The sequence below is a fragment of the Lucilia sericata genome, unplaced genomic scaffold (assembly GCF_015586225.1).
Source record: "Lucilia sericata isolate MDLA Ls3-8-SP2 unplaced genomic scaffold, ASM1558622v1 Contig000002F_arrow, whole genome shotgun sequence".
NCBI classification, from domain to species: domain Eukaryota; kingdom Metazoa; phylum Arthropoda; class Insecta; order Diptera; family Calliphoridae; genus Lucilia; species Lucilia sericata.
In genome coordinates this window covers 964,671-1,025,618 of record NW_023994043.1, presented here as the reverse complement: position 1 = coordinate 1,025,618, position 60,948 = coordinate 964,671, and the positions used below count along the sequence as shown (strand labels likewise).

The following is a 60,948-nucleotide window of genomic DNA, read 5'->3' as shown; positions in this document are numbered from 1 at the left end:
CTTTTTTCGCAAAAATTATTACTTTCAAAATTAATTTTTTTTTTTTTTTCAAAACTCAAAACTTTTTTTTTATAGATAACACAGTGAGAAAAAATAAACGAAAATTTAAATACCTGGGAAGTGACACTATTTTTCTGAAATGTGGATCCGAGTAGAACAAAAAACTGTTTTTTACCAGTATCTTAAGAGGGCTTTGGCAAATTTCAAAAACAGATTCTTGTTCAGAAAGATAGTGTCACTAGCAAGGTATTTATTTTTGTCGCATTGTGTAATTTAAAAATGTCTACCAATTTCTTTCATTGTTCGTTTATGTTATCTAAAAAATTTTGAAAGTGGGACCTCCAATTCATCTGTTTGGTTTCATATGCCCAAAATTGGTTAATAAAACCAAAAAACTTTAACAAATGCATGGAAAAAGTGTTTTTATAATATTGCGTTATGCACCAAGTATATTATAATAACTTATTTTTATTACTTTTTGCATATAAAAATAGGATCTTACCACAAAAAACAGAAATGAAAAAATTTTAGTTAAAGAAACTTGTAATGGAAGTAGGTTTAATACTTATATACCCTTACATAACTTTAACATGAAGTATTAATGATAAAATTCCATCTTTCCATTTCGGAACAAATGCGTTAAAAAATGTTTTTAGTTCTTTGTTTCTTAATATTTCAGTTATCGTTTCACCGTTAGATATTCTCACATTTTAAATAATTTAAAATAAAATAATAATAAATAAGTTTACAAGTTCTGGAATAATTGCATAAACATTTAATAAAAATATAATTGACTTTTTAATAAAATACATTTTTCTCTAACTTTGAAATCATTAGACTTGACCAATTTACCGATATATTTGTAAGATTCTTCAAAAACATAAAAATAGTTGTTATACAAATTTAAGTATGTGTATGCATACACATATTGCTCATTTATTTCAATAGTGACCTAACTCAAAATTCGAGTTTTATTTTTAACTATGTGCAACTAAACATCCAGGATCTGTGGCAAATTATTCATTCAAAGTTGTCTTTCTCGAAATTATGTTTTATTTTATTTTTGAAGTTAGGACACTATTGAGTAAATTTGCGTAAGGTATTTAGTGCATTTAGTGTATAAATACATGCATGTCTGCGTTGTATTGGAACCATTGGCTGCCTTTTCGAGGCAATACAATAGGTGAGTAAGGCAAGTATTTAAGTTTAGTTGAGTTGGCGAGTGGCTTTATACAGGTTGAGTGTTTAACTTTGAACAAGTTTATTGGGTTGGTTCTACACAGTTCGAGTACGAGATTCAAATATGAAGGACACGTGCCGGCTGTTAGAGGGAGAGTAAACGTACGAAGCAATGGATGGATGACTGGATAAGTCGAAGATTCGCTGATGCGAATATAGACATTCATAAATATAATGTACGTACATTAGACCGACTCACAAAAAATGGTGCTTCAGTTAGCCTTCTTAAAATACACATTGTTACGTTATATGATGTTACTCAAAAATTTCACTTATTGAATGTAATGTTTTGAAAATATGTATGTATGTATACTAGGGTGTCCCGTGGACCACTTTTTAGGAGGAATACCTCTAAAATACCTTTTTCAAAAAAAATGTTTTTAAAAAGGTCCTCAGTTCAAAAATTCCATAATTTTGCGATTATCGCGGGACAAATAATTAAAGTTTTAGTTAGAGTATTTTTGGTCCGCAAAACGACTTTTATTGTATTATAAGAGCCATATAAATTTCAAAAAATTCTAAAGCGGACTAAATCAAATGCCAAATTATTTTTTGAAAATTTTTTTGTCTGAGCAAAAAATTACGTCAATTTCGACACCCATTTCGATAAAAAGCGAAAATCATGTGCCTCTACAATAGAGTGTCCCGAGGAACAGCCTTTTTAAGAATTTCATGTAGGAATACCTATCAATCGATGCGCATTAATGTACTGAACACTTGAAAAATAAAAAAATATTTTTTTCGAATGGTCCTCAGTTCCCTACCAGCGATTCAAAATCCTGAACTCAGTATAATTTGTGAAAAATAAAGTATTTTCGATTATTTTGAAATTGGTCTCAAAAATTCCGTAATTTTGAGCTGATTAAGAAAAATAGTTTTAAAGTTAAATGATTTTTAGTTGTTTGGAGAGGCATATTATTTTCGCTTTTTATCGAAATAGGTTATACAGAAAAATATTAAAAAGTAGTTTGGCATTTTGTTTGTTCATTTTAGAATTTTTTAGATTATTTTGAAATTTATATACCCCTTATATTTTCAATAGTTGGTAGGGAACTGAGGACCTTTCGAAGAAAATTATTTTTTATTTTTCTCGTGTTCATTACATACGCATCGATTGAGAGATATTCATACCTTTAATTCTTAAAAAGGCTGTTCCTCAGGACACTCTATTTTTATACCCACCATTAAAAAATATATATTGATTTTGTCATTCCGTTTTTAACACATCTAAATATTGGTCATAGACCCACAAGAGTATATGTATATATTCTGGGTCCTTATGAAACTCTAAGACGATCTAGCCTTGTCTGTCCGTCTGTTGAAAGCACGATAGAGTCCGAACGGAACGAGAAAATGAAAATGGGCAATATCGGTCCACGTTAACACACATAAGTTTCATATGATCCAAAATCTCCCTACCTAATTTTATGTTCATCGGTCCATAATACCCCCCATATAAGGTCCCCTTCAGAATATGACTTTAACGCTCATTACTGGCTTAAAAATACGAGTATAGTGATGAAATTCTACACACATAAGTTTCAATGAAGCCAAAATCTCTCTATCAAACTTTATGTGGATCGGTCCGTAATTGACCCTACTCTCCATATAAGGTGCCCTTCTAAAAATTACATAAACGATCATTATTGGCTTAAAAATACCAGAAAAGCGATGAAATTCGACACACATATGTTTTATACGTATTAAAACCTCTCTACCAAATGTATTGAGGATCGGTCCATAAGAAAATTACTGTAACGATCCTTGCTGACTTACAAATACGTGAACAGTTATGAAATTTTATATAAGAAACAGTTATAGGAACGTAAATCTTCCTACCGAATTTGATGCGGAAAGTGTCGGGAAGTGACATTCGATTTAAACATTGTTCTAAAAAAATTTTATGAAAAACGGTTAATTATTAACCCTATCTCTTATATAAGATCCCCTTCAGCTAATTTAATGAGTTATGTTACCTCGATGTTTATAGGGGAACATTCCTTTTAAGGCATACGGGTGGGTATATGAGATTCGGCACAGCCGAATATAACACTCTCACTTGTTTATTGTTGGTCCAGTTCACGAACGGTCGTCGTTAGAGGCGTCGATATGACGTAGAACATGCCTTTCAAAGGCGTTTTAATAAAAACTTCAATTTTGGGGCCACCCTAATGCACATGAACTTATACTTATGTACACATGCATGAAAGCATACATATATAAATGTATGTATGTACAATTGTAAGTAAAAATATTTGATTTATGAACTTTTAGACATTCGACTTTAAATTATATTTTAAAGTGTGCACACATGTCTGAACTCATACTATGTAGATATAATAGGGTATCTGTGAAAAATCATTCGGACATACATACATATTTGAACATACATATTATATAATTTGCTATTTTGGTTTAGAACTCATATGTCAAAAATTTGAGTTGATGTTGTATAAGAAAAATTAAAAATCGAAAATTTTGTGTAAATTTAGATTTTTGGCCATAGCATATGCATTTTTGAAGAAATTGTTAACCCTTTGGAATATAGTAATTATGTGTATATTGGAAATGCATATAAACAAAATTTCCTCGTGTGTTGTATAAGTAAAAAATATCTATTTTCTACAACCCTAATATACCTTTAAGTAAATTTTAAAACTAAATGATTTTCTACATATTTTACTTACAACAAATGAGAAAGTTTGTAAGAAACTATTTTCATTGATTTCATTTACATTTGATTACAATTCTAGACTGAATTACATAAATCAAGTTTACTTATATATTTATCAATACATATGTATGTACATATATATACATACATATATGCATCATTGTACACATATAGGAATCCTTGTTCAAATACACAATAGTTTAAATATTGTTGTAGTCCTTTTTCTATCCAAATCCTTCGTCTCAAGTATGTTTATTTCTAAATGTCTGGTCTTAAGTGAAAATTAGATTTATTAAGTATGTGCAAGACGAAGGGTACCTCAGAGTTTTTGAGAGTACTTGGGAACGAGAAAAATCTTTGCTTAGATATCAATCATCTTTCTATAAGATTCATATAACGTACAACAAATTTATATACTTATGTACATATATACATGGTTAAAATCATAACACCGAGGGATATTTGAATACTTTTTCCTTTCCGAGTTAATCACCGAATTCTATTTGGTGTTGAAAATGGTCATATCGGAACAACCGAAATATATTTAGAAAAAGGTCTGTTGTCAAAGAATTGGGGAGCTACAGTAGTTGGGAGGACATTTTTAGCACTTAAATATAATATCGGTTTAGGCGAATATTTTATTATATTATTACTATATATTTTATATTTATTTATACCCTACACCACTATAGTGGGAAGGGTATTATGCGTTTGTGCTGATGTTTGTAACGCATTAAAATATTAGTACTATACCCACCTTAAAGTATACCGATCGACTCAGAATCACTTTCTGAGTCGATTTAACGATGTCCGTCCGTCCGACCGTCCGCGTGTCCATGTAAACGTTGTTATCGAAGTACAGGTCGCAATTTTCAAGATAATTTGATGAAATTTGGAATACCCGTTTGCTTTGACCAAAGGACGAAGCCTATTGAAAATGGTTAAAATCGGTCCATTATTTCACCTAGCCCCCATACAACTGAACCCCCCGAAAAGCTCATAATTATGTATAATATAAATGTATCTCGATGAAAGTTCGCACAACCAAGTTTTATATAAGCCTTGATGACCTTGCCGAACAAAGCCCCCTTCAGAAAGTAACTTGAATATTCGCAATTCATTTATTAGCACTGTTATTGCAATGAAATTTAGCACAGACAAATATTATATAAATACAAATCTATCCAGCCTATTTTATCGGGATAGGTCCACATTTGCCTCTTTTAGAAAATAAGTTTTTCGTCAATAAATTGCTTAAATAAATCGGAATCAAGGTAATATTCAAGATAAATGCTTTATTATGAAAAATAAATCACATTTTATATTCATAACTGGTGTAGGGTATCATATGGTCGGCCAACCCCGACTATACTTTCTTACTTGTTTTAAATATGACATACTGTACTGTTCAGTTCTGCTTAAAAAATGGAATTCGCTGCTTAGTTTTAGAAATATATTTATATCTATAACTTGTTCTTCTCATACTTAGTAATAACCTGATCAAGTATTTGTATGCAAATGCATGTTTGTAGTCAGTTACTCAAAATAATTTTTCGAATCAAAGAATTTGCAACATTTTTGCATATTTTGTTATAAATGCATATATTGCATATTTTGCTTTAAATTGCATATATTTTGCATATTTATATCATTTTTATAGCATATTTTTCACATTTTTTAATTTTTCGAACACAAATTGTTTTTTTTGTATTACAATTACAATTTACAATTAAAAAAATTATTAAAAAAATTTTTTGAGTTGGGTCACTTGACACGAAATTGCCCATATAATTTAAAGGTGTTGCTTAGGCTTTATAATTATTGTCATTTTCGAGATCGCGATTCTGTTAAATTGGTATTAGGGTAAATAAGGCGATATTTTTGTCATCAAGAACCTATATATGTATTAGTTGTCAAAAACTTAAGTTCTAAATATTTATAATAAAAATTTACTTAAATACGATAAAAGTAAATTTAGTGATAACAAATAAATTTCGTATAAAAATATTTTTTGGTGCATATTTTCCACATTTTTAGTACATATTTTCCCATTTTATAGTGCATATTTTTCATTTTTAAGTGCATGAAAATCCTTGCCTTGGTAATAACATAAACATGAAATGTCATCATTAATGTTTCATCCATAAGATTAAATTAGGCTAAATTAAAGTTCAAAAGTTTATTGTAGTAAACTCATTAATGAAAAACAATTTTAACAAATTATATCAACAACAGCAATAAACAGTTTTGATTTTTACCAAGAATAATGCAAAAAATCTTCACTTAAAGCATAACCCTTACCTTTTTTCCTTTTATGGGAGTTTTTTTACATAAAACTCAAAACCGCATATTGTTTAATTGTTAAATACTCAAGTGTAAGAAAATCTTACCATATTTTTAACTATTTCCGTATCACACACAGTTATTAAAAAGTGTCAAATAATAAAAAAACTTATATTACCAAAAGAGTTTAAAAATTATATTAATATTTTCTTTACAAGTATCAAGTCTTTTTCAAGGGTCGTTTCAGTCAAAAATAAAATTGTTTTTCTTTAAATTGACCTTTCAATCACAGATGTTTTGCCTTTCTTTCAAAACTGAGAAACTTTCTTTCAAATAAAATCGATATTACTTGTAGGAAACACTAATACAAAAGTATTTTCATACTAAAAAATAAGTCGTAATCATTTTAAGATATACATATCTATGTTCAACAAAATAAATATGAATCTTCTGCAGATTTTTTGGACCACAAATTTGTTTCTCATTTTTTAATATATGTATAATAAAAGTTTAATTAAAAGTTTCGTGCCTGAGTGACTAAGAACTATAAATGAAAGAAGAGAAAAACTTCAACATCATTAAGAAAAATTAAAATTTTTTGCAGAAATATTTAAAATTTTGCTATAATACAAAATACAGTTATTTTTAAAATTCCAATTAAGCTTAAAACAACATTTTCAATGTGTAACAAGTTAATTTAATACTGAATGAAAACTTTTATATTTTACTGTACTCAAAATATAATTTATTATTTTATCTTAAAGGAGTAAATGTATACAATATGGTCATTCTTCTACAAGTATTCATGTGTTAAAGTATTTATTTCTAAATTAAAATGTCATAAATTAATGTTTTTTTCGTAAGAAGTAGATAAACTGAATAAGAGTAGAATGGAAGAAAAACTTAACAAAGTCTACTCTACCGTAACAATAATTTTAAATCCTTTTTATGCTTGATTGAATAGATTTGTAGGCTTTTTGAAATATCTGTGTGTGTATTCCAATGAAAGTTGTAGGGGTTTTGTACGATTAATAAATATTAGACCGACTTACTTTGTATGGAAAACACAAAATTGGACTGGTTACCCTCTCAAAAATCTTTATTTTATATTTCGATTTAAAAATTTTTATATGAGTCCGTCTAATAAAATAAATAATTAAGTTGTTTTTTTAAATAGTTTAGTATTTAAAGTGTTTTTATATATTTCGGGTTAATTATAATTAGATCGTCTTATTAAAAAGTTTGATATATGTATGTATATACAATATACATGCATATGTGGTTGTGATGCAGGATTTCTAATTCGAAATCGATAGCATAATACATTCCCAATATAGTACAGCCGTGTATACAAATCCTGATTTTAAATACATGTGCTTTAATCGTTTTGCTAACTGAAGCATCCATTTCATACTAAATATTTAATTAATAGATTTTTGTTAATTTTAATCTTTCTCCTAAATAAACATGCATGTACATTAGACCGACTCACTTTGTATGGAAAGCAAAAGAGTATTTTTGTTATCATTCTTAAAATTTTGATTGCTTTGTTTTATGATGATTCCTGAAATTTTATCAAGATAGCTTTATTTGACAATAAAATATGTGAGTTTAAATGATTTTCGGAAGAGGGCCTTATTTGGGAGCTATGACCAATAATGGACCGATCCGGGGAAAAATTTTTATTATGATTTATATGTACACAAAAAATATTCATGATGAACTTTATACCGATAGCTTTATTTATCAATGAAAAATATGCGTTTAAGTGATTTTCGGAAGTGGACCTTATATGGGAGCTATGACCAATTATGGTCCTATCAAATAAAAATTTCGTAAGTCATATATAGACGAAACATATTTGTGTCGAATTTTATCAAGATACCTTTATTTGACAATTAAATATGTGCGTTTAAGTGATTTTCGGAAGTGGGCCTTATATGGGTAGAATGATTTGTATGTACACAAAACATATTCAGCTCGAATTTTATCACAAAAGCTTTATTTATCAATAAAATATGTGCGTTTAGGTGATTTTTGTATGGGAGCTATGACCAATTGTGGACCGACTGAGATCTACGTTGATAGTATGATTTCTATTCATATTATATTTGTATGTACAAAATTTTGTGTTGATACCGATATATTTGAGAAAGTTATTAACGATAAACTAATTTCCAGGAATATACACCTTTGTATGGAGGCTATGGGAAATATTGGATCAATTGTTATGAGTTTGAACAAACTTGATCCCTGGCACAAAAAAATAATGTGTGACAAAATTCATCGAAATATCTTTGGTAGTTTCTGAGAAAACTACTTAAGAATTGGAAAAAAACGTTATTTTTTCGAGGTAGTCTGAAATTTTTACTCATAACTTTTTACGTCGTGAACCGATTTTACTGATTTTCAATAATAAACTGTACCGGATAATAAAGAATGTTCTGGGTGAATTTCTATTGCTTCGTTTTAACGTGAGCGTGTTTTACACAGACAGACAGACGGACGGAGATAGCTGGATCGACTCAGAATTTCATAAGGATCAAGAATGTTGGCTCTCAGATGAATATTTCTTGGTGTTACACATGGAATGACAAAGTTATTTATCTCCTCTATCACCACTGATGGGTATAAAAATATGTAATTGGAGAAGGGTAACTCAAGCTCATTTTTTTTGTGAGTCGGTCTAATGTTTTGTCTAATAAAACCATTAAAATTATAAAACTATTTCATATTTTATGCATAAAATAACATTCAACTTAAGATGCATTAAGATATTATTTAATCTGTTAACTAGAACATTACAATCTTAATAATAATTATAAGTTAAATAATACTCTCCCCACTATATGGTGTAGGGTATAAATATATAAGTTCCACAGTTTGGTAATTTTTCGACTAATTTGGGCTATTAATGAATTTAAAATTATTATTAAAATGTCTAACAATATATCGTCACATAGAACGCAAACGGCCGTATCTAACATTTTAAAAATTTTACAGGAGAAGCAAAAAACTATTTAAATTGAAAAGTTTATTTCTATTAACGCGATTTATTGTTATTCAATAAACAAATTGTTCAATAGTAAAACCTATCATTTGTTATGGTAGTTGACAATGGCGTATAGAAAAATAGATTAATTGGACTTTTTATAAAATCGCAAATTTTAGTTCGAGGTGTCCAAGTTTGTCTGTAAACATTTGTTTTGATTTAATATATTAGAATCAACAATAAAATCGATTTTGAATTTTTAGTTAGTTAGGGCCTTTTACGTTTCAGGTGACGATATGTAAGTTAAAATATGGGGAATTTCATGTCAAGTGACCCAACTCAAAAAAATCGATTTTGACGAAATTTGCACTAAGGTTAGTACTATTTGATAGTAGGTAAGACATAAATTTTCAGCTCTATCGTACTTAGAGGGGGTCAAAGTTGGACATTTTGGTCATACACGGTTTTTTTCAAATGAGTGTAACTTTTCACCTATTGGTCCTAGCAAAAATTGTCCAAGGAGTTCATATAGCTATTTCTTAATTCTTGACCGCTAGAGCTGAAAATTTGTGTCTGGCTTACTATCCCATAGTACTAATCTACGATTTTTAAACTTGGGTAACTTGACACGAAATTCCCCATATATAAACCATAAAGAAATGTTATTTTATAAGAGTTTTTAACCTCATATACACGCAGAGAAAAAACATGGTTCGGCATGGATAGGACAACTATTCTATGTTTTTTGTAACAATAAACAAACAATTGTTATTTTTATTGAATTTCATCAATATTTTAGATACTAAAAGTATTTACATGTTTATAACAATTATAAACATGAGAATTATTCTCTGAAAAATAATTATTTTTACAACAAATAAATAATGATAATTATGTAATATATATAAATATGTATTATTTAGAACCATTTAAACTATCAAATAACCATTAAATGGTAGGTTTTTACATGTTTACACATATAATGTTTAAGATCTAAGTAAAATACGTTTACTATTAAAAATTTTTTAGTATCGCCATTTTATATCAGTTGTATGGCTTATCTGTACTAGATCGGATTAAATAAAGTGTGGAACAAACGAAGTGTTAAAATAATTGTGAAAAATAAATAATATCAAAAAATATAATCGTAAACAATATAAAATTCAAAAGAAATATAAAATATATTTTATGTATGGTACATAAAAAATTTATAATTAAAAAAAAATTTAAATTATGTTTATATTGGCATGAAAGTGTGGATATATAATTTTTTTTATGGGAATACCAGTGCTTCGAAGTTTTGTGTTTGTTTAAAAGAAAACTAAAAAATAATTACAATTTACGTCGAGCACATTAGATTAACCATATTATGTTTAATATGTAACCATAGTATGGTTACTTGAAGCCATGTGATTACTTGAAACCATAATATGGTTACTTAATGCAATAATATGATTACTTGAAATACTTGAATACATTTACCAACGAACCTGATTAACAGGGAATACTTAATTGTGGAAATTGTAGGTCTAGTTCATAGTTCCTCCTTTTTAGGAATATTTAGGAATTTTATAAATATTTACTACAAGACCGGCATAATCCAAAAAAGTAATTTCGAGAAAAATTGCTTTAAATATTTTACTATTTTTTAAAAAATTGATACGGAACAAAGAATTTGGAAACTAAACCAGATTCCGATAGTAGAGTTTATCTGAATTGAAATTGTTTGAAACATTTGCAACAAAAAGTCAATCTCACATCGAAAATAAAAGACATATTTGAAATTTGATAAATCTCTATGTAAGACTTTAGTAGGACGTTTTGTTTTGGCCCTCAGCTCAAAAAACCCGAATTTTGGATTATGCCAGTCTTGTAGTAAATGAACGATATGCATATTTCCGTTATACATTTTAATATGTTATATATGATAAGTCAAAATCAATTAAACTCCTTTTCTTAAAACACATATCTTAAGTTTTTTTATTTTTCTGGAAGTAAATACATACACTGGAATGCGAGAACAAATTACATACATTAAGGTATGATTCTAAAGGATTATTTTATAATCGGATTAAATTTTGTTTTTCTAGATATAACATACAAGTAGAAATGTATATCAATTAGTCCTGTTCTTAAAACAATAAATTCCTTTAAGGTAATTATGATGAAATTTCTAATCTGGTATTGAAAATTTCAAAATCTGTTTAAAATATTTTTAGTTCATATGGCTATTTTAAAACTTATATTTTATTTAAGATTATTTTTGAAATCTGGTCTATTATTAGAGAATTAATATATTTCAAAATAAAATGGCTTATATCCTTAAGTAGGTAAGTGCTGACATAAAATAATATTATTAATTAAAATGCAGAATTACTTAATTATAAAAGGCATTAATTACCAAGTCATATATAAATAATAGGTTTTGCATAAAATTATGGAGAACACAATTGAAAATTAATTTTATTCTAATACGTTCATTTGTCTGTCTGTTGAAAGCCCCTATGGGTCCAAACAGAAGGAGTTAGAAGACAGAATTTTTTCAATTATATGCTCTACAAAGAAAGTTAGTTTGGGTAAATCAGTAACATCGGTCAACAAATTAACCTAGCACCGGAATCAAGTTTAAAAGAAAATAACAGTCTTAAAAATATCAATATGGTGATAAAATTTTATAAGTATCGGTGCATTATTGATAAAATTCAATATTAAAGGAAGCCTATTAGCAATAAATCGTCTTAAATAACTTCACTTAGACACTTTAGTCTAAAATTGCTAGAGTTCCATAAAAAATAAAACAAATTAAGCTAATTTGTCTAAATCTAATAAATAACTAAATCATGGCAATTACAAAACGGTCGAAATTCCGAAGATCTGCGAATTTTATTGATAAAAAGTTTTTTCAGAAGATGTGTTATATGACAGTTTTTGAGTTCCATTTAAGATTAAAGCTTTTAAATAAAATTTTATATACATATGTATATGTATGTTTTTTTTTTTAATTAATTGCAATAATCGCTTATGTAAGTATTAAAGTATGTGAGGCGTAAGTATTTCCTTAAATTTATTGTATAATCCAATTGCAATGACAGCATATAAAGTAATTACGTATCCAGTCTCTCACACTCTCTCTGCCTCTTGTAAATACTTAACAATTCAATTACAAAATACTCAAAGAATTGCTAAATAAAATTCAGTACACATACTTAAAAGTCAAAATAAAGGGACATATTCAAATACGTACGTATTCCTGCAGTTCGGAATGACTATACCGAACCAGTACTAATTTTTCATTTTTATAATGTTAATGTTCTTAATATAAGTCAGTATGTAAGTGTGTGTAATAACCAATATGCATTTTACAATTGCACATATAGAGTAACAACAACTATTGCTGCTTATGCGTATCAGCGATATATTTGTTAGTCCAAATTACGCATACGCACCCGATGCAAATATTACACATTTATATGGACAATTAACTTTAGTTCGGGAACACAGCTAAGCAAAAACATTTTATATTGACTTAATTCTAGATTACTTACGGACACTAATGTGACGATTACCATTACAAAAATAATAATTCGACTCAACTAAGTATATATTACATATTTGAGAATATACTACCCAAAAGAGATGCATTGATTCTACATAAAACTACTGGGATATATGACACTACTTAAATGTAATGTGTGATGACGCACTTACTGCAATTTACAAAATAATAAGTGCAACATGCACGCACAATATGTTTATGTCTGTGGGTAGATTGCTGTGCGTTTAACGAGTGAGTATTGTAAAATAAATTAAATAAAATATTATTATTGGTTGGCTACACTCTGAAGTGGATCGCTTGTGCTGCTCTAAGTAGCGTGTGCTTTTCTTTTCTTTTTACAAATTTCAATATGCCCGTATGCCAGCCAATTGTAATCTTATGTATGGTTGTGGATGTGTGTGTGAGTGTGTTTGCAGCAAGTAAAACCTTTAACACAAAACCATAATCATGGACTACATACTTAAAATCCTTCGGAAAGCAAAAACAACAAGAACGGCAACAAAAAAGTGTCTTTAATTAATTGTAATTCTTCAGAAGGCAAAAAATTGTTTAACATTTTTCAATTTACTCATGTGAAAAGTGTTATTTAAACCAAGATTGTGGGTGAGCACATGCAGACGTTTTTACATTCATAGATACCGACTCTGACATTTACATCCTCAGCAGTATTTTGCAGTGTACTGAACTACTCGAATTATTGTGCGAATACAGTGGCTTATTTTGCTGGGTGGCATAAAAAGGAAAAAACTATTGTTTCTTATCATGGTTTTAATTTTTAAATTAAATAAGGATGTAATTCTGAAGATATATAACTTTGAAAGTATTTATCCGATTTCAATTGCTTTAGTTGTGAACTTTGATTGCAATATTATTTTTGTTAAGAAATTTTTGAAATTATGCATTTTTTATGCAAATGTATAAAATATGTTTTCTCTCTTTAAACATTTTTAAAACTACATAAGTCGATAAGTTAAACTTTTATGTAACAAAACATGAACCGATATTTAATACAATTTATGCATCAAAAATGCAACTAGTAAAACGGACTACTGTGCTTGAATATGTACATCTCTATAATAGGTTTGTATAAATGTGAAATATTTCCACCGGGTGCGTATGTGTAATTCGGTTAAGACTAACACATTTATCGCTGATACGCATAAGCAGCAGTAGTTGTCGTTACTCTGTATGTACAATTGTAAAATGTATGTTTGTTATTACACACACATATTACAATGTGGATGCCATTTGAAAATGACTCTGAATGACGTTGTGTGTTTGTTGACCCATGTCATACTTTTGGTTGCATTAAATGTTCTCTTTACAGTTTGTGCAACGTGTGGATGCGTGATATTTTATAGTGCGTTCTTAAGTTGCGTTATTATGCGGTTATCACCATCGTTGTTTGTAACATGTTCATACTCTCGTATATAGCGTAATAATTAAATCTTACAATTACTTATATTTATATTTGTGTTATTTTAAAAGTGCACAAACAGATTTATAAACACTCATTCATACATACTAGTTATTACTATACCCACAATATAATTACTTAAATAAATGTAGATACATATTAAAACTAAGCATCCCTTTCTGCATTTGAAAATATACGGTTTTTAAAAACTCATTCATTGAATTGGCAGAAAATGCATATTAAATACTTAGTTTAGATTTAACAAAATGTATATTAATATTTATACACACATTTTATTAAGTATTTGCCTTAATTATTAAAATTTAGCGTACGTTAAATCCTTGTTGGAAATTTTGAGGAAAATTGAGAAAAATTCTCAGCGAAACTGTGACAAATGGCGAACTGAGAAAGGAGAAATGCATACATTCTACTAGGACACTTGACAATGGCACTTCCGGTGTCCTAGGTCCAAGTATACATAAGGCCAGATCTGCATTCTACAACCTACGAAACATTTCGAAATAAAACGATTTCTCTCCTAAGACTAAAATCCATATGCACCACGCCTACGTAGACTCCATTCTTCTATACGAATCAGAAACTCGGTTGGTCACCGAAAGCAAAAAGAATAAAATTCAACCATTTACTAACAGAGTCACCAACGACCAACTCCGTCAAATCGCTGACCAAGATAACATTAACACATAAGTAAAGAGAAGAAAGGCGTGCTCAAGGACAAGAAGAAGACCGAAGATAATTTGAAGACAATCTTAAACGAAACTGGAAAGTTAATTGCTTAAAGTTTTCGATGTTTACACCAAATAAAATTTTTTAATACAAAATCGGAAATTTTTAATATAAAAAGTGTTATTATCTGACCCACGACATTTAAGGCAAGAATAGAACCCAAACATATTATAAATACTATTAAAAATTCATGTCAATTTACTGAGTACCTCGTAGTCATAGGGCCTAATTTTGGTTATAATCCAAAATACAAATACTTTTTTCTATAAACCGTTAGCTTAGTGGTAAAGGATAAATTCTTTTTTGCTTTTCGAGCTGTAATTCGTGCAGTATAGTTAACATGGTTTTCTGAAAAAATGGTGTCATTTCATAATTAAAGCATCAAATAATCGATGCTTTAAATGTTCATTTGACAATAAAGATATTTTATTTGAATACATAAGTTGCACTTAAACGCTCAAAAATATGTTACATAATTATGAAGCAAACATGATTTTATTTATCACCTAAATACTAATTTTTGATAACAAAAAAGATGCCCAATAGAGTGCCAATTCTTTATAAATTTAGAAATATTTTACACGTAATTTTAAATTTTTTGATCAACAGGGAATATTATGAGAAAATACCATTCCCTGCTTCCAATAGACATACCTAGATATATATGTATATCAATATATGACATACTAACTCGTTTTAGTGTAAATCTACGCTCTAGTGTGTAAGTATGTTTTTTTAATTCTGTATAATTATCTGTGTACAATTATTACGTGCAATTTATTATAATTTCACATGTTCAGCAATTATTGGTTTTTACTTAAAATTACGTATAAAAAGCCTTTTAAATTGTTTTATGGTTAACCGATTTCCGTTACGTCGAGTTTTATTTTTTACAAATTCATATGTAAGTAAGTATGTATATATATATTTGTAGTTGTATTTAGTCATGTGTGTATGTAAGAAAATATTTTACATAACATGGATAAGAACTGAAATTTTAAAATTGTACCACCAACCAGGATTAAATTAAATTATAATATTTTCTAATTTATTTATACAAAGTTATAAAAAAAATTACACAACAAATAATAATTTTCAAATTTTATCGTTATTTTTTAGCTATTTATTGTCAATAAAAATAATATGGGGTAGGGACAATTTTAGACCGATCCTAAAAATATAGCTATAAATTTGTATCTAAATTCCAGGCATGAGGGGTAATAATAACATTTTCAATTATAATTACTTTTGTTGTAATTGTAATTGAAGCTTTACCAATTACAATTACTTTTAATTGTAATTATAGTTTTGCCAATTACAATTACCAGTAAATGTAATTGGTAAACTTCAATTACAATTACAAGTAATTGTAATTGGCAAAACTTTAATTACAATTATTTGTAATTGGAAAAACTTCAATTAATTACAAGTAATTGTAATTGGTTATTGCTCAATTACACATTACATGTAATTGTAATTGACCATGTAATGAATTACTTTGTGTAATCGTTACCCCCATGCCTGCTAAATTCACCTTAATTCTAATCCAAATTTCAAATTTTAGACAAAACTGAAGATTTTCACAATTTTGATAGAAAAAAATTACATTTTTATTTTATGACCAATTTTAGAAAATTGATCTTGTGCGTGAGGTTTTAGATTAAAACCGAGCGGGAAAAGTGTTTTCATAAATAATACCATATCGTGTGTTAGTTCAAAAAGAGGTATAATTTCATATTGTGTAAACTACTAAATATTAAAAATTTTGCATATATGAATTTTACAATTTTGAACTCTAATAGGCTAAATCTGGGGGATTTCTGGAGCTTAAATGCATTTTTATACCCTACACCACTTTAGTAGTATATTGGGTATATTGGGTTTGTGCTGATGTTTGTAACGCATAATAATATTTGTCCTGTTCCTTAAGTTATACCAATCGACTTATGATCATTTTCTGAGTCGATTTAGCTATGTCCGTCCGTTCATGTAAACTTTGTAATGAAACTATAGGAAATTTAGAAGATAATTCAATGAAATTTGGTACATAATCTTATATTGTCCCAGGGACGAGGCCTATTGAAAATCGGTTAAGATCGGTCCATTATTTCAGCTAGCCCCTTTACAACTGAACCCCTAAATAGGGCTTTTAAGTTCATAATTATGTTTAATATACTCGTATCTCGACAAAAAGCTGCAAAACCAAGTTTTATACTAGCCTTGATGATTCTCATGAATTTTATAATTATAGCATCTCATTTGACCATAGCCCCTATTCAATGCCCCCTTCAAAATTTGACTGAAATATCCACAATTTTATTCAACAATAAATGGCTTAAGTAATCTGAGGCAAGATACAATTCAACTTAAATGCTTAATTATGAAAACTAAATCACATTTTATTTTTGTAGCTGGTGTAGGGTATTATATGGTCGGTCTCGCTCGACTATAATTTCTTGTTTGTATTTTTTTTATTTTACTACATTAATAACACTTTTATATTTTGTAAATATTTTTTCTTGGAATTTAAAAAACAGAATTATTAAAATGATTACATTTTTTACCAATTTAGCATTTTGTTCATAATTATTCCTAGAAACAAATATTTAATTAAAATAAAATTTACCACACTTGGAAATTATTTAGAGATTTTGTGTATAATCAATGGTTAAAGACACAATTCATTAGTTTATAACCACATTAAATATTTACAAATAATTTTACATAATAAAATCAATTTACATACATATGTATGTACTTATGTGTTTATGAACTAAATAAGTTCAATTTATAAATTTTTGAGCAAAAAATAAAAACTCATAATCCAAAATATTTAGATGATTTATAAAATAAATTTGTATATTTGGCATCATAAATCAACAAGAATAAATATTGTTCTTATTCAACTTATTTATCATTGTACTACAAACTTACATTAAATATTATTGAATAAATAGTAAATAATTTCAAAAATTTATTCTAAATTTAACATTAATATTTTCAGTAATTGTACAAAAATACACATAGTTTATACCTACTTATTCATGTAAATAGTTTTGAATGTACATATATATACATATACATACATATGTATATATGTGCATGTATATTCATTTACTTTAATTGTGTTTCAACTCAATATTTTGGTTTTTGTGTATAGTACTGAAGAATTCAAAAATTAATAGTTTGAGAAAAGTCAACAGCATTTGTAAGTATACCGGAAAAGTGGTATTCATATAGTTTTAAGAAATTTATTTGCTAAATTTAATGATAATACATGATACTGCTATTTATATCGGTATATGTACGCAGACATTTAACCGAAAAAATAATTTCGATTTAAAAATTAGTGAAAATACGTATAACATTCAAAGTCGTAAACTATATATTTTTTTTGGAGTTAGGACACTATTAAAGTAAATCAGCCATATACGTAGGTACATATGTATATATTAACATATTAATAACTTATAAATCTATGTACATATACATTTTAGGAACAATAAGTATTTGGTATACTTTGGCATTTAATTTTCTAGCAATAAAGTATTAAGAAAAATTATTGAAAATTTTCGAATTTAAATTAAATTTTGAGTAAAGGAGTGTAGAAAATTTATGAGGTCACTCGTTCAATTTGTATAGTGCTGTGCTTAATGTTGTATTTTGCACTTCCAGCTAATTGTGTGGCTTTCATTAGGACTGTATTGCTATCGGTTAGAATATCTGAAATATCAAAACACAAATAATTACAAATAACATAAATAAATGTAAGTGTATGAATATATTGTTTAAGATAAAATCAATGGACTGTGAGTAAAAGAAACATTAAGGAGTTCAGAATAATTTAATTTCAGTAGTTATAGTATTTACAAATTGTAAAAAAGAAACAAAAAATTCGAAATTGGCCAGAAGCTGCTTGGTAATGACATTTTTCATAAATCCGATAAACATAAACAATAATCATGAAATATTATAATATATTTAAACTCCCTAAGATTTGTTCATAGACAACAATATTAATGTTAGTTTTACCACAATACATCTGTAATTATGTTCATTAGATATGCTATTCAGAAGTGAAATGTGTTTTTACCAACTAAAACTAATGCAAAGTTTTGCCCCTATCAGACAGCATATTCTTAGATCAAACTTTTATGATAAAAGAATTTGATCTTTACAGAATTTGAAAAAGTAATTAACATCTTTGAAAATTTTTTTAAAATTTTATCTTAATTCGATTATACTGGCCGACAAATTTGTAACCCAGAGACCAAAGTATAATTTTTTAAAGGATTGAGCTGCGCTGAATCCAAAACTGGCCGCATAATTTTTCCACTACATCTGCGGCAAAACGTCTTTATGTATAAAATGTTGTACGTCATCTGAAAGTCCATTTTGTCAGATTTAAAATAAAATAAATTAACATCTGATATATTTTCCTTCTTCCTATGAAAATACTTTTAGAATTGTTTAAAAATCTGCTGTAATTGTTAAGATATAACACCGTCCGACACTCAAAATTGACACGAACCAGATATTTAAGTCTGAAACTAGAGATTAAATGAAGCAAAACTGCGTTCACAGTTTCTTAAAATATAAATAATACAAAATATTTCCCAACTGGTTCACTTGACATCAAATTTGGCATTGTTTGATCAGTAGAAGTATTTTAAAATATTTTTTGAAAAATTTACTTTTTAAAATTTTGAAGTCCTTTAAAAAGGACACAACATCACGAAAGGAAAAACTAAAAACGCAGTATTTTCCATTAGATTTATAGTTTCAGACGTATATCATCCGGTTGGTGTCTAACGATTTTTTTCTCTTTTTTTCGGACGGTGTAATCCGTTGCAGTTGTCGGAACGACAGACATCGTTAAATCGAATCAGAAAGTGATTTTGAGTCGATTTTAACATGATCGGATCCGATAGTTTTTGCTCGTTATAGACAATATTTAATGTAATGGTGAAGATATATCGAAGGATAAAGAATAAACTAAGTTGTCTGGTGCTGTTTAAAACGTATAATAAAACCGTCCAACACTCAAAATTAGACACGAACCGAAAACTATAAATTTAATGGAGAAAAACTGCGTTTTTAGTTTTTCATTTCGCAGATTTTATACCCTACACCACTTTAGTGGACGAGTATATTGGGTTTGTGCTGATGTTTGTAACGCACAATAATATTGGTCCAATACCCACCTTAATGTATACCAATCGGCTTAGAATTATTTTCTGAGTCGATTTAGCTGTGCCCGTCCATGTAAACCTTGTAATCAAACTACAGGTCGCAATTTCGATTATTTCCATTATTTCATCTAGCCCCCATACAACTGAACCCCTGAATAGGGCTTGTAAACATTGTTATCAAAGTACAGGTCGCAATTTTGAAGATAATTCAATGAAATTTGGCACATGATCTTCTACCGGAGACGAAACCTATTGAAAATGGTTAACATCGGTCCATTATTTCACCTAGCCCCCATACAACTGAACCCGACGAATAGGGCTTTTAAGTTCATAATTATGTTTAAAAAGCTGCAAAAGTTCTATACTAGCCTTGATGACTCTCATGAAATTTATAATTATAGAGTCTCATTTGACCATAGCCCCTATACAAAGCCCCCTTCAAAATTTGACTTAAATGTCCACAATTTTATTCAACAATAAATGGCTTAAGTATATCTGTGGCAAGGTACAATTCAACTTAAATTCTTTATTATGAAAACTAAATCACATTTTATTTTTGTAACAGGTGTAGGGTATTATATGGTCGGCCTCGCCCGACATTAATTTCTTATTTGTTATCCATTAAATTTATAGTTTCAGACGTATATCCTCCGGTTCATGTCTATTTGTTTTTCTCTTTTTGTCGGGCGGTGTAATATAATAAAAGTATAACCTGGTCTCAGGGTTTTGAACTTTTTTCAAATTTTGTAGGCCTGTGTAATTTTAAGATTTTTTTACAACCAAAAAATACATGTAAAATTTGGTATTAAGATTTTTGGTTCTATGAAATAGGTTTATTAATGCTTTATTACTATATTGTTATATCCAAAGTTATGTGAAATCGTGAATCGATAGCCCTTTCTGTCGCTAGATCATATTTGGATTTAATAAGGACCCAAAATACTTTTGCGAGTCTTATACCAATATTTCGATGTGTTATAAATGGAATGGGAAAATTAATATACAAATTTATACATGTTATGGAACGGTTGCCTTAAAATCTTTACTCATTAAATTTTGTATGTCATCTTTGGAACCATTTTAATTCATCAAAGACGGATGTATTTTAGTCAGGTACATGGAAGTGATAAAACATTTTTGGGAACTAAGTCAGGAATGACCATGAGATGGTTAAATATCAAACTGATTCGAAAAAAAATATATTTCTGAATTTAGTAGGAAGCTAAAGAATTTAAATTTCCTTAATTAATCATTCCTGTCGTGTTCTTACAAAATGTTTGTCCTGCGAGATACTCTAATATATGTATATACGTATGTTCATATTCACAAGTGTTTACATTCATATGAGTAAGTTTATAATAAATACAGATTAATTACATGAATGTTTTAAGTAGATTATGATTGATGTTCTGTCTATTATAAACAATTGAAAATTATAATTACCAATGACCAAGTGAACCATTAAAATGCTGTAATTTGAAGTGTGATTCCAAACATTCAAATGATGTACAGACCTACAATCATTAGAATAAAATAGAAGAGGGAAGAGCAGTAAGAATTAGACAAACGAAATAATGTACAATAGAAAATATTAAAATACTTACTTGACTCCTTCTATATTTAATAAATCCATTTCGAGATCATCTATTGATAAGCCCTGAGGTACTGAATCCATTATTAAATGCATTGATTCTTTGAATAAATTAATTGTTGTCATTATAACAATTATTGAAAACAGCAAAGTGCACAATGGATCAAGGAATACTGCTTTTGGCTGAGAAGGAGAAAAAATAAATATAATGAGATTTATTTATTATTCGTTGCTGGAAGGTGGAATTGCTTATTGACTTACAAATATTTTAATTAATACTGATGCCAGAAATACACCAAAACTTTGTACTAAATCACCGATAACATGTATCATGGCTGCACGAAGATTTAAATTTTTGTCATTTCTGTAAATGAAGAAATTAATTAAATTATATTGCTTTCAGATATAAATAAATTCATAGTTTTAAATGTACATTAATGTAGCAGTTTTTTGTATAAAAATAAAATATGATAGTACAATTTAATTCGAACACTTCAGCCCTTAGGCGAACTGAAAAAAGAAACATTGTAAGGCTATACACAGACATTTGGGGACAAAATGGGCCTGGGATTCTATATTGAAGACCCAGAAAAAGAAATTTACCATCACAATACTAGCTTCCAGGCAGAAGTCTGAGCAATAACGGAATGTGTAAATTGGATTAGAATAAATATGGCACCGACAGCCAGAGAGCAATTAGGATATCAGGTGATAAGGCTAAATCTAAGACCGTACTTAAACTAAATACTCCACAAAGGTAAGCTTTGCATCATATTGGTGCTAGGCCATGCAGTAGTAATCGGCAACGAAAGAGCGAGTTTACTTGCCGAACGCAAAACCATTTGACACAACGAGGGCCGACTACACAAAGTAGGACGTGCGAATTTAGACGAATGTAGAGCATGTGTTAAGGACAGTGGCTTTCGTTAAATTCGATCTAAGGAAACTGAGTTTTTGTTTTTAGCGCACAACATGCTTGATAGTGCCATAAGTGTATTTCTTCGGATTTGATGTAGTATACATTCATCCTAACCTAAAGAAAAATGCGGAAAAATAAGGAAATCTATATATCGTCACCTAAAACGCAAACGGCCCTATCTAACATTTTTGAAATTTTACAGGAGAAGCAAAAAACTATTTAAATTGAAAAGTTTATTTCTGTTAACGCGATTTATTTGTAGTAAATAAACAAATTGTTTAATAGTGAAACCTATCATTTGTTATGATAGTTAACAATGGCGTATATAAAAATGGACAAATTGGACTTTTTACCTTTAATATTCAAATGTTTTTTGTTTTTTATCAATAAAATCGATAATTATGGTCGGATGAGTTCAATTTTTGGTGTGGACATTTGTTGTGATGGAATACATTAGAATCAACAATAAAATCGATTTTGAATTTTTGGTTAGTTGGACCGTTTGAGTTTCAGCTGACGATATATAAAAATGAATGTGTGTTTGTTTGTAAGTTTGAACGTTAAAGACTACTAAACGGCTGAACCGATTTTCTTGAAATTTTCACAGCATATTCCTGTATGTCTGGAATAGGTAATAGGCTACTTCTTATTTTCAAGTGGGCGTAAACCCACGCCATCCGTATATTTTAGATAATATAACAGTTAGTGTCCTGAAATTTTGTCGGAGCCACTTTAGTAATAAATTGGCGGAATACCCATGATGGGAGCGGCACCTTTTTACGGACAACTTTGACATCCATATAAATATTTGTTGACAAAATGGGGGGAATGGCTATATAGTGGGCGTGTCACCTTACATGTTAAGAAAATATTAAATCTGTATATCTGAGAAAATATAACAGTTAGAGTCCTTGTCGGAGCCACTTTAGAGTTAATACGATTATTTAGGATAAAAAGTAGGTGGACTAGCAGCAGAGGGCGTGGCACCTCTTATATGAATCACATAAAAAAATTCCTTTATATTTTTAAACTATTAGAGCTAGAATCTTCAAATTTTGCACGAAGAACTATAACATACATGCAAACATTTTGTGTAATAAATTGGCGGACTGCCAATGGGGGGAACTGCGCCACCCATATGAATTAAATACAAACATTTTTTATAAGGGAAATTAAGAGAACAAGATTCTTAAAATTTTTCACGAAGAACTTTAATATTCATCTAAACCTTTTGGAGAATAAAGGACGGACTTTAATCAAGGGGATCTTGGCACCCCCATATGAATTAAATAGAAAAAGATTTTATATTTGAGAAACTATTAGAGCTAGAATCTTCAAATTTTACATGAAGAACTTTGACATTCATGTGAACATTTAGAGAAAAATGGGCGGACTTTCAATGGGGGATTGGCACTTCCCATATGAATTAAATACAAAATTTTGTATATCTGGGAAACTAATAGAACTAAATTCTTAAAATTTTGCACGAAGAACTTTAATATCCATCTGAACATTTTGAAGGAAAAAGAGCGGATTTTCATCTGGCGGGCTTGGAGCCCACGTAGTATGTTAGAAAAAAAATTATTAAAAATCCGCTATTAGGTATTGCGCTAATTTTTGTCTCACTAGTGATATCTAAGACATCATGTTATTATTTAAAATTTTAATATTACTAATTAGTAAATTATTTTTTGCAAAAAATTTATTTGAATGTAAACAAAACAGTGAACCTATTTAAGTGAGCGGGAGTGTAATTTCGATAATTTACTCATTATTCAGTTGAATAAACTGCTTATTCGAATTTCAATTCCCAACGTTATCAAATAGGTCAACAAACTTTTTCTTTGTCTATAAAGTATTAGTATACCCACCAACAACCACTCTAGATTAAGGCATTAAAATATATAGACCCCTAGAGGTATACATACATATATACATATGTACGTTTGTCTGAATGTTGAAAGTACATTAAAATACCACTTTTAACCAACATTTAAATATATGGATATGTGTGATATCTCGATACTTATTATTATTTGTAATTGAAGTTTTGCCAATTACACTTGTAATTAATTTCTTTGTGTTATCATTACCCCCAAAGCCTGCTATTTAAAATGATTACATTTGTACTTTTACATTCTGCTCGAACATAAGTGAGTTATTAGAAACTGAATCCAATTTCATTTACCCATTTTTTTGTAAATTTAAATTAATTATTTTAATTAATTACACTAGTTTACAGCGATTTTGCTCAGGATATGAAACCTATATGGGCTTCTTTTTTTAGGTAGTCTAAGTCAAGAAAAAATATTTCATTTAAAGGAAATGGTCTAAGCTTTCTTTTGTATTAATATCTTGCTTAATGTAATTATAATTCCTATAGAGACCTTTTTGGATGAAGAATATTTTTGCTTATCATAAGTTGTTTTCGGGCTATAGTGCATTATTTTTTTATTACAATAATATTTTTAAATCTAATCCAAAAACAAATTTGTCATAATTGTTATGTTATTCATAAGCTGTTATTATATACTTATACACTGTTATACGTTTTATCTCAAAATCGGTCTATGTCCCATAATGCAATGTCTGTCTATCCATAATTTCAGATAGTATCACAGGTCAAATTTATTATTAGAATTAGAAAAAAATTGGTGGTCACAATTCACATATTTAGAGTAATATTCCCACTAAACCAGACTTTATCTTTAAATATTTTGTAACAATTTTAGAATTTTCAAAAATGTTAAAACCTTTTCCAAAAACTTAAAACACTACATTAATATTGGAAACAAATTAAAGTCGGTTGTCTATATTAGAGCTAGTTGAAGTCGTAGTCTGATTTCAATGAAATTTAGTGGATATATTTTCCTGACTTTGTAGATTATGTTCACTTAGTATTTTCAATTTATATTTATTTCATATAATTTCGAAAATTGAGATTTTGAACATGACCTTCTTCGGTTTCGACGAAAAGTGAAATTTAAAGTTCTTTAAAATTTCAAAATTCGGTACGGTTTAGATTTTGCGGAGGTTCAAAGTTTATATTTTTAATTTTTTTTCAACAAGCATTAAATTTGACAAGATTTATTTTCTAAACAATTCATCCGATTTTAATTAGTTGCTAATCAAAGTATATGTCTTGTATTTTAATGTTTTGAAATTTGTATGAAAATGATGTGGATTATTTAATTAAAAGTTGATTTTGTTGAGGTCTTGTCATTGTCGCATTCTGAATTATTTATACATATTTTGCTCATGATACTATAAGCTATTTCACCCAAAATTGGACTACAGGAAATGAAAAATACATTTTTTGAGATATCCTGCCCTAAATGACGTTTTTTGATATAATTATCCTTATGTTAAATCTATAATATTTTGAATAAAATATTGTCAAACTCAACACATAGATATCAGTTGTAGACTAAAATTAAATCGGGATAAATAGTTTAGAAAATATACGACATCAAATTTAATTCATGTTGAAAATAATCTTAAATAATATGAACCTTGAATCACGATCAAACCTAAAACCGTTATGCATTTTGAAATTTTGGAGAAATTTAAACTTTGTATTTATACAAAGAATGTGTGACATAGTATCTTCAAAATAGGAGAGGGTAAGGTAAAATCTAGTTGGAAAATTTTTGAAATGCGCCTATATAAAAATTTCAATATATGTATATGTTAATTTAACTATGTATATAATCGGATAAACATATTCGTGGTTATCTTTTACTTTTTGAAATTCAGGTAATGGAAATTGAAAAATCTATTTAATGTTTATATTCGTCACAATGCAATTCAAATACTGTAGAATAGTAAAACTATTTTTTTGCACTAGTACAAGTGTCCTATTGAGATTTTATATGATGACTCTATTACAAATAACCTTTATGTATCTTTATGTAATGTTTTGAAAAGATTTAATTATTTGTTAAAGTATTATACTACACATAAGTAAAAAACTCAGTTAGACCCTAAAAGAACGTATAATAGAAACGATGAGAACAAAGGCTGCAATAAATGTTCTTTTATGTCTTGTACAAATTACTACATTGAAATAAATGGCCACAGAATAATTTAATTTCAATAAATTCTTACCCATCTTGTTGATGTTTCGACAAATTTCCGTTGAGCACCATTGGTGCAGACGACAACTCCATTGATGTTGCGCCGCCAGTGTCAATTGCATCAGTAGCATCGGCATCACTGTCCGTAGGAAGTAGTGACCTCGTTGCAAACTCTGTGTATAACTGCCCGCTATCATTACTGTGTCGTCGGTGTAAGTTTGAGGAGTGTGAGTGACTGTGACCATGATGATGACCATTATTATTGTGACTATGAGAGTGACCATGAGAGGAACCAATACTACCTGCTGGTAGGTCAAGCACTGAAGTGTGTAAAATAAAAATCATACTGAAAAAAAACGTAAAGGGAACAGAAAAAGGTGAGAAAAAATAAATGAATATTTCAATATTTCTCTGAAATTAAACGGCTCACGTTTTTTATTAAATTTTTTCTTTGTATAAATTTATTTAAAAATAAATATTGTCCTTTTTGTATAACTACGAGAGAAAAAATACATGCGTATGTTAATTAAGGTTGATATTTAAAAAAAATGTACATCAAAAAGTGCGGGTAGGAATAAATTGACTCCTGCTATAAAATTTGAACACTTCAGTCGCATAATTGATCTATGCGAATATATATACATATTACTATTAATGTTTTCAATAACTATCTTCATAATTCATTATTTTTTAAACTTTTAATTTGCAACCAACGGAAAATTGCATTAAATTATTTTTTCATCAATACTACTAAATAAACAGAAACATAAACCAATCTTAAATGACAAAAATCGTAATTGAGAATTTAATGCTAAAATTAATACATATTTAAGAATAAACTTTTCATTATCTGAATGAAATGTTACACTAATCAAACAAACATAACTCAATTAAAGAATATACATATGGGCAATATCGTGGCAAGTGATCCAACTCCAAAATTTTTGGAGACAGTGAAGAAATAGCTATCTAAACTTCTTTGGGTAATTTTTGCTATTACTAATAGGTGAAAAGTTGTACTCATTTGAAGAAAACCCTGTATGACCAAAATGTCCAACTCTAGACCCCCTCTGTGTCTAGCCTACTATCACATAGTACTAACCTTGGTGCAAATTTCATCCAAAACGATCTTTTGAGTTGGGTCACTTGACACGAAAATTCACATATACAAAAAATGTTGTAACGAAATTATTCGTGTTGACATATATGGTACACTGGATCTAAGGATGAATAATCATTCCTTGCAGGTTTTTGTCATTTATTTATTATTTCTTGCAACAGAAAAACCTGTTTCGGTACTATTATCAGAAGTCAATAACGCATTACACAGTGGGGCAGAATGGAAATTTTTTGGAAATAAATCTGGCATTTCTAAACGGCTGATCCGATCGGGATAAAATTTGGCGTGAGCGTAGCCAAGGAGTATTCGAGTTTAAGTTTTGAAGATGAACCCTGCAGATGCCCCAGGGACGGCGCTGTGGCGGCTCAAAGTAGGGTACCTACGACATGTAAAATTTTTAAACTCGTGATATTTTTTTGTTTTTCACCCAAATACAAAGATTTTTATATTTTGTGAAAGCGCTCGACGAGATCTTGAAAAAACATGCTTGGACATACTACTTATCTCTTATAATATCCGAGTTATAGGCATTTAAAAATTTAGTGATACAAAATTTACCATACCTTGGTCCGCCTTTTTTTGAATACCGGGCGTAATTTTGGATCAAATGGACTCATTTTTTTCTTGTTAGTTAGACAACAAAATTTCCAATAATATACAAAAATTTCAGATCAATATTGTTTACAGATCCAAAAATATACGTTTTTTAATTTAAAAATTCAAAAAATTTTAGATTTTTGGCGTTTTTTTGCCAAAAATGTGTCTTAACTCTTTTATTAATAAAATAAAATTTTTATTAAGAACATATAACAATTTTATAGTTTTCTAAAAGGTATCTTTACGCAGAATGCTTTGGCGTAAAAAACTTGTCCTATTTTTTGAAAATGTTGCCACTGCGTCCTTCCGAATATGACCTATTTTTTATCAAAACTTCAACTTTGGGCGACATGTTCTAAAATCCCAAAGCTGGGATCAGAAAACTGAAAGCAGTTTTGGAAACCTCAATATGTTTTCTATTTACTCCAAAAGTATTTTCCCAGCCCTGAAAGAAATGTGGACCCTATGGGCAAAAAAGTAAAAAATTCCATTTTTGGGATTTTCATTCCTATTTTTGGGAATTGCGGGATGCCCTTTGACCTTTTCAATTTTTTTTTTGCATATTCTTATTTGAAATGACAAATTTAACAAGCGTTGAAAATTTCATTGAGTTTTGTTCATAAATAAAGATTTTGTCATATATTACATATTTATTTAATTTCTAAAACTATGATTTATATCAACATTTTAATAGGATCGCAGATAGCTACAACAATTTAGTCCATATTTATCCCTTAATATCATTTTTTAGTTAGATATGGAAATTCTCGACCCTTTACAAAAAATTTCAAGCCAATATCTCAATTACATTCAAAAATATGTTCATTTAAACCTGTGTCCTTTAATTTCATCTTTTTCATATTTTAGTATTATGTATGACAGAACATACATTTGGTGTTGAATAAAATATTTGGACAATTTTTAAAAATTATTTAGTTAATTATTTTATTATAATAATGTATATAAAATAAAAAAAATTATAATTTTATTATGAGCCACGCACAACAACACCTAAATCACCCCACACGAATTACCTTTCCCGCCCACCGAAATATAAAACACAATTTAATACAATATCATCAGTTAGTATAATAGCTTTTTTTATTTGAACTGTTTATCTTAAACATAATACAATTAATTCTTACAACCTACTTATATAGTTAATTCCTAACACTACTTATTTTCTATAAAATAATCTGTCATATCGGTATACATATCCAGAAGGTAATATAAGTCCTTTAAATCTTCCTTGTTTTGAGATGATAGAGTTTCATAACAAATCCATCTTTTTCGCATAGTTGAAAGAACAGGATCAGAAGATAGAAGTAAACTATTAAAAATATCTTCATTCTGTGATTGCCTGGAGCATTTTCTTGAGCTGAATAGTTGAACATGCTTAGAATCTCGATTCCTCGCTTCCTGGGCTTCTTCTGTTAACTCTCCAAGTGGAAGAATATTCGATTCAATTATTATTTGACCATGACACAATACTTTGTGTACTGTTGGTGTTAGTTCCCTCCATGGATACAGAGATACAAGTAATTTAGAAATTTCAGATGTGTATTCCCCAAATCGATTTTCATTAATTTTATGTTTACTATTCAGTGCCATTAAAATAGTTTTAACTCTTCGAAGCAACTCCTTGTCGATTCCAGTTATTTTTGAAGTAATTTCAAAATCACGAAAAAACCTTCTCGCCGTATTACCGTCATTTGTACTACCGCAACTTGAAAGTGGTTTGTCGATGTTTAATCCCATCTGAACTTTAAATTCTTCTTGGATTCTGCGTTTTTCCGCAGGTCTCAGTTCTTTCAATTCTTCATTATTTTTTGTTGATTTAGTAGGATAGTTTGTTTTTTTTTCCTGGATCGCCTTGTATGATGGTAATATATTGTGTCCTTTTTCATGCAGAGCTTTCCTTAATATTTGGTACTTATTTCGACTGGGACCCAGTTCCAACATAAGCGCTATTGCTTCCTCTTCAGTAAAATTTGATTATGATGTTGGAGTTGGTATACTTTCCACAATTCGCTTAAGTCGTTTTGGTGATGCATTAGGAAGAATAGTTGCAATATGTACGACATCCATAGGTTGGTTTTCCTTTTTCAGCATTTCGTTAAATGTATCAGCAATTTCCTCATTTGAGATTGAAAAAAGTTTTTGTGTGACCCTCTTTTTTTTACCTTGAACATAAGTCTTCGTATGACTTGCAAGGCGCTCCTGTTGATGTGTTGTAAGTTGAGATTTCCGTAGTAGTTTCCATCCAACTACAAAATTTTAATCGAAATTTCTTTTGATTTCCATCCACAGACTTACTTTTTACATCAAAAAGTTTTAAAAAGTTTTCAATTTTTGATATGCCTGTTTTGTCTACTTTTCTACTATATGTAGTTTTTATATAATTTGAAATGTCTTCAATTCTTTCTGGCCCTTTTGAAGATATACTCCATAAAACGGAACACAACTCTTCGTACTTTAATGTAATCTTCATTGTAGATTTATTAAATATGGTACTTAAAATCTGAGAAGTTTACTTATATACCAATTCTTGTCATTTCCGATACAGGTATTCCAAAGTAAAAAATTACGAATTGTCTACCTATTAACATTTAGGACTATATTACTATAACCTGTAATTCAGTCATTGATATTTCTTATTAGTGAATGAATCGAAATTATCATTACCTGTATATTTTTACCTACATGATCATAAAAGAAACAGAACGAAATGATCTGTCGAAAAAATTTAGGTAAAAAATAGTTATAAATTTTTGAAAATTTAAGCATAATAGGACCTTTCAATTATAAGGATAAGCAAACAAATAGAAAATAGGTAAATATAAGATTTAAATATGTGCTGTCATACTTAATACTAAAATATGAAAAAGATGAAATTAAAGGACACAGGTTTAAATGAACATATTTTTGAATGTAATTGAGATATTGGCTTGAAATTTTTTGTAAAGGGTCGAGAATTTCCATATCTAACTAAAAAATGATATTAAGGGATAAATATGGACTAAATTGTTGTAGCTATCTGCGATCCTATTAAAATTTTTATATAAATCATAGTTTTAGAAATTAAACAAATATGTAATATATGATAAAATCTTTATTTATGAACAAAACTCAATGAAATTTTCAACGCTTGTTAAATTTGTCATTTCAAATAAGAATATGCAAAAAAAAAATTGAAAAGGTCAAAGGGCATCCCGCAATTCCCAAAAATAGGAATGAAAATCCCAAAAATGGAATTTTTTACTTTTTTGCCCATAGGGTCCACATTTCTTTCAGGGCTGGGAAAATACTTTTGGAGTAAATAGAAAACATATTGAGGTTTCCAAAACTGCTTTCAGTTTTCTGATCCCAGCTTTGGGATTTTAGAACATGTCGCCCAAAGTTGAAGTTTTGATAAAAAATAGGTCATATTCGGAAGGACGCAGTCGCAACATTTTCAAAAAATAGGACAAGTTTTTTACGCCAAAGCATTCTGCGTAAAGATACCTTTTAGAAAACTATAAAATTGTTATATGTTCTTAATAAAAATTTTATTTTATTAATAAAAGAGTTAAGACACATTTTTGGCAAAAAAACGCCAAAAATCTAAAATTTTTTGAATTTTTAAATTAAAAAACGTATATTTTTGGATCTGTAAACGAAATTGATCTGAAATTTTTTGTATATTATTGGAAATTTTGTTGTCTAACTAACAAATGCCAGATTTATTTCCAAAAAATTTCCATTCTGCCCCACTGTGGCATTAGTTTAAACTACTTGCTATAAATAATTTTTTGAACATTTTTGTAATTAAAAGAGTACACAGTGGGGCAGAATGGAAATTTTTTGGAAATAAATCTGGCATTTCTAAACGGCTGATCCGATCGGGATAAAATTTGGCGTGAGCGTAGCCAAGGAGTATTCGAGTTTAAGTTTTGAAGATGAACCCTGCAGATGCCCCAGGGACGGCGCTGTGGCGGCTCAAAGTAGGGTACCTACAACATGTAAAATTTTTAAACTCGTGCCATTTTTTTGTTTTTCACCCAAATACAAAGATTTTTATATTTTGTGAAAGCGCTCGACGAGATCTTGAAAAAACATGCTTGGACATACTACTTATAATATCCGAGTTATAGGCATTTAAAAATTTAGTGATACAAAATTTACCATACCTTGGTCCGCCTTTTTTTGAATACCGGGCGTAATTTTGGACCAAATGGACTCAATTTTTTCTTGTTAGTTAGACAACAAAATTTCCAATAATATACAAAAAATTTCAGATCAATATCGTTTACGGATCCAAAAATATACGTTTTTTAATTTAAAAATTCAAAAAATTTTAGATTTTTGGCGTTTTTTTGCCAAAAATGTGTCTTAACTCTTTTATTAATAAACTAAAAGTTTTATTAAGAGCATATAACAATTTTATAGTTTTCTAAAAGGTATCTTTACGCAGAACGCTTTGGCGTAAAAAACTTGTCCTATTTTTTGAAAATGTTGCCACTGCGTCCTTCCGAATATGACCTATTTTTTATCAAAACTTCAACTTTGGGCGACATGTTCTAAAATCCCAAAGCTGGGATCAGAAAACTGAAAGCAGTTTTGGAAACCTCAATATGTTTTCTATTTACTCCAAAAGTATTTTCCCAGCCCTGAAAGAAATGTGGACCCTATGGGCAAAAAAGTAAAAAATCCCATTTTTGGGATTTTCATTCCTATATTTGGGAATTGCGGGATGCCCTTTGACCTTTTCAATTCTTTTTTTGCATATTCTTATTTGAAATGACAAATTTAACAAGCGTTGAAAATTTCATTGAGTTTTGTTCATAAATAAAGATTTTGTCATATATTACATATTTGTTTAATTTCTAAAACTATGATTTATATCAAAATTTGAATAGGATCGCAGATAGCTACAACAATTTAGTCCATATTTATCCCTTAATATCATTTTTTAGTTAGATATGGAAATTCTCGACCCTTTACAAAAAATTTCAAGCCAATATCTCAATTACATTCAAAAATATGTTCATTTAAACCTGTGTCCTTTAATTTCATCTTTTTCATATTTTAGTATTAAGTATGACAGCACATATTTAAATCTTATATTTACCTATTTTCTATTTGTTTGCTTATCCTTATAATTGAAAGGTCCTATTATGCTTAAATTTTCAAAAATTTATAACTATTTTTTACCTAAATTTTTTCGACAGATCATTTCGTTCTGTTTCGTTTATGATCATGTAGGTAAAAATATACAGGTAATGATAATTTCGATTCATTCACTAATAAGAAATATCAATGACTGAATTACAGGTTATAGTAATATAGTCCTAAATGTTAATAGGTAGACAATTCGTAATTTTTTACTTTGGAATACCTGTATCGGAAATGACAAGAATTGGTATATAAGTAAACTTCTCAGATTTTAAGTACCATATTTAATAAATCTACAATGAAGATTACATTAAAGTACGAAGAGTTGTGTTCCGTTTTATGGAGTATATCTTCAAAAGGGCCAGAAAGAATTGAAGACATTTCAAATTATATAAAAACTACATATAGTAGAAAAGTAGACAAAACAGGCATATCAAAAATTGAAAACTTTTTAAAACTTTTTGATGTAAAAAGTAAGTCTGTGGATGGAAATCAAAAGAAATTTCGATTAAAATTTTGTAGTTGGATGGAAACTACTACGGAAATCTCAACTTACAACACATCAACAGGAGCGCCTTGCAAGTCATACGAAGACTTATGTTCAAGGTAAAAAAAAAGAGGGTCACACAAAAACTTTTTTCAATCTCAAATGAGGAAATTGCTGATACATTTAACGAAATGCTGAAAAAGGAAAACCAACCTATGGATGTCGTACATATTGCAACTATTCTTCCTAATGCATCACCAAAACGACTTAAGCGAATTGTGGAAAGTATACCAACTCCAACATCATAATCAAATTTTACTGAAGAGGAAGCAATAGCGCTTATGTTGGAACTGGGTCCCAGTCGAAATAAGTACCAAATATTAAGGAAAGCTCTGCATGAAAAAGGACACAATATATTACCATCATACAAGGCGATCCAGGAAAAAAAAACAAACTATCCTACTAAATCAACAAAAAATAATGAAGAATTGAAAGAACTGAGACCTGCGGAAAAACGCAGAATCCAAGAAGAATTTAAAGTTCAGATGGGATTAAACATCGACAAACCACTTTCAAGTTGCGGTAGTACAAATGACGGTAATACGGCGAGAAGGTTTATTCGTGATTTTGAAATTACTTCAAAAATAACTGGAATCGACAAGGAGTTGCTTCGAAGAGTTAAAACTATTTTAATGGCACTGAATAGTAAACATAAAATTAATGAAAATCGATTTGGGGAATACACATCTGAAATTTCTAAATTACTTGTATCTCTGTATCCATGGAGGGAACTAACACCAACAGTACACAAAGTATTGTGTCATGGTCAAATAATAATTGAATCGAATATTCTTCCACTTGGAGAGTTAACAGAAGAAGCCCAGGAAGCGAGGAATCGAGATTCTAAGCATGTTCAACTATTCAGCTCAAGAAAATGCTCCAGGCAATCACAGAATGAAGATATTTTTAATAGTTTACTTCTATCTTCTGATCCTGTTCTTTCAACTATGCGAAAAAGATGGATTTGTTATGAAACTCTATCATCTCAAAACAAGGAAGATTTAAAGGACTTATATTACCTTCTGGATATGTATACCGATATGACAGATTATTTTATAGAAAATAAGTAGTGTTAGGAATTAACTATATAAGTAGGTTGTAAGAATTAATTGTATTATGTTTAAGATAAACAGTTCAAATAAAAAAAGCTATTATACTAACTGATGATATTGTATTAAATTGTGTTTTATATTTCGTGTGGGGTGATTTAGGTGTTGTTGTGCGTGGCTCATAATAAAATTATAATTTTTTTTATTTTATATACAATATTATAATAAAATAATTAACTAAATAATTTTTAAAAATTGTCCAAATATTTTATTCAACACCAAATGTATGTTCTGTCATACATAATACTAAAATATGAAAAAGATGAAATTAAAGGACACAGGTTTAAATGAACATATTTTTGAATGTAATTGAGATATTGGCTTGAAATTTTTTGTAAAGGGTCGAGAATTTCCATATCTAACTAAAAAATGATATTAAGGGATAAATATGGACTAAATTGTTGTAGCTATCTGCGATCCTATTAAAATTTTGATATAAATCATAGTTTTAGAAATTAAACAAATATGTAATATATGACAAAAAAGGTCAAAGGGCATCCCGCAATTCCCAAATATAGGAATGAAAATCCCAAAAATGGGATTTTTTACTTTTTTGCCCATAGGGTCCACATTTCTTTCAGGGCTGGGAAAATACTTTTGGAGTAAATAGAAAACATATTGAGGTTTCCAAAACTGCTTTCAGTTTTCTGATCCCAGCTTTGGGATTTTAGAACATGTCGCCCAAAGTTGAAGTTTTGATAAAAAATAGGTCATATTTGGAAGGACGCAGTGGCAACATTTTCAAAAAATAGGACAAGTTTTTTACGCCAAAGCGTTCTGCGTAAAGATACCTTTTAGAAAACTATAAAATTGTTATATGCTCTTAATAAAAATTTTAGTTTATTAATAAAAGAGTTAAGACACATTTTTGGCAAAAAACGCCAAAAATCTAAAATTTTTTGAATTTTTAAATTAAAAAACGTATATTTTTGGATCTGTAAACGATATTGATCTGAATTTTTTTGTATATTATTGGAAATTTTGTTGTCTAACTAACAAGAAAAAATTGAGTCCATTTGGTCCAAAATTACGCCCGGTATTCAAAAAAAGGCGGACCAAGGTATGGTAAATTTTGTATCACTAAATTTTTAAATGCCTATAACTCGGATATTATAAGAGATAAGTAGTATGTCCAAGCATGTTTTTTCAAGATCTCGTCGAGCGCTTTCACAAAATATAAAAATCTTTGTATTTGGGTGAAAAACAAAAGAATGGCACGAGTTAAAAAATTTTACATGTCGTAGGTACCCTACTTTGAGCCGCCACAGCGCCGTCCCTGGGGCATCTGCAGGGTTCATCTTCAAAACTTAAACTCGAATACTCCTTGGCTACGCTCACGCCAAATTTTATCCCGATCGTATCAGCCGTTTAGAAATGCCAGATTTATTTCCAAAAAATTTCCATTCTGCCCCACTGTGGAGTATTGCATATGCCTCGCTCGAAGCGTTCTTTAAAGAGCTTTCATATTATACCTAATTAGCATAATATGAATTTCGTGTCAAGTGACCCAACTTTAAAAATCGATGTCTTCCGATTTGGATGAATTTTGTACCAAGGTTAGTACTATGGGATAGTAGGCCGGACACAAATATCCATCAAAAGAAAGTTTAGGCCATTGTCTTTGAAAGATTTGTGATTACTTAGTGGAGTGAAGGAATAGCTATCTGAACTCCTTTGGACAATTTTTGCTAGGACCAATGACCAAAATGTCCAACTTTGACCCCCTCTGACTCCGGCAGTTCTTGGCCTTTAGAGCTAAAAATTTGTATCCGGCTTACTATCCTCCGCTAAGTTCTGCAGTTCTTTACTGATAGAGCTGTGTCTGACCTACTATCCAATAGTACTAACCTTAGTGCAAATTTCGTAAAAATCGATTTTTTAAGTTGGGTCACTTGACATGAAATTCCCAATATGTATTTATATTTGGATAAAATTTGTATATAAAATTACAAAATTCTCTAAAAAGAGACGTCTGTATCCGTTGATCCAGCTCATCTATAATTTACGCAAAAAAACATTTTTTTGGAAAACGTATTTTTAGATTCAATTAGACTTTTATTTTCGTTGGGAACATCTGCAGTTTTATTTCGGACCACCCTAATGTATGTAGTTAAATGCCATCAACATCCATAACCACATTATATTTACATTTACAATATAAGTATATATGTATATGAATAAACAGAGATACATATGTATGTGTACATTAGGGTGACAATGAAATTAACTTATGACGATTTTTTTTTTCCAATTTAAACTATATTCGAACAGATTGTTGGTACCTTGAAGTCTAAAACTCACATGTGGCACAATATATTGAAAAAGTCAAACTTGATTTTTCATTGCCACCCTAGTGTACATATACATAAATATACATATATACATTTGAACGCGCACACACACTTACATGATATTAATTAAAATTCCAATACCAGAAATGGTCATCATAGTATTTGCATCCAAATCATAGTCGTTCGAATAAATGCGCTGTATCGCCACTAAAACCAAAGTTGCGGTCAGTATCCAAATGCCCAAAATCGATACAATTGCGCCCATGACCTCTGTAAATGAAACAATTTCAATTAAACCGATTTACCATTTATTTATTCAAATCATTTTGATTATATAACATAACATTAAAACTGTCCTGAAAAAAAAAGTATTTACCACTCCAAATATGATTAGATCATCTGTGAATGTAAACATCTGAATAATTTTAAAACTCTTGCCTTTTGAGCAGGTTTAACTCATGTATTTATACTAATAAAATTTTTAATAAATTACACTTAATATATACTTATACGAATAAAGGTATGATGACCCAGCTGTTCGGCCGGACAGTCCCGAACTAGCTATTAAAGGTACCACATGTCACCGTGACTACTTCGTCACTCCATAGATTACGAAGAGACAGTCGGTAAGCTTGAACCTTTTTTCTTAAGTTTATTTATTGAGTGCCCAATCTCTAGACTACTTGGGAACAGTAAAGTGACGACTGTCTCCGTTCTCGCTTACAAAGGTGACACCAACATTTTCACTCGTTTACAAAGAGTACATTCATTATGAAAGGTGATATAGAACCGATCACGTGGTTATACGTTATTGAAAATGACTGTCAAAATTCTGCTGTTTGAAACTATGTATTGTTTTTTAATTTATTTATTAACTTATCGCTATATTGCTAAGGCCCATTATTATAACTTGCCAATAACTAAAGTTAGGAAGTTATCGTACAGATAATGTGTTTTTCGTTATTACAAGTCAACGTTAGATAAAAGTGTCCGATAGGCTAACGGGAAGATCACGTTACTTTTAACTTTTAACGGAAGCTTTAATCATTTTTTTTAAAATATTAATAAAAAATAAATTTAATGTCATTTTTCATATGAAAAATATTATTAACGGCCAAAAGTATGCTACGGTTTTTGTATATTAAAAATTATGTTGTAATAATGAAAATATTTAAAGTTCACTTTATTCCTCACTTTAATTAAAGTTACCTTTTATTATTACGAACATTAAAGGCAAGTTGTAATAATGGCCCTAATTCCAACAAAAATCTTATACTAATTAAGTTTGTTTTTATGTAATTGAGGTTTGTTCGATTTATGTGTCAATAAATGCAATATTTGTGGTTATACCAATGCATTTTGTGAAATAATGTTTGGTAAAAGAGGTCAGTTGGGTGTTTCTTTTTAACTCATCCCTCAAGAAATTTGCTATTTGTCATTGAATGCGTAATTGCATAATTTTAAATATGACGTTAATAACTTTTACATTTATGTTTATATCAAATAAATTCTATATGATTCCTTTTAAATTATTTCTCTATTTATAACTCAATTAACATTTCGATATCGATATACAAAATCTACGCATTTAAATTTAAAATAATTTTATCTAAGAACTAGCGGTAAAATTATTTCATTTTCACAAATAAAGAACATTTGATAAGAAAATATTAATTCCACTTTCTAAAATGTGCGATAACAACGATTTATAAGGCATTATATAAAGATTTAAAAATCTTAACTTTTTCTTTCTTTTTCATTTTACTCATTAATCTCATTTCTGTTCTAAAGGGCCAATATAATACTTGGTTTTATTTTAAGTTTTGCTAATGAATTAAAATTTGTTTATTAGATTACAGAGTGAGACAAAATAAGCGAAAATTGAAATACCTGGAGAGTGATATTATTTTTCTGAAAGGTGGATCCGAGTAGAACAAGAGTATGTTTTTGAAATTTGCCAAACAAATCCAAAATCTTGAGTTACGGATAAAAAACTTTTTTTTTTTTCGTACCTTTAAGCACTTATAAGTCAGTAACTTAGATGCATCTCAACCGATTTTAAGGTTCTCCACGGATTTAGAAAGCAGAAGCCTTTATAATGACATATATGATGTTTAAGTAACCTGGTGTGATATGTGTGAATTTCATCAGCAAAAGTATTTTTGATTTTAGTTTTGTACCGTTGTTCAAGATTGGAGATGTTTTTTGGAAGTATTTTATACAGGAACCGCACTACTTATTTATTGATAAGAAACCCATGTCATGAGTAAAACGCAACTTTGGTTTTAAAAATCACGACGTTATTGATAATTTTCTTAATACAAAATTGTTCAAAAACTGATATTCTGAAGGATGCTTCATATGGGGAATAGAGTTAAATATGGGCCGATCGTCAAACAATTTGGTGGAAGGATTTAGATTTACATGAAAGTTATTTATGCTGAATTTCATCTTGATATTAATTTAATTAAGAGAATTATGGAATTAAAGTCATTTTCTGAATGCGGATTTGTATGGGAACTATGGAGTATAAATGAGTTTGCTGTAATCTGATTCCTTAGACAATACGGACTTATTTGACTTAGTCTCCACACAAACCCCCCTTCAGGAATTACTTGAATTCCACAATTCTCCTTTTAATATTAATACACAGAGAAAACAGATTCGTTGTTACGACCAAATTTGTTGCCAATCGAATTTGGTCGGTTATAAGAACTGTTATGAAATTCGATTGGCATAACCGATATTATCGGTTGACACAACTTCAATTATGAGTGAAGACAATTTGTTTTTTGGTTCAAATAAAATTCAAATTAATTTTTTTGTTTAAAATTTATTTTATTGAACGCCAAAAAGTATACTAGAAAAAGGGTACATGAAAAATACAAACGTAATTTTAGGAAATATATTTCCTAAATTCAGAATAAAAATAAAAATACATACATATGTATCTCCTAATGTAGACATATGTAAGTATATGCCGTATGATGTACTGGAGGACAAATCATCGAAGATTTGAAATTGGTAATCATTTTGATGCGTACAGGTTCAAAGAAACTTGATATATAAAAACTGAAGTAGTATAAATGTATCTTCATATGTAAGTTATGCATTTGCAAATCCTCGTAATGGCATTGAATTGCGGTCCTTTTTCTAAAGAAACAATTGTCAAAAGTTAAGTTAAGATGTTGTTTCGGAATGGAACATAGCATTTTTCTTACCTTCGCGGCTTTTAAAATGTTTATTTGCAGAAGCGTGTGAACGTTAGACCTTTTCAAAATATTTGGCAATTAGGGATGCAAAAATAAGTGCGGGCGGCCTCTTATTTTCCGCATTATATTATAATTCGTGCAATATCTTGTTTTATTTTGATTGTTTTAATATTTTGCTTTGAAACTATTTAAATATTATTAAAAATGTCAAATAAAATCAACAAAAATTTCGGTTGTGAGTTCCGAATATAATTTTATAATATCTCTACCAAAATGTTCCATTGTATTTACCAAATTTAGGATTGTAAACATCAAATCATAGTTTTAAAATTCGGTTGTCTCTGCCAATATTTTCAAATAAAATTTTTCAACAACACATTGATTATGTTAACTAAATAAACTTTGGTTCGAATAGTAATTCAATCACATTTATAATTTAATTGTTATAAATACAGAAAAACTATTGTATTCAGCAAATTTTTTTAATTGCAACAAAATAACACTTAGGATTACAAATAAATAATTGCTGTAACTGATTTCCAACCAAACTGTTTTCTGTGTGTATCACGATGAAATTCAGCATAAATAACTTTTATATAAACATAATTCCTTCCACCAAATTTTTCGAGGATCGGTCCATATTTAACACTATCCCCCATATAAATCAATTATTGAACAATTTTGTATTAAGAAAAATAAATAACTTTGTCAATTGCTAACGGTTTTTTAAAAACACAGTTGTGTTTTACTAATGAATAGACAAGTGTTTCTAATCAAAATACTTCCAAAAAACACCTCCAAACTTTGACAACGGTGCAAAACTAAAATCAAAAATATGTTTGCTGATGAAATTCACACATATCTCTCCAGATTACTTAAACATCATATATGTCGTTATAAAGGCCTCAGCTGCTGCTTTCTAAATCCGTGGAGAAACTTAAATTCGGTTGAGATGCCGAATTTAAGTTTCTCCACGGATTTATGACTTATAAGTGCTTAAAGGTACGAAAATCCGGTTTTTTACCCGTAATTCAAGATTTTGTAGGTGTTTGGCAAATTTTTAAAACATATTCTTGTGCTACTCGGATCCACCTTTCAGAAAAATAGTATCACTTCCCAGGTACTTATTTTTGTCGGATAGTGTTAAATGTTATAAAAAACCGAACAAGAACTGCAAACTCACCACAAGGAAAAAAATACTCTGGAGCCCTAGTATTTTAACTCATTACTTTTCAATCTAAGTTTTTGCTGAGATGTTATTCAAAATGAACTGAATATTAACGCGAATAACGAATAATAACACTAGTTTATATATTTTTAAAAGTGCTATGTCCAATAGTTAATTAACAAATTTTAATTTTTTCCTATACGTCAACATTTTAAGATTAAGAGAAATAATTTTGCATTTTCCTTTAGTGATGTTGACCAAATATTTGAAAATGAGTGCTGATTTTTGGGCGAATGTGCCTTTTTTGAGAACCTAACAATCAGCTTAAAAAAATTAAAAATATAAATTTTAGGACAGATACAGAAAGGTTTAAAAAATTGAGAAAAAAATCGAAAATATTCTTCACAGTTTATTATAGAATTATTAACTTACGGATTTGAATATAATCCTCATAATTCATTTTTTACATTCTTATGAGTATGAGGGATAAACCAAACATCTTTTCATCAAAATTTAAGATTAATTCAGCTGAATTTTCAATGTTTTTGTGACAATAAAATCATTGTTAGATTGTTGTGAGTAAGACAAATATAATTTCTTAAAAAAACAACTAAAACTCTACATATTCAGTTTTTTTTGCTCCTAATTTAACCCTTTTCTGCATATTCTTTCTTAATGAATAATTCAAAAATTTTACAACCTAGACTTTTTCCAATATTTTTGTGAACTTAGACGTCATAAATAAAGAAATCCATATAAGTTTTATATCATGAGCAAAATCGTTGTAAACTAGTGTAAATAAATGTTTTTAATTTTAATTATTTTACATGTCATATTTCAAATATGTGTATAAGCTTATTGCATAAAATAAGTGTCTTTTAAAGATGTTTACCTACCAAATCGTTTATATCCAAATGACATTTTTGCATCCGGTGGTTTGCTGCCCAACCAAATGGCTACTAGACCAATAACGAAACTAATACAATCTGATGCTAAATGTGCGGCATCCGTCATGATGGCTAAGCTTCCGGCTAAATAACCACCCAGGAATTCAACAACCTGTATGTAAAATAGAATGCAAACGAAAGGAAACATAAGTTAAGAGAGAAATAATGTTTCATTGTTTACACATACAGTTAATCACAAAAATAAGTATACAGAAATACTAACGATTGGTTTTATTTAAAAAAACATATTATTTTCTCAAAAAACAAGAAAGTAACACATTTATTTATTAAAAACAATTATGATAATTATTATTCACTACTTTTTTTCTTCATATTTTGGTTCTTTGAGTTCTCATTTAAGCTAAAGTTAATAAGGTGCAAAATTTACGTCACAAAAGTAAGTATACAGATCATTTCAGTATATATTTGGTTTAATGATATTAACAAAATTTATGAAAATTTTACTTGTATTAATATAATTACTTTTTAATAAAATATTTTTTAAACAATAACTTGGAAAAAATCTACTTTTAGTTCCGAAATCTTGAAATTTGGGCCGATTGGCTCCGGAATTAATTAGTAGAACAGTTTTTTCTTATTTCTACGATTTTTTTTCCACTTTAGACCCCGGATTGTGGATCTGGTGGTCGTTGAACCCTCCAAATGATGCATTGGAAATAGAATTTTTAACTTTTGAAAAGAGTTGTTATTTCGAAATTAATGTTATATGCATGGATTTGGCCATTTTGAACACAGTACGTTCTTAAAAACCCGAAATTTAACTCCGATTTCTTAAGACTTACAACATAAACTTTAAAATTTGGATAATTCTATATATTTTCTTTAATTTAAACAGGTTTTCCAAATACTCCGATTTCCAAAGCATACAATAATGCTACCAATCATATCTTGATATACTCGATACAATAACCATGTTTTATGGATCGGACATTTTATTTGTTCTAGCAACAAATTAAGATGTATCCGTGTTCAAAATTGTTCAATTCGTATTCATACCACCAATTGAGCCTGATTTAATATAAAAATCTTACTATTTTGGACAATAATCAATTTCAGAACCGATATGTAGTGTAAGTTATTGACATGGTCACCATTTGACGATTATTGGTAGTATTTAGGAGTGTGTAATGGATGATTGGAACCAAAAAACTTGTTTTAATTAATGGATACTAGTGCAAATATTATTAATATCGCATTTTAAGACATAAATTTTAGGAAATCGCCGTTAAATATCGAATATGTACGCTATACTATGTTAAAAACGGCAATGTTCCGCAATGGATTGTAATTATTGTAAAGAAACAATTAATTTAAAAGTTAAAATATCGTCTTCCAATGCATCATAATGAACAAACGAGGGATATTATTGAATACCCGATCCAAAACTCCGGGGGTTTAATGTTCTTAAATAGGAAAAAATGCTCCTATAAATAATATTCAGATCAATTACCAAAAATTTCAATTTTTCGGAACAAAAAGTGAATTTTTTCCATGTTATAGTGTACAGAATATTTTATTATAAAATAATTACATTCAAACAGGTAAAATTTTCATGAATTTTGTTAATATCATTAAGCCAAATACATATTGAAATTATCTGTATACTTACTTTTGTGGCGTAAATTTTGTACCTATTTAACTACACCTTAAATGAGAACTCAAGTAACCAAAATAACCCGGAAAAAAGTAGTGAATAATAATTATCATAATTGTTTTTAATAAATAAATATGTTACTTTTTTGATTTTTGAAAAAATAATATCCTTTTTTAAATAAAACCAATTGTCAGTATTTCTGTATACTTATTTTTGAGATTAACTGTACGTATATATGTATGTACATTTTTAAGTATGTATGTATAAAAAGAAATGAAAAATAAAATACATAAGAGTGATAGCGATTTTTTACTGTGTAGAATATTATAAACCCTCCTTGATCATATTTTTATTTGAACTAAAATATGTATGTATGTATGTATCATCCATTTACTGCAAAACTGGCATTACTCAAAATTTGTTTCTTTTGATATGTGTACTGAAAATTATGCGCCACATACAAAAATGTCTAGTATTTTCTATATTTTATTTAAAGTTAAATGAGAGCGACGTTTTGGCCCCTGATTTTTTAAATTTCATAATTTTTTAAAAATTTATTTAAGAAATAGGTGTCATAAAATATTAGAAATATAAGGAAGGACAAAGCTAAATCGGCTTCTTATCTATAACACTTCAGAATATACATATTTACATTTGTTATAGGAACACAGGAACACCCAACAGTTCGGTCAGACAGCCCCGAACTACCTATTTAACCTACCACTTAGGATTACCCCTATCCACCGGCTGACCAGGTGACTAGCTTTCTTAACATGTGCTTGTCCAACGATGCAGTAAAATGTCACCCCATAGATTATGAAGAGACAGACAAAAAGCTTAAGTTTGTTTTTTAAATGTTCACTCTCTCGCTTACAAAGGGGACACTAAAGTGACGATTATCTTCACCCTCGTTTACAAAGAGAACTTCCGTGACGAAAGACGAATTAGAGCCAACCAGGTGGATAGACGTTAGTGGAAAAAACTGTTTTTTTCGGATGCATTGAATCTTTATCGAACTGCTGGGAAAGTCAGACATATCAATACAAATGAATATTAGAGTGGCCCCCTGTGTATGGAGCTTTTTGTGCTCTACTGATGGTAAAGTTTATTTCATTCTAAGATACCATTTTTGAAAATTTTTGTACCGGGGCCAATATTTACCGAGCTGGGTCGAAGAATAAAAGGATAATTTTTCTATTTTTTTATATTACACGCAAGGGAATGATATGGTAATTTAGGTATCTTTAGATTAGTTCAGATTTAAAAACGGTTCATAATCCGGAGCAGTTCCCTGCCTCCAGGATTGTGACACTTTAATATTGGATATGCCATAACTATTATATGTTAAAAAAAAACAATTGCATTAGGTACTGCTGCTGTTGATCTACATTAACAATTGAACTACAAGCAAATGCTGAAGTGATAGTACTTACCATAAATATGCAACACAGAGCAATGGCCCAGAGGATTTTTGATTTAGCATTCTTCGTTGAATTAGTCTTGAGGTTGGAAGCAAATCCTTTTTGTTGACACAAGCAAACGCATTCAAAATCATACTGTTGCTGCTGTAGAAAAAAAAATTATTTTTATAAAATCATACAAAATCTAAATAAAATATTAATATTGTACATAAATAATAACTACATTTAGTACTAATTTTCTAGCTAGAATTATCATCAATTGAATAGGAATTGCTTTTCACAACACTGCACTATGGTTCAGACGATCACTTTCTTTGGTCAAAATTATTTTTTTTTTTGATGTCGCATTTTAACAAATTTTTCAATGAAGTATTGTAGGCCATACTTTGGAGCTATAGAAAATGAATTTTGTGTTCATCAACATTAAATTACTCTTTAATAACAAGCCACTAAGGTTGCTTCTTTAATAAAAAAAAAAAATAAAATGTAATTCCGAATACAGATTTTTCAGATTCTTTTTTCAATTTAAGCGAAAAAACAAATTAAAAAATTAATCTTGGATATGAAAGATAACAGGAAGTACTTTAATAATTAACGTAAAAAGCTGACCCAAATAGAATGTGAGGGTACGTAAAACATAGATGTATGGTATAACTTCATATAAGCTTTTAAAAAAAGTCCGACCTCTTCCTTGTATGAAACTTTAAGAATCTGTTTGTCGGAAATAGTAGGATTTTATTTCAACTGACATTTTTTTTTTGCAAAATTCTGTGATTTTTGGGCAAACTGACTTTTTGTTATTAAGGGGTATTTTCTTTAAATACTCCAAAATTTAGCAAATATTGTTAAATATTGGAGAATAAAAATTTTAAGTTGAATAGTAATTTATAACTATAATATTGCTCAATTTAATTAAAAACTCAAATTTATGTTTTCGATAAATTTGAAATATATCTAATATCCCATTCATTCGATCGAAACCAATTCTAAATTAAGTAATTTCCCATACATTTTATTAATTGGAAATCAAGTAATTTTGCTTAATTTCATTGAAATTAACTTGAAATCCCAATGAACCACCCAGTCTTAGTATAAAAAGTACCAAAACAAAAAAAAATAATAAAAATTTTAAAACCAGATATAAACAATAAATATAATTTAAATAAGTATAATTTTACGGAAAAGGACGGATTTTGCTTACAAGCCAAATCCGATTAAGTGTTAAAAACACCGGTCTGAACAGGTAAGATTTCATTTATAATTTCGAACCCAAATTACTTAATTTCGACTCAGTCTGAATGGGCTATAAAGGTTTAAGATAATTACTCCATATTTTAAATTTCTGTAAAAACTTAAATTTCTTAACTATGTAATGTTAGCATATTTTTCTGTCATTACACTTAAATTTTAAGCAAAATAGATCTAGAACACCATAAAAATATTTTGTGTATATGGACACATTTTAGGTCTGGCCAAAAGTCGACGAAAATTTTTATAAACGAAATAACAACTTTTCTATAAATTAATGAAAAAATATAGTAATGGAAGGTACCTGTGCACTTGTGCAATGTACATTAAGTGCTCAAAAAAAAAAACGAAGTTGCGAATTTTGCCCGACCCCCAAAAAAGTTTTATTTTTTCAACGGCCGTTTCAAATCTCCAATATCAGTTTTTCTGAATATTTGTTAAACAAATTTCAAAAATTTTAGGAGATCTCATGATGATTTATGGTCAATAGAAAAGGCTATTAATAGTAAAAAATAGATCAATAATTCTTATAGAATTTTTTGTTTTATTTCTGTTATTCCTTTGATTATATAGAACATTATTCAAATAGATAGTGTTTTTCGAATTTTTGAACTTTGGTGTTAAATTGTTCCCATGTGCCATAAAGAGTTAATCTACCTTTTTTACTCTATTTTAAATGTCGGACAATATACGATAAATTCCAGTCATTTTTGGTAAAGATGGCCTACTAATAAATATTATTTCGATAATTTGACCTTTGAACTCCACAGTTTATGGGTTAAGAATGTCCGATTTTAATAAAACTTCGGATATATATTTTGTATTATCTAGACTATAATACTCTGATAATACTTTATTTCAATTTTGCAACAGTAAAGAATTAATACGTATTCTCTAAAATATTACAAAAAAATGCGATTTTCTTGAAATCCGCCGAGTTCAAATTGCAGGCACAGCTAAACTGTTGCGCCACCTGTTAACGTTATCCAATCAGCCTAATTTTTTGTATGACATAGTTTTACAACCCATAGAACAATTCTAGAGGGGGGACGGCCTGTCAGACAACAATTTTTTCCTTCATACAAGCTTGAATCACTCGAATGTACATACATACTCATCAACATACCCAGCAGTTCGGTCGGACAGTCCCGAACTTCCTATTTAACCTACCACATAGGATTGCACCTAGCCATCAACTGTCCATGTGACTAGCTATTTTAACATGTGCTTGTCCTACGAGGAAGTCAATCGTCACCCCATACGTTACGAAGAGGCAGACAAGACAAGAAGTCTATTTTTTTTTTTAATTTTTAATGCACTCATAAAGATTTGCGGCCATTTCTATTTATTTTTTTTTTTGCAGTATGCAAAATTAGAAATTATTTTCATTAATATTAGACGCAAACCAAAATTTAGGATTTTTGGAAAGAAATTTATTAAAATTAGATTAAAAAAATATATTTTAGTTTAATAAAGGTGGTTGCGTAAATAAATTGTTTTGGTATTAAAAAAAAAAAAAAAAAAAACAAATTACGAATTAATTTACCATTTTAATTGGTGCAAAATTCCATTTCTCTCTTTTCTTTTGAAGATAATCACAATATTACTTTAAACAAAGTTTTTTACATTTTAGAAATTTGTTATATCGAGTACAAAATTTATTTATTCATTCGTATTGGAAAAAAATTAAAAATTTTTAATTGGGTGTTATTTCAGTATTCACCTGTAAGCTACTTATTATGAAAACCCATCTACATAAATATTTTTAGATACGTATTTAATAAATTATACATCCATGGAGCTAACTTTGATCGAGTCCATAACGATATGACAGCTATTATTAATTATGCACTGATCCAAAAATAATTTCAAAATAATTCCTATATAGACAAAATGCATTCATGTAAATTTTTATAGCGATATCTGCCTTTGTCAATGATATATGTCGAAGTTATTTTTATATATGGGCAATCTTGTGTCAAGTGGCCCAACTTTTAAAATCGATGTCGTCCGATGACCGTTAAACAATTTCCTTTAAGATGCAAGGAGCTTATGTAAAAAAAAATAAAAAAATACTTTTTGAATTAAAATATTTTTCTAAAGATATTCCACTCGCATCCGACTAAGTAATCACAAAGCTCTTGAAGGAAATGGTCTAAGCTTTCTTTTGAGCAAAAAAAATGTGCGTTTATAGACAAATATAAGTCGGTAGTATGATTTGTGTTCACATTATATACACATCTGCAAAATTTTGTGCTGCTACCGATATTTTTGACGAAGTTATTTACGATAAAAACATTTCCGAGAATATGTATCTTTGTATTGGGGACTATGGGGAATTTTGGATTGATTGTTTTAGAAATAACGTGTGCCATAATTCATCGAATTATCTACTCGAGAATTAGGAAAAAACCTAATTTTTTTCGAGGTAGTCTGAAATTTTTACTCATTTTCAATACCAAACTGCTTAGGACAATAATGAATATTTTCTGTGAATTTGGTTGATTTCCTTTGCTTAGTTTTAACGTGAGCGTGTTTTAGGCAGATAGACAGAGCTAAATCGACTCAGAATTTTATATGGACCCGGAATATACATATATACTTTGTTGGGTCTCAGATTAATCTTTGGTGTTACACACGAAGTGACAGACATATGATGGTTATGGAAGGCTTTTTAAGCCTTCCTTTTTAAGCCTTTAGAGATTGTACACATTCATTTCCCGTTGGTCTCATTCGGGAGAGATTCGGTGAGCCGTGATCGAATAAGCATTCGTATTGCAAACACATTTCGTTATCGAAATTAATTTAAACTACTAGATTAGTGCTGTAATATTCTACTACTTTTGATTACTCAATACTACTCAATACTTTTCGTTTGGGTACTCAATACTACTCGATACTTTTAACGGTTTTATTTTAAATTAAAAACGAGAAATTTTTCCTTTTTTTTAAGAAAAGTTAGACCAGACATCAATAAATATTTGTAACTTTTTAACTATTATTGCAGTTTTTAAATTATTTTTAGATTGATTTGATATTGCTAAGAGTTGCATTTCTAATAATGATATGATCTGTATTAGTTGTAGAGCTGTATTTTTTCACATCATAGCCGTTAAATTTAAATAAGTTAAATCCATATACAAGTTTGAAAGTATTGAGTAACTACTTTTTAGTATTGAGTACCCAAAAAATAGGGCAAATACTCGATACTCGATACCCACTACTCAATACTTTAACAGCACTATACTAGATTTCTTGTTCGATATCGAATGCCATCATGGAATATTACGATATATTTTACTTGGTCACGTAAGCGGTAAATCGGCCCCTATTCATTATGAAATTTTCCAGATTTGAAAATGTATTGCCAAACTTGGTAAAAACAACCAAAATATGTTTTTGGACGGAATAAGGATACTGGGCTTTCAAAAATGTTTATTCCATATTGTATTCACAGAAGTATTTTAATTGACATTTAAAGTTTCTCCTATATATTTTAGCGATTTATTTCTACATCCAACTGGCAGCCCTGCATACTATAACAATAAATTAAATTCTCTTAAATTTCTCTTTTTAGTAAGTATAGGTATAGAAATCTCTTAGTTATTTGTAGAGGAAGAAGAATAAACCTGTTCGGCAAATCTATATTACAGATTTTTTGTTTTGTTTACTTTTCTTAAAGAAAATGTTTTTCTTGCTTTTGTTGCTATTGATTGGTAAAATGAGTGATAATCTTAAATAAATAAAGCATTTTCCGGATTTTGTTTATCGAACGAAAAGTAGGTACCCGTACGAACTTGTATCTGATAAATATTTTTAGATACTGCAACTAATAAAACTAAATAATTTCATCACAAGTTTCTTTCCAACTGCAGTGTAAAAATTTTAATGCATTTTATTTTAAAGATAAAAATAGAAAAAAATATATAAAATAAAATAGAAAAAACAAAAACTATACTTACTTTATGGGCGAAGTTATTTCTTCTCTCTTCATTGTTGTTATTATTATAATTTTGTTGTAGCAATGGAATTTCCATTGTAAATTCGTCAGCAGCAGTAGCAGCGGAATCCAAAGGTGTCATTAAATTGTTAGTGTTTGTGAAAATTATTTTACCGGTAGTTGATGGCGTATTATTATTGTCGTTGCTGTCGATGTTGTTGTTGGTGTAAATAGTTTGTTTTTTATTGTCAATTATATTGTTGTTGTTGTTGTTGTACTGAATGAGATCTTCAACGTGATTATCATTGACTAATAATAAATCGCTGTGATCGTGACTATAATGATTATCCACAACAACATCATCATCATCGTCATCAGTGTCATAGAATATTTTCTGAAGATGATGTTTGTGTTGATGCCCTGAATTCTCGTGTCTTAATTGATCATGATCGGTTGAATGATGGTGATGATGATGTTGATGGTGGTGGCCGCCCTTCCTGTTAAAGAGGCCAAAATTTTCCTCATCGTCTGTAAGCGGTGATACTGTAGTAATTGTGCTGCTGGCGTTTGTCGTTGTTGAATCATCATTATGATTGTGGAAATCACTATTTTTCAAAATGTGATACTTTGACATGTTGCGTGCGTGTGTTGTTGTTGTAGCTGTAGTGTAGTTGCATGTAGATACAAGTGTTACTGTTATACTGTGTGAATGTAGTAATTTATGTGTTGTTGTTGTTATTGTTCTATTGTTGCTGTTGTTTTAGGACAGATAATTTCATTTTTTTGTGTTTATTAATTTATTTTAATTATTTAACGGGTTAAAAAAAACTACAATTTATTTGTACTTTTCTCATTATACTTAATATATTTAGTTTGTTATTGTTGTTATTATAATAATAATAATTTCAATTTTATTTTTTATTGTTTGCCATTCATGCATTCGGAATTTCGATAAACATTTATTTTGTTTTTGTTTGTTTTTTCGTTAATACAATAACACTATGTATAACAACAATGGATCTGTACGCGATAGTTATTTTAATCAGAACTTTAATTAGTGAATTTATGAAATATTATTTATGATGTAGTTAAAGAGTTGTTATTAATATTTATAAAATAATTAAATACTAGATTAAACTCTCTTATTTAAAATAACTAGTGAATTTATTTCAAAATTATTTTAATCAAATAATAACATTTTTGCACAATGATATGTACAAACTCAAAAACTAATTTCCCGCTGTTCTACCATTTCAAAAAGTGTAATATTAGACACATATGTACATATATACATACATAGATTAATGAGAATTGGCATAGCGATTTCTATTAAGGTTCTAAATAAGGTGCTAAGCGATAGATAATTTTTTTTAATTTATAAAATTTTTCAAATTAATTAAATGAATTTTATCGAAGAAATTAAAGTCAATATGTATGACGATACAATTTGTTATTAGTTTTTATTAGTAGTATGATTAAAATCTTAATAATTACACATACATTTACATACATACATACATATGTACTATATTATAGTACATATTATAAAGATTAAAATTCACGTTTAAACGTAAAAGCATTTCTGTGGTCACACGGAAAAAACACATAAGTTGTTTTTTATTAACTTTTCATGATAATATTTAAGTTTTAGTTGTTAATGAAAAACAAAGTACAGAGGTATATTTTATTTACAAAATGCGATATTTTTTAAGCACTGGACAGATTAAAAAAATATTAATATTTAAATTCTTAATCGATATAAAATTTATCCAAAGTATATAAATAATAAAAATTTCAATATTTAAAATCTCTATGAGATTCTTTTTTTTTGGAAAAATTTAAGAAAATACAGCAAGTTTTGTGCACTCTTATTATTTTTTCTCACACTATAATGCATATTTGAATTACATTCATACATACATACATGTGCACATAAGTAAACTATGTTGTAGTTTGCAACTCAATGTTTAGTTGATTAAAATTTATGACGTTTTCAATTAACACCTTATCATTGATACTAATCAAAGTACATAAGTATTTACTATGTTTATGTATTTGTATGTATATAATTCTATTTACTTTTCAATGTGTTTTTATGCTTATGAGTTAATTATTTATTCACTTTGTAGTTGTTATGTTGTGGTTGATATCTTTTTGCTTTATGCAATTATTTATAAATTCAATTAATTACTATTTTTATTTTTGTTTAATTAATTCTACTTTATTTGTGTTATTTTTAATTATTTATTATTTGTACACATTTGGTCACACGATTACGCGATCACACCTTAACGCTTCGACATTTTAGACTGAATGAATGAAAATAAATCCTAAATGAAAAAAGTACATATTTCAAATTGCTTTCTTTCTAAACAACGATCGCCTGTCAGCAGAGCTGCCAGATTATATTTTGCAAGAAAACCGTTAAGGGAGAAAATTTTGTTTAATTATTTTTTTATTTATCGTTTTATGCAAAATTTAATATACATTTCATTTCAATAGCTGATTTTTTTGTTCATGAAAATTTGATAAATTTGTAGGCATTAATAAGATATATACATATCGTCGCCTGAAATGCAAAAGGGCCTAACAACACTTTTCAAAATTTTACAGGAGAGACAAAAAAACTAAATAAAATTAAAACTATTGTTGATAAAAAATTCCTCTTTCTTCCATGTATTATATACTAACATCAATAAAAATGTTTAAATATAAATAAGACTACAGGTTGGTACGCCTTTTTGCATTTCAGGTGACGATAATTTTTTTTGTATTTTTGAACACTCACGATCATTTAAATAAAAGTTTCGATTATACCGAAATTTTCGCCGACTTTTTTTTTTAATTTATTTATATGGCAGCACTACATACAACAACGATTATTTACTAAAGAGTACCTTATCCAAAACTCTCTTTGATCAAACAATATAATGCTCTCGTTGGGTATTGGGTGATAAAGTGGCTCTTAAACTGAAAAAATATAATTTATATCTACAATAACAAATGTAATGAAGAAAATGTTTGTGTTTTTTTTCGTTTTTATTTATTTATTATTATGAATTCGTAACAAGTGTGTATGGCAGAGATGGGAAATGCATTTTCCAACCAGTACTGAGTTTTACGAAAATATTTCTTTATTGATTTTGAACAATATTCCAATTCCAATTGATAATGTCTCATTAGGGAATAAATTTCCAATAAATTTCTACATATGTATGTATTACATCTACCATGAAACTTGGAATTTTTTCTGAGCTTCATAGAATTTTAGTTTTCTAATTGTCATAGTTGTTATAATGTAGAGTATATTGTCTATTTGTAATCGAAGTGATGTGTGGTTCCTGTCCTTAAAGACTCAACTGACTTCCTCCTTTAACAAGTCCACTTTAAAACAACTAGCTAATTCTGGTTTGGATACCATCCGAAATGGTAGATAAAATCACAAGCTTCACAGCCACACCGTACTGCAGAGAGTGTGTATAGTTCAAATTGAATCAACCAATACTTATGCGTACAATATAATTGGTATACATCCCTGGTGTATATTTTGTACAAAAACCTAAAAGAAGATAAGTACATATTAGTGGTTAGAGCAGTTTACTACTAGTGGTGCACTAAATAAACGTACAAATTCATAAAAATAAAAAATAAGAATGTTACGGTAAGATATTTTATCTCATATATGCCTAGTGAACATTTTCTTTTCAATACATTTAGGGCCGGTTTTATAGTTTTATATTTATACACTAAGGTAAACAATTTTACTTAAGTTTGAAAATGTCATACAAATTTCAAAATTTTCAGAGACGGGTCTTAAATTAGGGTACCTTCGATATATAAAATTTTTAAACAAGTGTAATTTTTTTATTTCCCAAAACGTGAAAATTTTTTGAAAGGCTGAACTTTAGTTGTCTTACTATAATTTTAAGAAATTAGCCAAATTTTCTTTAATATTTAAATGAATCTTGTATTTAATATTTTTTTTATATTCGCGATTTTTCATGAGTTTGAATACACTAATCTCATATTTTCAATTTGCGAGCGAATATTTCACAGCCGTTTTCCAAGGAGAAATGTTCACTGTGTTTGGTGTTATGTAGTTATTTATGTTTGTAACTATGTATGAGCTATGAATCCAAGTACGCATACATTTCACAGTTTACTGCGTTTAGTGGTAAACGGCCGGCTACATTGAAATTTTATAATTTTAATTCATGTATATTTTGCGACATTTCTAATTGCGTTTAATTATGTATATATGTACATATTATTCATTTGTTTGTATGTAGTTCGGTTTAATTAAGTGATAATTTAAAATTTTTAAATTATTGTATATATGTTCATTAGGGTGACAGTTTTTATGGAAAAAAAGGTGTTGATGTTCCCAAAATGAAAGCGTGGTTTATTCTAACATTTTATTTCATTTCTTAAAATTTGTATAATAAGTATCAATTTTTAGTATAAGACATTTCTGATCGATGGTTAATATGTGTTGAAAACCCTCATGGTGCTCTTAAAAGCAGATATACCGACTGACAATTTAATATTACGGTTAACCAAACTAGAGTTTATTTCGCGTTTAATGATTAGTAATTTTTAATAACTGTATTTTGACTTCGATTCCAATCAATTTTCAAACAATAAATAAATTTTCTCTTATTATTCCCTTATAGTATACATAGCATAGTTCAAACATATTTGTAAACTATTTTAAATCATTTGTATAAATATTATTAAAGGCCTAACTATAATATGCTTAAACAAACTGAAGTCAGCTTAAGCAACTGTGCGAACACATATAAAATGTATGTGACAAACTATAATGTACTTAAGAGAGTTTCGTCAAGTTTCGTCAAATTTTATTTGCTTAAGCAAAGAGCGATACTGACAGCACATTACGTACGGAATCAATTGTTTGTTTATTATACACAAAGAAAATAAAGAAAAAAATGGAAAGCTAAAAGAAAATTAATTTATTTCAATAAAATATTTTGAAATATGTATTTTTTTTATTACGTGTGTCACATAAATGTGTAAATGGAGCTAAATTGTTTTGAATACACGTAAGTACATTATAGCCACCTAAAAGTTTCCTCGGATTTTCTTAAACATTTGAGAGACTTTTCGTTCGATTGTTACATTACCTTAAGCAAGCTTATGCACATTATAGTTGGGCCTTAAAACTTCAAACAATTGCACGATTATCTGTTAAAAAAAATAATAAATACAAAGTTGTCGTCATTGGCAATGGCCACAGCTATAGGAATTTCTACGAGGAAATTACTTTAAAATCGATAACGAATATATTAATGCTTTTTTAATGATAACAGAGACGTGAGTCCAAAAAAGTTTTTAAAACAACAACAACAAAACAAGTGTTTTCATACAAAACAAACAAAAGTTACGTGGACTGATTAAGGCGAAATGTTTTATGATCCAGAGTAAACAAATAAATAAAAAATATTTACTTGAGTTTATATATTAAATTTTGATCTACAAATGATATTCAAAAGAATTCTATTCACCACGTTTTTAACAATGTTAAAAGAAATTCTTAAATTAGTAATTATTGTTTCTGTGTATTGAAAACTCGTAGAGGCCGAAAAAGGGGCAGTATCGGCCAACGTTTCCACCTAGCCTCCTTGTCAGTCATAACAGTACAGCGATAAAATTCTAATACGAGTGTATTAAACATAATTATGAGTTAAAATGCTCAAATCGGAGGGTCCGGTTGTATTGGGACTAGGTGAAATAATGCACCGCTTTCAACTAAAGTCGGGTTCGACCTTGGGAGTTGTCTTTAAAATTACGATCTGTACTTTGATAACAAAGTTTACATGAAAGGACGAAAGACCGACGGACGGACATTGCTTAATCGGCTCAGAAAATTATTCTAAGCCGATTGGTATACTTTAAGGTGGTTGTAAACCAATATGTTTGTGCATTACAAACATCAGCACTACATAGGAACATTAGAGTGATTCAAGCTTGTATGAAGGAAAAAAAATGTGTCCCCCCTCTAGAATTGTTCTATGGGTTGTAAAACTATGCCATATAAAAAATTAGGCTGATAGGATAACGTTAACAGGTGCCGCAACGGCTCTGAAGTTTTCAAGTGCATTTACAAGGGGAAAATATCGATTTTTCTCAGTTTTTGCTCAAATTTGGCCATTTAGTAATAAATTTTGAACTTTATTGTAAAGGAATCGTAATGTGCACAGAGTAAGGGAAGATATAAAACACAAAAATTGCTTGAAAACTTTAAAAGTTATTGCAAATTCCCCAGGCCATTAACGTGTCTCACAGCACATAAATTCGAAATGTGACAAAAAATTTCCTTTTTTTTGGGATATATTCTAAAAAAAACATTTTGTTACTTAAAATATATCTATTATTACTCGAATATTAGTTTTTTCTCTTATAAGATAAACCTCGTTCTCAGCTATGGTCAAAAAAGTTTGATTTTTTCAATGGCCGTTTCAAATTTCCAATTTCAGTTTTTTTTGGAACTTTGTTAAACAAATTTCAAAATTTTTAGCAGATCTCATAAAGATTTATGGTCGATAGATAAGGCGATTAAACGCTAAAAAATTAGATCAATATTTCTTTCAGTTTAGCTGTACCTGCGATTTCAACTCGGCGGATTTCGGCAAAATCGCATTTTTTTCGTATTATTTTAGAGAATATGTATTAATTTAGAGAATTAATATTAATTGAGCAAAAAAAAAAAACAAAAATAAGTGAAAATTAAGTTCCAAATATTGAAAAAAAATCTTATTCTTAAGTTAAAAAATATTTTTTTTTATAGATATCCCCCTCGCATCCCATTATGGGACTATAATGCCCTTAAAGTAAATTATCAAAGCTTTCGTTTGGGCAAATTTGGAGTTAAAAAAAAATATTTAAAAAAATGTTTTTTTTTTTTAAATTTTAAAAAAGTTAAAAACATTTTTTGGAAACATTGAAGAAATATCTATCTAAACTAATTTGGACAATTTTTGCTAGGACCAATAGGTGAAAAGTTACACGCATTTGAATAAAACCCTGTATGACCCAAATTTCCAACTTTGACCCCCTCTAAGTCCGACAGTTCTGGACCGATAACGCTGAAAATTTGTGTCTGGCCTACTATCCATTAGTAGTAGCCTTGATTTTGATTTTTTGAGTTGGGTCACTTGATATGAAATTGCCCATATATAAAACATATTTCAGAGAATTAGTTTTTTAACAATTTTTAATAAAGTAAAATATCAATAACTTAGTCATTTTTAATGGATTTATATTTTAGTTTATTTTGTCTCACTGTGTTATTTAGATTAGTAAGATTTTCAAATCGTTTAGGAATATTAAAAAACATTTTAAGTATTTAGAAAATCTCAAACATTCTATTTTTATGCCTTTAAAATTATAAAAAAATACAAAACATATTCAGAGCGGAAAATAAAATTGCAATTATACTTACATATCTACTTAATTGAAAACTTTGCTAATGTAATTTTGTAAACGTGTGTAATGGTGTTAGCTTCTGTACAATGACCCCGTTATAACGAATTTGTGTATTGATTCATAAAAAAAAACAATAATTTAAAAATTCAAGTTTAAATTCAAGAACAATTCAATAAAAACTTGAAGTAAATGTAAAAAAAATTAAAATCGTTTTATTTTTAAAAGGGTTCATGAACACCCAACATTTGTAAATTCGTCTTTAAAATAAACTTTATTTTAACCTTGATTATCATCTAAATTGTGTTTTGTACATTTTTGTTTGCAAAAAAGTCATTTCAATTTCCTTGAATTTTGTTTTTTTTTTAGCAATTTCTATAGATATGTCTATCGAATAGAAATCTACCACATTTACATTCGATTTTAAACAGTGTATTCCCAAACTGTTTGTGAAACTAAATGGGGGGTATAAAGGTTCTACGATGACGATTACTTTGCATTTATGAGTAATAATTACATTAGTTCTGTGTTCATTAACCCTTTTTCGAATGTAGTGCAATTACTAAAAACACATTTGCAATATTTTCACTTGGGAATCACTGATTAGAAAATGTTTGCCGTTAACTGTTGTTGTGTGAATGATTTTAGAGGGAAGTTACTATATTCCAACTGTACGTGTGAAAATTTACTCAAAGGAAGTTAATTCCATTTCATACGACTACACGTATCACATATCAAATCCCTTTTTTCATTTTGGTAGGCATATCAAATTGTTTGAGCTCATTTAATGTTCCAAACACACGAAAATTTAAGGTATTCTATTTTAAAGTATTATAATGATAACAGAAATGTATACATTAGGGTGAGTACAAATTTTCCTCTTTGATAAATAAATTTCTGATTAAGAATGCATTGGAAAATACTATCACTATAAGATACTGATTGGAAAAAAGTGCTTTTCTAAACACCTTAATATTTCTATATATAGAGAACTATGAATAGAAGATAATAAATTTTAAAAATACATACATATTTACAAAAAACTTCTCATATTTACCAAAAAAAAATCTTAGCAAAAGGGGTTAGTGTAAAGAGCCATGTCATCAAATTATTTGAAGTGTATGTCATTTTTCCATTTGGAAACGATTTAAATTAAATCTTTAACAAAGGAATAAATTTGTTTTACACTGTAATTATCACAAAATGCCTTCCCCTTATAAATACCTTAAAATACAACAACAGTACGTAAGCCAACATAATATTGTTAAAAGAGGAATGGTAATTCAAATAGAATTGATAAGATTTCAATAAACATTTTAAATTAAAAATACTCTGGCAACCTAATTTAAATTTAAACATTCTAAATTTTTATTGTCATTTTTATCGGTATTTCGTTAGAAAATTGTTACAATTAAATTACGTTTTTTATACAAATGAGAAAATTAAACTGTGATATGTAAATATAAATTGAAAAGTAATTACATACATACATATGTATGTAGGTGCTTATACCCAGTAGGATTTTGAGTTAACTTAAAACTAACTTATGGTTAACCACAAATGAGTCAGAGGTGACTCAAAAGCTAACCATTTTGCTTATAAAATACTATTCAGTTTTTCAATGTGATGTCATAGGAACGAGTCAGTACTCACTCACTATACATCAGTTTCAGTTAACCAGAAGTTACCTCAAGATGAGTTAGCTTCTAGTGCATAAATAAAAGATCAGCTGTGAGTTACCTGTGCAATTTTCTTATATTTTTATACTATTTTTAACAAATTGTTAGTGATTATAAATGCGTTCAATATGCAGCAACATTTCCTTCCTATATACACCATTATCTATGTCTTATATTCCTGAAAATGTTAATTTAATAATAATAAATTCATTTTTCATTGCTGAAACAAATTTTCATTTTCATAATTTCATTTTTTCAATACAAATTGTTTGACAAATTTGATACGAGTTTCTATTTTATTTTTTATTTAAAATTTTATTGAAATGTTTGTTCATTTCCTCGATCATTTTTGAGTTACTTTGAAGCTAGTCATAAGAAGTTATCAAAAAGTTAACTTGATTTTTAGTTAACACACAAAATCCTACAGGGTATGCATACTACTTCTTTAAAATTTTTAAATGTGATTTTCAATAAAACAATATCTACGCTAAGTTAATGTAATGTAGCATAAATTTTTTATTAAAAATCGGAAATACACAACAACTTGGAACCAATTGTTCATATATCAACATAATGCGTTGAAATGCTATTAAAACCAATTTTCACTACTTTCTCCTTGGCATTTTAATTAATTATTTTAACACTGCAATGTCATTGGAGGCTAGCACTTACCACGTTCGCTTACAAATAGGGCGTTAGATAAGTACTTATCACGTTTGCAAAATGTATTTTCCAACATTTATGAGTTGCGCTCATACCAAGCAAAACTTG

The 60,948-nt window shown here is 28.7% G+C and overlaps 1 protein-coding gene across 1 annotated transcript; it reads right to left on the bottom strand.

The window, feature by feature from the left end:
• Positions 1 to 18,428: 18,428 nt before the first annotated feature.
• Positions 18,429 to 53,234, bottom strand: LOC119615955 (zinc transporter 8). Its single transcript, XM_037972015.1, has 10 exons — positions 53,178 to 53,234; positions 51,078 to 51,807; positions 45,880 to 46,011; positions 42,781 to 42,943; positions 37,621 to 37,774; positions 26,718 to 27,032; positions 21,953 to 22,055; positions 21,705 to 21,874; positions 21,544 to 21,614; positions 18,429 to 18,631 (listed from the first exon to the last, which is right to left on the bottom strand). The coding sequence occupies exons 2-10, from the start codon at positions 51,687 to 51,689 to the stop codon at positions 18,522 to 18,524; spliced, it is 1,830 nt and encodes a 609-aa protein (XP_037827943.1). The 5' UTR covers positions 51,690 to 51,807; positions 53,178 to 53,234; the 3' UTR covers positions 18,429 to 18,521.
• Positions 53,235 to 60,948: the final 7,714 nt, after the last annotated feature.

Excerpts from the sequence above, each read along its gene's own strand:
- LOC119615955 (XM_037972015.1), bottom strand. The coding sequence starts at position 51,689 with ATGTCAAAGTATCACATTTTGAAAAATAGTGATTTCCACAATCATAAT. Across the intron at positions 42,944-45,879 it reads CTCTGTGTTGCATATTTATG|GTTGTTGAATTCCTGGGTGG; the intron begins GTAAGTACTATC and ends TTTTACATACAG. Across the intron at positions 27,033-37,620 it reads GGAATTTTAATTAATATCAT|TATGATTTTTATTTTACACA; the intron begins GTAAGTGTGTGT and ends GTTTTTTTTCAG.